The 72,089-nt window shown below is 42.6% G+C and overlaps 4 protein-coding genes across 6 annotated transcripts in view; 1 reads left to right on the top strand and 3 right to left on the bottom strand.

The window, feature by feature from the left end:
• LOC121615088 (spindlin-Z-like) overlaps positions 1–5,466 on the bottom strand; it is a 5,636-nt gene extending 170 nt beyond the window's left edge. The window contains exons 1-5 of one of the 2 annotated variants that reach the window (XM_041949258.1): positions 5,388–5,466; positions 4,677–4,718; positions 3,520–3,779; positions 2,564–2,797; positions 1–1,417 (exon numbers count right to left, since the gene is read on the bottom strand). The exon at positions 1–1,417 is cut by the window's left edge and continues 170 nt beyond it. In XM_041949258.1, the coding sequence (XP_041805192.1) occupies positions 1,212–1,417; positions 2,564–2,797; positions 3,520–3,779; positions 4,677–4,696 (720 nt within the window). In that variant the 5' untranslated portion in view covers positions 4,697–4,718; positions 5,388–5,466 and the 3' untranslated portion in view covers positions 1–1,211. Of the gene's footprint in view, positions 1,418–2,563; positions 2,798–3,519; positions 3,780–4,676; positions 4,719–4,799; positions 4,863–5,387 lie in introns of those variants that run through there. The other variant, XM_041949259.1, reaches the window with a different exon arrangement.
• A 25,053-nt stretch (positions 5,467–30,519) lies between these two features.
• Positions 30,520–58,353, bottom strand: LOC121615253 (potassium/sodium hyperpolarization-activated cyclic nucleotide-gated channel 2-like). Its single transcript, XM_041949523.1, has 8 exons — positions 57,161–58,353; positions 54,277–54,700; positions 52,006–52,167; positions 43,623–43,841; positions 32,675–32,821; positions 32,199–32,439; positions 31,936–32,100; positions 30,520–31,469 (listed from the first exon to the last, which is right to left on the bottom strand). The coding sequence occupies exons 1-8, from the start codon at positions 58,351–58,353 to the stop codon at positions 30,520–30,522; spliced, it is 3,501 nt and encodes a 1,166-aa protein (XP_041805457.1).
• Positions 58,354–60,739: 2,386 nt separating this feature from the next.
• LOC121615092 (E3 ubiquitin-protein ligase RNF126-like) lies at positions 60,740–68,100 on the bottom strand. Its single transcript, XM_041949264.1, has 9 exons — positions 67,998–68,100; positions 66,600–66,658; positions 66,437–66,497; positions 66,112–66,350; positions 65,168–65,236; positions 64,996–65,065; positions 64,354–64,447; positions 63,842–63,957; positions 60,740–62,404 (listed from the first exon to the last, which is right to left on the bottom strand). The coding sequence occupies exons 1-9, from the start codon at positions 68,070–68,072 to the stop codon at positions 62,252–62,254; spliced, it is 936 nt and encodes a 311-aa protein (XP_041805198.1). The 5' UTR covers positions 68,073–68,100; the 3' UTR covers positions 60,740–62,251.
• Positions 68,101–71,044: 2,944 nt separating this feature from the next.
• The window catches only part of sugp1 (SURP and G patch domain containing 1), a 7,942-nt gene continuing 6,897 nt past the window's right edge, over positions 71,045–72,089 (top strand). The window contains exons 1-3 of one of the 2 annotated variants that reach the window (XM_041948905.1): positions 71,045–71,176; positions 71,769–71,937; positions 72,041–72,089. The exon at positions 72,041–72,089 is cut by the window's right edge and continues 58 nt beyond it. In XM_041948905.1, coding sequence (XP_041804839.1) covers positions 71,158–71,176; positions 71,769–71,937; positions 72,041–72,089 — 237 coding nt within the window. In that variant the 5' untranslated portion in view covers positions 71,045–71,157. The remainder of the gene's footprint in view (positions 71,177–71,768; positions 71,938–72,040) is intronic. The other variant, XM_041948908.1, reaches the window with a different exon arrangement.

A 72,089-nucleotide genomic window follows, 5' to 3' on the forward strand; every position in this document is an offset into this window, starting at 1 on the left:
CACTGATCACTTTAAGTGCTTTCCATAAAAACTGATAGGGAGTCCCTCATGAGTCTTATCTGATAAAAATGCGTTCACTATTTGACTAAATTCATGTATTGTACTTCTTACAAGCGTGATGGAACTTCTCGTCCTCATGAACGAACAAAATAATCAACGCACCACAAACAGCATTTCACAATTACCGAAAGAGGAAATAATTTTCAAGCAGCTTCGTTTTACGTTCATAAAAATGTCTCAGATTATATTTACAGAACAAAACATATTTAGGGTCACAATGAACAATATTTTGAGGCCTGAATATATCATGTCACATCATTCGTTTTTGTCAAATAATGAAGACTTCAGTCCCAAATACTTCACAATGTTGGCGGCCAGTTTCAACTACATAAAGAGTTTGTAGCACAAACACTGTTCAAACAACATGACATCAACATCAGTCTTTTTCATATATTATTATAATGTAGAAAACTTGCAGTTTTACATGATGAAACAGAACAGAAATATAATACATGACATTAAGAATTTGTTGCTTTTTTTTGGTTTTGTTTTTCTTTTTAAATCCATGAGACAGTCAAGTCTCATCAATGCCTGTACACTTGAACTAAAACTGGAGTTCACTGTGATGGTAAAATCAGCACACTGGTCAAATGAATATTTCTTCTATATGAAACAAACTGAGGCCTACCCAGTGACACACATGAAGCACAGCGGACAAGTTTTGCCAAAAACCACAGCCAGATATTCCAGATGAAATAAATAGCACAGGCATATAAAAGTAAAATGAAATACGAATAAAACACAGAGGTATATGTAAGAAAGCTGAATTACTTTAGTTTGATGTGTCGCTTACAAAAAGTATGAATTTGGAGTTTGACTATACAAGTGTGATTCAACCAAAACAAACGTCTAGCTCCATTTCATCTGCTGGGCTATACAACCGGTCTCAGACCTGCTTTATTTACATCGAAGACGACCTAATAGTCATACATTAAGATCAACTTAAAACTAAGAATCAAAAACGAATACAATGTCTTGTAATGTGAGAATGAAAGAAACCACTGGAGGCATTAAAAAAAAAAAATCTTGATCATGATCTTCGGCACATCGCCTCCCGCTGGAGGAAAACTGAAATCTGTAACACTTTTAACAGGTAGACTGGACAGGTCAGAGATGAGCCTGCAGCTCGAGATGAAACCGGACAGTCAGTACTAGGTGGTCTTCACTAGATCGTACACGTGGATGTGGACGTCATCGTCATATTTGATGTAGTACACCGTGGGCTTAGCTGGGACTTGGTAGATGACCAAGCCTGTCCTCTTTAGACCGTTATCTGTGACGTACTCCACCTGTTTACCCACAAGGCTCTCTGGCTCCTCACCCGGCTTCCTGTCCGCTGGCAGCAGGTGTTTGTTCTCTGGTTCACGGACAGATAAACAACATCCAAAATAAGACCAGTGTAACAGGAGCATGCGATTGCGTCTTTTATCATTTTTAAGCAGCCAGAGTTTAAACATTTGCAAAATAATGTCAAAGTTAGGATAGTAAATTGGTTGGTTTTAGAAACTTGAAAACGTTTCATCTCTCATCCAAGCGGCTTCTTCAGTTCTGAATGAGTGGCGGGGAGTCTCAGGTATTTAACCTCTGTGGGGTTGTTATCAAGGTCGTTGATACCACCTCGTTCATTAGCGCTCCTGGCTGTTGTAGCGGCAGAAGTAGAGCCATTGGAATCACCTGACGCCAATTGTAAACGACAGTCGGAGTTCTCACATGAGACCGACTATGAATAGTTGTTAAATCTCAAAGCGGTGAACGGACAGGTGGTGGGTGTTGTAGACCTCCTCCTCAGATGAGGGATACTTTCTCTACATGGATGTAAATTGCCTCATTACTCCTCTTTCAAATCATGTGTCCTCCCTGTGCAAAATATGTACATTGTCCTCAAATGGGTGTCACTTTTCTGTCCCTAACATAAGGGACACTCTTTTGAGGACAACAACGTACATATTTTGGACAGGGAGGACAGATCGTTTGAATGAGGCCATTCACGTGAAAATAGAGAAACCATCCCTCAACAGAGGAGGAGGTCTACACACCACCTATTCCCAATCTACAACCTTGTCCTTTCATCCCTTCAACAACCGTTCACACTTGGCCTCAGGTGATTCCAACGACTCTAACAACTGCAGTTACACAGCCATGAGCACTAATGAGCCAGGTGGTATCAATGACCTTGATAATGACCCCACAGAGGTTAAATAGCTGGGACTCCCCACCAGTCGTGTTCAAGTTTCTACAACCAAGTTCAGTTTGCAGACAGTATTGTCTCCTCATGATAAGACATGAGTGCCCATGACAGAACATGGGCTCATAGTGTTGAATACAGCAGAAACGCTGCACAAAATGTTCCAGACAAAAAAAGGCAGCACAGAGATTGCAGTGTTTTGTCATGCTGACTATGTAAATGTATTCTGTTCTCTTCCTCCCACCTTTCCAGGAACATCTGAAATATGAAAAAATGACAGTTTTATGCACACTAACAATAAAGTCCTCATTGCTGTACCTGATTCAGGCAGGACGCGTAGGTCTCCGTCCTTATAGTCGTCCCACAGCTGGTACATGTACAGCACGGGGTCCTTCTCGTAGGTGATGTAATACCAGTAGGTCATGATGGGGGCTCGGGACAGCACCATGCCTCGCCACTCGTTTTTCTCACCGTCCTCCTTCTCGAACAGATGCTCCACAGCTCGGCCCACCAGCTCCTCCGCCCCGGGAGGCACCTTGATCTTATTATTCACTGCGGGAAAAAGGTACTTTCATAAGCCTGTTAACTGAAAAACTTCATAGATCCCACATGACACATTATAGTAGAACATTAAAATATTATATTATCTTACAATGCTGACAAAGCACCAATAAAATCTCTAAAACCCTTGACAGACTATCAGTTTGGCTTAATATCAGTTTTATATCAGCTCACTGAAGAAAGAAATGTTTTAATTTTTGGCCAGTATAAAAATTATTGGCCGATGTTAAAGACATAATTAATTCTTCTCAATAAAACAGTCCAGTAGCAAAGTGTTCAGACTGTCAGTGTTATCACTTCAAGTTTTAACTCATCACATTCTTAAGTAAAATACCCATTTATTCATACTCTGACAGAAAATAGTTTAGATTCATGCTTTGATCTGACATCTGTCAGCCACAACGGTGGTGTCATTAGAATATACTAAAGAAGAACTGGGTGGTTAGCAATAGCAACAAAAGTCACCACACTGGAAGAGCATTATGAGAAAAATACTAACTCAAGCTTCAAAGGCCATAATAGTTGTGTTTGACTGCAAAGCGATCCCCGAGGGACAGACAAACACACAGCATAAACGATGACTTGTGACCAAATTGGTTCGCACAATAACAAAGCTAAAAATACCACTACTCAGTGCTTTACTGTTTACAAAATTCACACGCAAACACAGCAAAAACATGTCCACGATTTAAGAGGGACGCTGTTGCACCCACCGACTTTCTCTGACAACACCTGCAGGTTGGACACCCGGTTGTCTTTGAAGAGCTCGATGCCGTACACGCAGTCAAAGCCGTCATATTTGACCATGTAGAGGGAGCTGTTCACAGTTAGGCGCTCCAAAACGGTGCCTTTCCACTTGGTCACGTTGCCCTTCTCCCTCCAGGTGTGCTGAATCCTGCGGCCCAGCAGGTTGTCAGGGTCTGGGCTCAGGGTCGATGCCGAGCTCTCACTCAGCTCTCCACTGCTACGCTTCCTGCGTACACGAAGGGAATAAGGTCCATATTAGTCTCAACATGATAATTGTGCATCGAAATTAGGATGAACTTTTTGAAATACTTTGTGAGCTACTCAATCAATATTAGTGTTGGGTTACTTGTTTAGACTGAGGAGATATGAAACGAACAGAAACGGGTACTGTTGCCACGAACAACAAGGACTCTATTTGTATTTAAATGTCATGCTATCAGGGGATAGGTGCCTAAAGCTAAACCAGTTTCTGTCAAGTTTAGTCATCTTCCCACTGGCGGAAACTTGCTCTAGTGCCTCTAAATGTGCAATTACTAATATGAAAATGACAGGGTGTGTAGTAAATGATCATTGTGGAGATATATCTGAGCCAACATTACTGTAAAATGACTAATTTAGCATATTAATAGTATCTGTAGTGCTTATGATGTGCCAATGCCTTAGACCCCACAGATGCTTGGCAGGTTTATCACTACAAACACAGCCAAATCGCACATAACATTATTTCTGATGATCATTCAAGTACAGAGGCCAAATACGCCAGACTGAATTAGAAAGAACGAATCACAAAATAAAGTGAGGCATTAGAAAAAAACACCATCTACACCGTGTAAATTTGTTCCAGCTTTAATGAAGAGCTGAAAACAAGCAAGGTACAATGAAAAAGATGTCAGACAGTTTTGGAATAATGTTTTCTCCAAGTTTAAAGCCACAAGGATGACACTGAACTTCAGGGGAATAAGAGGAGTAGCTGGAAACACTGAGATTAAAGTTGTGATTAAAAGTCATTAGGTTTGGTTTACAGATGAGAGTTTACCCTGCTGTATCATTCTAGATGCAGAAATAATGTTACTGTCAAACAGTGTGAGACATCACGTTCACAAGGGTTCAGATCTGCTCCTACCTGCCCCGCTTCTTTGACATGTTTCCATAAATTCACACAACCCTGTGGGACACAAGACAAACCGGTTAGTGAAAATGACAGGACCAGCTGACGCTAACGTTCACCACCAAACTAACAACTTACTTCAAAGTCATTACAATAAATTTTAGTAGTTAATGTGCAGCAGACTGACTCCCTTCACCCAGCACGTCCGCTGTCCTCAGCTCAGTCATGCAAATTAGCCAACAAACCCGCATTACCGGATGTAAACAACGTATCTGCGACAAGCCTAGTGCTAATGCTAACTAACGTAGCTACATGCTAATAAAGCCTATAGGTTATATATTTATACAGCTAACCATATGGCTCATAAATGTGTAACTTCACCGAGACTAGCTGAATAAATGCCGACGTGTCGAGTGTCGTCGGGAATGTGGAGCTACGGTGTGTCTAAAATTGGAAACAGCTAGATAGTCAGCGTTAATGAGTCCTTTCAGTTACTATTTATTTTTAATGAGTAACATTTCTGAGAATTTGCCTTCTGTATTTCTACACATAAGCTAGCTGAACAAAAGGAAATGCATCGCCATGTAAGCGCTGATTTTGCACACTGCTTGTAGCCTCTACATTAGCGGAAAAAACAAGGATTGACCATAAGAAATTAATTGACATTTTTAATGCGACCGACAGCTTCAATAGGCGGGAACCGGCAGAATAAACTGTTTGCCCTACCTGATCAATAATTTCACATGTGTTTGTCTTTGCAGAGCAGATTCCACCACCTAACGTAGGCTAGATACACGGAAACGACTCTTTAAGGACTACAACTACCAGCGGGTACTGGCCGCTCTCAAAGCACTCTGGGAATCGAAGTCAGTTTTTATGTTCTTCCTTTTAAATTGGTGCAACCACTAATAACACTGGAGTCAAATGTAATTATCCTAACACAGTCCAGTGTTTTAGTAATTTTGACCACTTGGATATTTATATCATTGACAGGCTGTTGCCTTTTGGAAGTTTAGGATATGGCGACGCTAAGAAACTGCTGAAACTACATTTCCCAACATTCGCCAGACCACATTTTTTTCCTTCTGACTGCTGCACATTTCTTTCCAAAACATAACGCCAAGCAGATTTTTAGGCTGTAATGTGTAGGTTTAAATTACATTTTTGTCGTGCACACAATAGATTATTATTATTTGAAACTGAATTTGATGCCACCCTTGTATTTGATATCTTCATTGAAATAAATGAGAGAAATGTTTATATTTGTTATCTTTTACGCTGTGTTTGACTTGGATTTTGTTAGTCAGAATTTCTGAATATTTACATTACGAGTGAGATTTCTAATACAAAAGAGTAAAGAAAGGCACTCAGAAAAACATTATTGATCTCTTCATATTGATTTTGGCATGCTACATTTCTGCAGTCTTTCTGGCTTGAATGTCTTCAGTAATTTTTTGTATGATATTTTGAAAAGTTGAGTGTTACATTCATTAAAAAAGAACATTGTGTATTATTTGATAGTTTATTTGGAGCATTTGTGAGAGGCATAGTTAACTATGCAACTACACATATTATAAAACACAACATAAAAAGTGCTTTGTTACTTTAATGCTACAAACCACAGAGGGAAACGTGGACTTTTCTTGTAGATGAAATGCTAATTTCGACCACAAGATGTCATACTAAACACAAAATCTCCGCCTCTGGCCCCTTCAGCAGACTTCAGATGATGGACTGAGCAGTGTGGAGAGTGAATGATGCAGTACCCTTGGGTGCCTATCTGACAGCTTTTTCAGGGTGAAAGCTTTTGGCTTTATCTTGTGCCAAACCACCTGTAAGTGTATGACTCACCTGTGATGTGGAGGTGAATAAAAACCGTGCATCAAATTTAACCTCCTGATAGTTCTAATCACAAAGGAATGAGCAGTAATTTTACACATAAATTAATGAAAAAAAAACCTTTTTCAGTTTTTGTTTGATTTTAATTTATTTTACACTATAATTCATTAATGTATTCACATATTTATGTTTATGCCTCTCATGTCAGTTGAAAATCCCAGTACTTTGACACACAGATGCCCATTTACCACACACAATCCACATGTGATGACCAAACAGAACAGTAAGAAGAAAAAAAAGCATATCAAGTCACATAAATATAAATAGCAAGCCAATCAAATAGTAGCCTGAACGACCTGTGTTGATGTGTACCACTGAGGACACTGAGGTTGTGTCCTCAAGTCTGTGGCAGTTTGTGAGTTTACATTAAACATTTAGAAACCTACGCAGGGTGGGTGGTTTAAAGGCTGATTCCAGGACTTTTAGACTCATTACATTCAAACCGGAAAATATTTGCACTAAAAAAGGAATTACATGATTTAGCACGTCAGATCTTATTCCTGGCAGTGTGAAAGCTTTCCAACAGCATTTAGGCCTACATGTTGGGGATTGAAATTTAAAGAAACTGAACGCTTAACTGAATTAAAAAAATATGCTAAATCCAATTTTTTTTTTTAAATAAGAGACCTTATTAGTATCAGGGTTAAAATCTTCTGATGGCAAGGGGAGGGGTCGGGGGGATGTTGGCACGGTCTTGTTCTCATGACGACAGTATTTAAAATCTTGGCTCCGGCCCTGATCATGATGCACGTCTATCTGCTGTATGCTGGGTGAACCTGTCAGCAAAACAGGCAGGTAAATATATTTTTGTTCACTGTAACCTCACCTGCACTTCTTGCACTTCAGTCAGCCACTCTGAACTTGTGGTATATCCGAAACTGTTCACTCTCAACTATGTTGTTAATCAGATCTTTTTACCACCAGAGAAATATCTGCAGTCTGCACCTAGCAGCTATTGCAGTCTGAGTGGTTGTAGCCTGACTTTGCTTCTCTCATAATCAAATTCTGATTATGGATTTAAACAGTTTGACCACAGATATTTCAGATCAGTCAACTACAGACGGAATTGCTGCGAGGTGTGAGTCAGTGCTATAAAGCTGACAGCCTTCGTGAGGAAGTCAGTGTTGTATCGACACAAAGCTGTCCAGCGTCCAAGGTTGTCTCCTCTTGTCCTTGTTGTTGTCACAGCAACAGAAAAGGCCTGAATGCTGGAGAAATGGGCTGGTTTGGGGGTGGGGGGGGGGGGGTACATTTATGTTTTTTTTTTTTCATTTAGTCCCACGATGCTCTACAGCGGGCATTCAGTAAATCAGTGGAGGTCACGCAGTTTTCAGAGCAAAAGGAAGCATGGAGTGAGACTGCAACTCAGCACATTCCCAAACCCAGTCGCTACATGTCTGCCTCTTGGATTTGTTGATTTCTGCTGAATGCATTGCAGTTGAAAGGCCCCAAAATATGAATCCTCATGTTTACTCGTCTGTGACAGACATCCTCTGCTGCTCGTCTCTTGCAGGTTTCTCCTGCGCTGCCATCTGAGGAGGGGAGCCCACAGCGGCCCTCTCCCATGGGACACCATGAGAATACCGTCTCCAAAAATAGAGGTCTCCTCGTCGCCTTCCAACTCCTCCGCTCTTCCAGGTATCTATCGCCTCCATTTGTATTACCGGATGGAGGACACGCTGCACAGACATGATCTGCACCCTGCTGAGGAATGCTGTTGATGGTGATTGCAGGGAGGTTGCGTGGCAGACTCGTAAAGTCAGCCCAAGGTTAAGTGTGTGTGTGTCTCCATTGATTAGATATCTCTATTATTAGCAGCTTCTCTATGCAACCTGAACTATGGTCATTGTAAAGGGATGGCATATCATGGGTGTATCGTGCGTGTCTGGAGCTGAATAGAACTTGGTTGTGATGTGTGTGTGTGTGTGTGTGTGTGTTTGTGTGAGTTTGATGTAGGGTGCTGCTGATGACTGTTTTCACTTGTAATTAGCAGGGTTCTGTTTCTTTCTGGATCACAGCTCACCTTTCCTCTCTGAGGACGAAATGGCAGATATGAACACGTTGGACGACACCCTGTGAGCCAAATCAAGACCAAACGTGAAGGAACAGTATCTAGAGTGTTATGATTTGGATTATAAAGAGTTCAGATAGAGACTGTGGGGTCAGGAGATACAGAACAACACACGAGCATGTGTACTGGGCTGGCTGCCGGCTATTCCTGTGTTTTCTTTCATGTTTAGATGAAAGCTAATTCCCCTCCTGCGCTTCACTTTTTTTTTTTTTTTTGAAATTATTTTTCCACACAGACTCTTTTGCCACATCTATCCCAGGAGAAATGTCATCCTCACAGAAGTGTGGAATATATTTTCAGTGAGCCCATATTTATATATTCAGCATAATAAATTCAAATCCTAAAAGTCCAAATTCACAGTTTCTAGTGAGAGAATGAATCACCTTTGGATTGCATGTGTATAACTTAATCTCTTGGTATATGTGATGATGAAGTGCTGCATCGTCAGGTTGACAGTTTGGATCTCCCTGAGGTCCTTCTCTCCTCTATTCCTCAACACGTCCACAGCTAACATGTGCACAACTTGCAAGCCTAAAAGATTAATTGAGCCTCGTACCTCTTGGTTGGTGTCACCTTCCTTTTGATTGTGCATGTTGGTGATTTATCTGGTCTGATTTCAGCTGCTGGTAAAGTATATATCTGTGTGTCTGTCTTTCAGAGAAGCAAATACCAGCAGGCTCTCTGAAATAACAATGATAGATAATCAAGTGCCAAAGAAATAACTTCGTGATGAACAACTGTCCTTTCTGAGAGCTAAAGGAATTCATAGCATCTGCCATCCAGCCCTTAACCATAACACTAAATGTTTCAATGTAATTATATCCAGTCGGTGTGATAATAAGTAAATCCTCTCATTAATTGGGTTTTAGGATTGTGTAGCTCGTGCTGTCACAGCTAATTGACCCCAAGCATGAGGTGGAGTACATCTGCCTTCATTTGTGCACAGCTCTAATTAACACCACCAACAGAACCAGAAAGGGACGCATATGTGTGTGTGTGTGTGTGTGTGTGTGTGTATCTGTGTGTGTGTGTGTGTGTGTGTGTGTGTGTGTGTGTGTGTGTGTGTGTGAGACATGGGATCTCTTGACCCCAATCAACCGTACCAGACCATATGGAGATTTACAATTTAGTTCTTTTTATATTTCATCTTATGTGTTAACAGTGTTGATGTCCTATGATTAAACACACACTTGCCTGTGTTTTATGTATGTGTGCTTATTTAGTACCACATATTTAGGGCTATATGCTTTATACCAGTGGTTCCTAATCTTTATGGCTCAACATACCCCTGCAGTTTTTTCTGATGGGCTCAGGTACCCCTGCCTCCCTGTACGCAGCGATTGTGTGCAACTGTATATTTTAAGACCTGTTGTCCTCTTTTTGTCGGCCACTTTTCCGTTCGTTTGACGAGCATTTGGTGAGGCGGTATCTGGAGGTATATCAGCCATTTATCCCATACTTTTAACTAAACAGTTAGACTTCTCCCTTGCTAACTAGCTTTTAAGTGCTACCAATTGCATCATCTGGTGTAAAAGTGTTACAGCTGATTCAGGTCGATGGGAAGCCGAGGCCTGTCCTGTGCAGTCAGCTGTAAACCTGCAATAACTGATTTCAACACTGATATTTTATCACTTTTGAAGTTGTTATGGGCAAACGGGCGAAGTTGCCCGTTTGCACATGCAGCAGACACAGAGCAACATTATCATTCCTTTGGTGTTTCAGCAGCCAGTTGCTAACCTTGTCTTCCTGCCATTTGGTGCTGAGCAGGTAAATGTACAGTGGCGTTTTTAGAGCTTTTCCATTTGAAACAGCTGCCTGCTGTGGTCAAAAACAATGCTGATGAGAGAGTTGAGAGTAAACTAAAGCAGCAACGTCACCCTAAAACCAAACCAAAGAGTTGAAAGATTGCTGTAAAACTGCGTAGAGCTCAGAGGAACTGCCAAGCAGAGTTTAGCGTCTTGCTCAAGGACACTTCAGCAGGACTCTGTGTTATTGATGGACAGAGTGGCTGTGGTGGAGATGTAATCTGACACTGGCCTCTTACGGGACAGTCTCATTCACCTCAAAGCAGCCACCTCAGAGGGCAAAGATGTCTATCTTTTTACTCTTCACACACTAAGAAATGAGCTTGAGCTTTATATCCCCTCCCCACCCGCCCACTGAGATAATAAGCACAGCTGAATATATTGATCACTCCCCCCTCCAGAGGTGTTATTGCATCTAATGTTGATTACAGTTTATTCTGATGAGTAACAGTAATGTGCTCTCTCTCTGTAGTCTCTCCAGCTGGTTCCTGGACTTAGTGGACTCTCGATCTGTCTGCCCACGCTTCCTCTCCCTTGTTCTTCAATCCTTTAATCTCTGCATAAACCCACTCTGACTTCATAGCCCTGAGTCATACTGTATCGCATCAGGCTCCTCTCCTCTCCTCTTTCTCACAGTATATTTTTGTGTTGTCACAGAGTTTCACAATGTGTCCCTTCTTCCTGTCACTGTTACACAAACAGCAGGGGGTGCTGCTCTGTCAATTGATTGATGCTGCTGCTTGCTGATTCCATAGGAGCGAATCTGCTGGCCTTCCCTTGCTCTGTGTGTTTAGGGCTGTATGCGTACTGTATGTCTTACATAGGATGTGTGAAAGATGTCCCTGGTTGTCTTGCAGAAGCAGATCTCAGTGGGGAAGATGGAGAGACAGCGGTCAAAACAACGAAAAGAAAACAATGTAAAGTGGGACAGAATCCAATGAATATAGACAACACGGGATTTAGATCATTCTGTGATAAGCCATATACAGTATAGGCCCATTGTTGTCTTTCATAGTGTGATACACTCCTTACTGAAATTCAGCTTCAGAGGACAGAGAGGTGAGCGAGAACAAAGCATTATAGTTACAGCTGTAATATTTATGAAGCAGTAATAATGTGAATGGGCCTTTTTTCATTTTTCATTCATCAAGGTTTTCATTTTTAATCTATTTGATACTTATGGATGACAGCTTATCTCGTTTGCCTTGGTGAAGTGTCCCTATGAGACCTCAGCAGTGTTTGTTGTCACTGATAACGCAGTGACCTCTTACCTCCACTATCTGCACACAGCACCAGTGATGGCCTGTGTTATGTAACTTAACTTAATGTAATGTCATTTGAAGTAAAGTCCCACAAAGAGGTGTTCAGTGGTATGTTTGGTTTTGGGGGAGGGGCGGGGGGCTGTCACATGCATTTCTTCATACTGTACATTGACAGGATAAAGAACAACTGTCATGCTTGGTGTAATCATACTGGCAGCTAATAAATTAATGATTAAAGTTCAATGTTTTTACAATTTAAATTACATAGATTGCAACATTCAAAAGACGTGAGATTAATTATAGTAAATAAAAAGTAAAATATAGTTTTAGCAGCATAATTGTACATTCATTAAATAACAATACAGAGGCTGTTAAATGATAATGTTACAGAAACTTAAGGCTTCCAAATCTTACTCAGTGTTGGTACCAACCTTTCATTGGCAGATGTAGTGACATCAACATTACCTTGTTCCTTGTTTGTGTGGGTTTTGAATTTTCTCACAAAAGATACCGTGTGATTGAACAATGCAGCTTGAAAGCGACGCAGGACACTCTAATATCGGTCCCTTACAATGTCAATGCACCTCACTACACCACATATTTTAGCTCCCCAACATGATAAAACCAATCCATTAAGATGTGTTTGCAACAATACAACAATTCAGCTCAGCAGACCATAGGATGGAGAAGAAATACTCTTATCTTTTACTAAATAAAAAGTCATACCCCAGTGTAAAAATACTGCAACATGCATCCAAATTCTTACTGAAGTAAAAGTACAAAAGTATTAGCATCAGAATATACTTAAAGGGCCCAAATTAGAAATACATGTGCAGAATGTTCCATTCTTATTCCATTCAAATGCAGGAACCACTGCTGCTCCTAAAGAACGAGAGAAACCAGTGTAACAGTGCCTTGTGTTGAAAGGCTCAGTGACAAAAAAACAGGGCACTTTTTGCAAGTGGTCTTGCAGGTTTCCTAATGGATTTAATAATTGCCAGATGAACGCAACGATACAAGCTGTGGTACACCTGGAAGTTGTGAAGGACTAATTAATACACCAATGCTCAAGAACCTTTGGCAGAATTATTAATGGCACCAGAATCTGCAACACTGTATTGACAGCCCTCAAAAACCCAGGGATGACTTGTAGTCCAGCATGAATCCTTGAGACTTTGATATAATTAAGTGTGGTAATACCAACATAGCGTGTTGACCAGTATACTGATCCACTTGATTTATTAGATCATTTGTGAGCTAAATGTGGAGCGCAAACAACTTTTCAGACAAATGAAGTAAGCAGGTGTAAAAAATGTAAAGTCACTGCATCTAGCACCTCAGTCGTGGAAGACATGACAACTTGCTCTCGTCACATAACCCCTTCTGTCCAAGTGTCGGGTGATGTACGACATGCTGATCCATCGTAGAGATAGATATGGTTTGGAATAGCCCTGACATTTTAACCCGTTATTTCTTTCAATCACACGTTCATGTATTGGTACGTAGAGGCCACGTGACTCCATCTGATTTTATAGAAGTTACTGCAGATGAAGACACAACACAGCTCTACAGCCTGTCCTCTGTCACGTCAATAGGGATTCCATGCAGGTGAAAAATTTTGTGCAAACTTATGTCTGCTGCAGTGAGAGGGTAATTTGCGTAGGGCCACAAAATGTGCTGCTTTGGAGAATCAGTCAACAATGGTAAGAATGACAGTGTTACCGTGTGAGGGAGGTTGACCAGTGGTGAAATCCAAAGTGACGTGGGACCAGGGATGGCTCAGGACAGGCAGGGGCTTAAGCAGACCAGCTGGGGGTCGGTGGGATGGCATATGGTGCGATGGCACACACCATCGTGGCCCAACAGAAAGGCCTTTTCAACAGCGAGAGCGTTCTGTTAATTCCAGGGTGACAGGCACAATTTGACTTGTGTCTCCACTGGAGGATTTGGGCCTGAACCACATCAGGCACAAATAAGCAGTCTGATGGACCGGAACCTGACTCCGGCTGTTCCCGTTATATTTCTCTCACCATAGTCTTGATCTCCTAAATGACTGCAGCCACTATGGAGGGCAGCATGGTCTCAGGACTGGGAGAGATGGACGAGACAGGTTGTATAATCTGCTGATGGGTAGAGGAGCTCCAGGAAGCAAGTCTGTAGCACAGACGCAGTGTGCCATCTGAATACTTGGGTGAGATCATGATTGTTGGGAGGAATGACTGACAGGTCAGGGGGCTCAGGACCGTGTGTGTGCTTGTTGTCACAGTGAATGGCTGGAGGCTGGTGGAATGACACAACGGGGACCATTCAACTGTCTTACCCCTGGTCCATTCGATGTGTGGACTGTGGTGTTTAAGCCAAGGGTGACCTAGTAGCAGTGAAGAGGGAAATAGGAGCAGTACAGTGAGTAATCTCAACCAGTAATCTACCATCTAGAGCGCCGACGGCTATGGGAGAGTCAAAGGGCTCGAGAGTAATGCCAGGCCGAGTAAAGTGTTCATCCAGAAAACTTTCCTTGTCACCAAAGTCAATATGTGCAAGGGATGACATGGACAAATGACTAGAGCAGAGAGTGGCTTGATCAGAGTTCGAGATTGAGATGGGGTTCAGGGCTGGGATTAGCTCATCCGTAACCCCATAGTTTCAGATGAGCCTGAAGAACAGGTGGCTAGGAAGTGCCCCTTTTCACCAGAGTAGAGACACTCTCTGGCCGGCATTTTTTGGTTCCTCTCAGCAGAAGTTAACAGTGCCTGCTCCAGCTCAATGGGTTGCTCTTCGGAGGGTAGGACTGAGGAGGAGAGCAGTCGACTAGGAGAGGTGGAATGGATGGCAGGGAATTGTGAGGAATAGGAAGGTATGCCTGAGAAAAGGAAGGCCATCGACTCATCCACTCCTTGCGGCACTCTCACAGCTAAGCATCTACTGATATAGCTAAGGAAACACGAGTCAAAGTTACTGGTTCATCTCTGGGGGCTAATTCATGCTTGAGCTGATCATTCAATCCATCCCAGAAAATCCACTGCAGAGCATCATCTTTCCACTTCGTGTTATGTGTTACTCAATGGAGTAATCTGCTGCACTCTGGGATCCTTGCGAGAGGTTTTACAGCTGGTTTGAGAAGTCTCCACCATACAAACTGGTTATAAGGCCAGATGGTTCTGTTAGGAACCGAGTAAAGAGCTGGACCTCAAAAGTAGAACACCGATTCAGGTAGATATAATTAGAATGGTTTATTGAAAGTATGTAATTGACTGGGGAGACAATGCGTGCAGGTCTGGGAAGGAGCGGGCAGATAGGTAAGGTGAGTCAGCAGGTGGACAGGTGTGGGACTGGAACTTGGCAATCTTAGCAAGCAGACAAACGATGGAGATGATCCTGAGACATGAGGAAAACACAGTATTAAACACCATGAGAGACAAATCAGAACTTGAGCAAAGAACAAAGCTGTAGGCAGATCCAATGGCCCAGGCTAGTGAGCACAACAATCTGTCGAAGACTGGTTGGGAGAACCTGGTATTTATTCTGTGGCAGGTGATTAGTGGAGAGGCTGCAGCTGTGGTGGCTGATTGGCAACAGGGATCAGGTGCAGGTGAAGCATGATTGAGGAGGAACCTCCAAGTCCAGACTCTGTCTCTCTGACACAAACACACACAAACACAAATGGAGGTAACCACAAGGAGAGGACTCACAAGACAAAAAGGGAAAGGGGAAAAAACAGGGGGACACAAGGAAGGGGAGGAGTAAGCAGCAGCCTCCTAACTCCTTTGCAACTTTACTTTTCTTACTGACTGGAATCTTGCCTGAGTCTTTTCTTTTGTTAGTCATGCTAACTTCCATGGCGCAATCGTGGTTGTCAGTCCAGTCTGCAGTGCTTACTCCCATTGTGCTCATTGCAGGCTCGGTCCTTGTTTTGTTTCCCTTGTTAATTTTCAGTCTGGCAGGCTTAATCACACTTCGTTTCCCGTTCCCTTTGGGACAGGTTAGCTGCCGCCTCTGATGTGTGTTACTGCTCAATACGCCATCTTGCGAGGAGGTCAATGTTCTGCAGGACTTGCAAGATCAGATATTGAGCTAAAACACTGTTATTTATTCAACAAATACATGAAACTGTGACGACTTTGGTATTCTGTAAGTAAAGGGCCAGCACGTTTGCTTGCTAGGTGTACTGTAGATAACTTACTGTAACATTAAGCTAACCTGGGCATGATCAGTGGATAGGGTGGTGGTGGACACACACACACACACACGCTCAAGGTGAAAAGAATACCAGCCATATTGTCTTGGCTGGTCATAAATGAAGTTGAGTAAAACATGCACTATTTCTCCCAGAACTGTAGTATAGTAGAAGTATAAAGTAGCATGAAATGGAAACACTCATCTAAGTACCTTAAACTTGTACTTGTACTACTTGTACTTGTCATCATTCTGGTTTGTTGTCGCGTCATTTGAACTTCATCCTGCCTTCTATCTTTTCTTCCCAACATTCTGCTGCTGTTATATAGTCACTGTTGGCACATACTACTATAAATATAATCTATCCTGACCAATCAAATAAGTGCTTTCTGCCCACTGAGCAGTGTAATAGATAGGATTATCAAGCTTTGCCAATCACAGATTCGCACACACAAGTTCTGCTCTGGAGGGCCGCAGCTTTCCTGGAAGTGGAGCGTGCAAGTCCAATTTTTACACCAAGTCAGAGGCTTTATAGTACAGCATATAGGAGAGATGTGTCAATCAGGGTAAATTCCATCGCATCCTGCAAATATTGCAGAAACAAAATGAAGAAATGTGGCAATGTGGTCAGATCGACAAAATGCCATCTGTGACCAGAGGCTGTGACTATTAGAATGGCATTAAATCTTCAACCTGTTTTTCTTCTGATGAATACTGGAACCTGCAACATCGCACAGCCCATTTGTGATGTGATGTTCATCAAAATCAGGATATGATGTCGAATGTACGTCATCTGACTACAAGGCCTACAATCTGCTGCTGTAGTTTTAAATAAATCGCTGTTGTTTTTTCCTGTTAACTGCATTCAGGTTTGTTTTTTATGAGTCCGCATGACGAAAGCACAGCGGATAACGGTTCCACAGGATCACTGTGGAGTAACAGTATGTATCATCCTCCTTTCTGCACCCCTCGCTCTCTTGGGCTGTGTGAGTGCGTAAGTGTGTGTTTGGCGGTGACGGTGGTGGTGGGGTGGGGACAAGCTGTGTGTCTTGGTGTGAGGCTTGTGGGTGAGGAAGAGACAGAAGGAGAAAGCGAGCTGGTCTGCAGCTTTACGCTTCCAGTGACTCAGCAATTTCAGAGGCGAATTTTTGTAAATAATCCGTCTTCTCATTTCTGCTCCCTTCTCTCCTTATCCCCTTTGCCCTTTTTGCACTCCATCAGTGCCTCTTCCCTCCTCGCTCCCAATAATCACTTATGTCTCATTACTTAATTGCTTTTGTATATAAAAATAACATCTCATCATTGTAATGACTCTCAATTAGAGAAAAGAGGGACAGCAAATTTGGAAACTCATCATCACACATGCATTGTGTTATTACTGCTCCTTTTCTAGAAAAACCATTGAGGTGAGAAACATAATCTGGTGAACTATAAAAAAAAAAGAAGAAAAAAGGGAAAGGCATTATTTAAATTCAGATCTTCAGCTGAATACCCATCACTGACAGCCCTCATCTGTTTAGTGCAGAGAGAGATGTCAGCGGTACTTTGCTGAAAGCAGAGAGATGCAGGGACAGAAATAGACCATACTGGGATATCTGAGGAGAGGAGAAGGGAGAGGCCCTGGGTATTCTGCCATCCTAGATAACACGGACTCTCCAGCATGGTGGGGTAGAGAATTAACGCCAGCAGAGACAATGAGGAGCATGAGCGAGCATCGGGTCACGCACTGAACTCGTGTGTGTCTGTGTTTCTGGTCGCAGCAGCGGTGGTCTGATGGAAGACAGGGAGAGGAGGGGGAAAGGAAATGAGCTTCCACGTCAACCCTATTAGATTAGGAGGAGAGTCCACAAGAATCATGGGGACGCTGGAGAACATTTGTAATGCTAGAGAGCACATGTGTAATGGGTGTAAAATGTAAACTCAGCAGAAGGTATTAATCATCTGCCTAATTTTGGTGTTCACGCATCTAACCGAAATGCTGTTTAGTTTTACATGATTCAGTTTGACATCATGCTCATGTTAGCCAATTTCTGTTTAGGAGGCAAAGGAGTGACATATCGGTCCATTTATAAACTTTTAACATAACGTTTTTCACGTCAGTCAAATAAATACGCCAATTTAACAACTGTTATTTCTGTAAATTGTTTTCCAACTAGATTATTGCCATACTCACTACACTGTTCATCACTAGAGACGTGATGGACTACACGTTGGTCCTTGACCAATCAGAGCTTGCCAGGGATCAGCTTCTGGGAACAAGAATGTAATTGAACAATGCTGCTGTGTATGAAACTGTCAGTCTTTTGTTCAGAAAAACCTACAGTCTTTCTGTCGTGCCACTGTGAGACGTCCCAGATGAGGCGCCGGTTGTTGTTGTCAGTTGATTCACTTCATGGAATAAAACGATCAGTTGTCCCACCTGACACCCATTGTCATTCCCACTCCACTCCATGTATGTTTGCGATCTTTCACTTTTTGAAAGGCAACAAAACAGCTGAACTTATTATGTAGACTAGACTAAATTGTTTTACTTTATGTATGAGCATAATGCTTGCACATCCTTTTATTTAAATAAACATTAGTTTTTTAGCAGCCATTGCAACATCTTGTCATTTCTTTGTAGTTAATTTCTTAATGATGACTGATCAATTGATCTGTGGGCTCATTCAAAGGGTGAAAGGAAGTAGTGTATTTGTTGGCCCCTGTCTTTTACTACAAGACTTTCCTCCCCCTTGCAATGTACTGTAGATAATTAGTTGGGATTATATTTCTTTTCAGTTGCAAGTGATTCGGCTCACCTTTCTGATGATAGAGGTCACAGTTCCTTAAATAAACATGAATATTGTCATTATCATAATTACAAATTTAGTGTGCAGGAGAATCTCTGGATCAACTGAGCAAATCTGGATGAGGAGTAAGAAAAATGAAAAATCTCACACATGAATTCAAAGTGCCAGTGATTATTGAGCACATGTTGGGTTTTACATGTGAGTGTAGAATTAAAACATGGCACTGTAGTAGTCATAAAACACTCTCAGATCTCTGAAAAGGAAGCATTTCAATCGCAGACCTTCATCAGACATTGAACCCATCGCATGAACAACAACCTCTTTCTACTGTAACCACAGGCCCCAACAACCAATGAAAACAGGAGTCGAATTACCAATACCTGAGACAATAATCTGTCAATAATTAGTGAAATACATGCAAATGAGATTAGCAATGCATCTCAGGATTCACAGAATACAATACAGAGCTGAAAACAGAAAATGCTTGATGAGCAATGCAAAATGATTTATCTATATGAACAAGAGAAATTCAAATACAGGTTGGTAGATCAACCACAACCAGTCCCATTACAGTAGCATGCAACATTAGTTAAAATTTCTGTTACACTGAGTAGCTAAGTGAATAAAAATGACCTGATTTCCAAACAACATAAAGTTAAAGATGACCCATTCTCTGTTTTTTTTTCTTTCTTTCCAGCAATCCTACGAGCAGTTCTCTCTCTTAGAGAGTTCTCGGTCTTCCAGACCTCAACTTGACCGCCACTGTTCCTGCTATTAACTGCCAGCCATTCATTACATTAGGAACTGAGGAAACAGCTACCTGAAATCACTTCTTACAGCCTTCTCCTGCTTTGTGGCCTTCAATTATTTTAATTTTCACAGTGCTGGCCAGCTGCTCAGAGGAGCCCATGGCTGCTGACTGTTGGAACAAGGTTTGAGGAGTCTGATTATTTATAAAGCTTTGAAAATTCCATCACCTGGCCTTTCGGTTACTGGTAACAAGTTATCGCACTATCAAGCTGATTAAGGTCTGAGACCTTGGTTAAATTTATATGAGAGTTCAAATCTCTTGGTGAGCTAAACTTTTGCATGGTGCTTCTTTCCCTTTTTCACTCTAAAAAAATACAAATAATCCACTCATCTTGCTTAAAATGCTTAAGAGGATGTTTCATCTTTAACTTTATGGCATTTGGAGATCAGGGCAGTTTCTACTTAACTATTTCCAGTGACAGAAATTTTGACCATAGGTGCTCAGACTTTTGCATGTCACTGTATTTATATTTAAAATTGCCACTTGTGAATGTCATTGGAAATGTTCAAAACTGCCCATATCTGTAATTTAATTAGAATTAAAGTTCCTCACATTTAAGTTTGCACATGTGACTCTAGTCCACTCCCATTCCTTTAGCAAAATGCTTGATCCTCCAAAACCATTTTTTTGAAAGTCAGATACACTCCTAAAAAAGAAAGAACAAAGACACCTTGAAACAAATAAAGATAGATATGTCACGTCATGGTGAGAAACAAACAGATAGCCAATATGGCATACAGTGCAGGTTCATTAGACACTCAGCTGAGCACAGAGAACGTCAGTACATTTTGCTGCATTTGATGGTCTTAGCAGGACTAACCCGAGGCCTGTTTATTCCCAGGTGAGCAAGAGCATGGAGGGTACTGTTAGGACCCAGGGGTGCTCTGCGTGAAGGTGATGGATGCTGTGGGGTTTCTTTATCCTCCTGACAATTAGACCATCACTGCTGTTCCCCCCTCACACGCTGGCCTGCTTGAGATGCGGCACACAGTCATCAATCTCCTCTAAGGCCACTTAGAATCACTACTAGAGATTATGTTTCTGCACATAGTGCTGGATTCCACTAGAAGAATGCAAGACCCCACAGCGATATATTAGTGATTATGGTCACATAGCCAAAGACAATGACAGAGCAGAACAGACTGGCTTCTGGTCTGATGCTCAACAACAACGAAAAGCCCTACACAGCCAGAATTAAATGGCTCATTTAAAGGGTCACAGCAACAAACAGTTTATCTAGTTTATAGTTTTTCTCTGTTTTCTGTCACTTTCTCCCTGCCCTCCCTCCTTCCCATCGCCTGAGCGGCTCTTTAATAGTTTTAACACACACACACAATAAATCACAATGCTCAGAAACAGGAAAAATGACCCTGCGGTTTGTGCGAAGCCATGCTTTTTGTAGATGATTATTGCCCTCCGCAAATGTGTCACGAAATTTGCTGCTCCTGTTTGAGTTTGAATGTCTTTGAAAATAACTTGAATGTGAAATGTGACCTACCAGAGCCTGCATTAAAGAGAAGTCCTCCATTCGAGGGGTTTGGGAACATACATCCAGCTGAGCCTCCTAACTCTTCACTCCGAATAAACTTACATTTTTATATAAATCATCCAGGCAGCATGTTTGGTTCCCAGAAATTGGTCCCTTTGCAGTTAGTTACAAAGGCTAATCCAGGAAGCTAATTCCGGTGTTTACTTTCAATCAGACAAGTATTCGGTATGACTGATGTAAAATTTAAGTGTCAGGAGGCTCACGCTGCCTGCTCTGATGTTTTAATTTATTTATTTTATTTGTTAGGGACTGTGTACAATTTCAAACTAACTTACTATTTGATGAATTAGCTTGAAGCTGATTTTCATCTGCAGTCCCTTGGCAGGTGATGATTAAAACATTGAGACGATTTTGGCATAAAGCAACAGCTACTGCAGCATGTGAAACCACTCCACTGTAGATAAAAGGGACGTGCAGGCAACGTATATGTAAAAAACTTCAGTTTTACACATCATTCAGGCAGCTAGTTCGGTTTGCCAGAAATGTTTCCCAGAATTAAATCCATATTAAAGATGCGGGTCTTATGTCTGCATTTACTTTTAATCGGACTCAAAGACAAGTGGAAGTGCCTTTAGGAACCTATGGGTGACATCACAGAGACTGTGTCCATGTCTTATACAGTACAGACAGTACTGAGACCTAACAAAGGCATTAAATATATTTCCTTCCTCATGAAACATTTGCAAAGCTGATTTTCTGATCATTGGATATCCTGCATTGTTTACACTCATGCGTACTTGCTTCCCGTCTTCCTCTTCACTGCCTTTGTTGGGGCATTGCTGCACTTCTTGGCACGTTGCTGCCATCTGTAGATCACTGGAATAATGTGATCGGGGGGGCTAATCAGGGAGGTAAACATTGCTCAGTAGTGCTGCAAGTGATTAAAAACTCCACAGGGTACTGTTAAATGTAACAGCTACACAATGGTATAATAACACACATACAAGCTTTAGCATGTGCTGTAGCACGTTGAACGTCTGATTAGTTAGCAAATGCTTTGTAATGGGGGGCCCACTCGGAGAATATTTTTGTCTTTCGCTGTGTGTGTTTATATGCGCGGGTGTGTGCAAACGTGTGAGCGTGTCTGCTCTGATGAATAGCCACAGTGTCACTGAGTACAGACCTTGACAGAGCAGAACAGATGAGATGATTCAGAAGCCGAAGCATTGTCCAGGCTCTCGTCACTTCGGTTGGCGGCCCAGAGCAAATATTATCGGTGGAAGTGGATGATAGAGTGAAATCATCGAGCGGGGGGCCTTTGTTTCCTGTCGCAAAACAATCACAGCTGAAAGACCCGGGGAGAATAAATGTTTTGCTAACGAAACAAAGTGCTGTGAGGGGGACAAAAAGGGTCATCTGCCAGGAGATTTTTATTCATTGAGTAACGTTCCCTGTTCTCCATATTGCTGGCATATCACTGCCTTGCTTTACACTCCATCCTCTCTATTTCTCTCCTGCTCTTTTTGGCCAGGGGGTTCATGGACATTTCTGGGTCGTCTGTAATGGGAAGTGTTTAGCAGAGCAGATGCATGGAGTGCTGCTCAGGCCAGCTGCTCACAGAGAGCCCAGCAGCCACCCTTTCGGCGCCTCATCCCTGCTCTGCCTCGTTTCCCGTTTTCGTCGTTTTTCTTTCGAGAGAAGGCAAATTTAATGACAAAAGCCAGAAGAAGTAAGTTCACATGATGCTGAATTATAATTTCACTCTGAAAGCAGTGTTCAGGGACTTTCTCAATCAAACAGTTCAGGATTTATGTAGAACATTGTATGTTGAGCTGCGTACTGCATGCAGGCTGTGACCTTGTTACTGCTGTTGCCCTCTTCCTCCTCCTCCTCCTCTCCCCCAAGAGACACACTGCTCATCACATACTTTGTTACTGTAAGCAGATATGCAGCACTTGCTAAGAAAATTGTTAAATTTTCGACTTCAGTGTTCAATTTGACTGTGAAGCTCCTAATTCACATCTCAATATTCAAAAATATTAAATAATGCATTGGGTCAATGTAAGGTGTATGCCTTTTTAATATATTTCTTATATTTAAGCACTGAAATACCTCATTACTACTAACTACTTACTAAAGCTACTGATCAGAAAGTAGCCATAACCATATAAAATATCAGAAATATAATGAGATGGCTTTATATGCAGAGTGTTTTAAAAAATGTTGGTTGTATCTTGGCACGTGTGAAAATCATTAATTCTTGTATTACTGGACAGCTGGAACGAGACATGAAAAAATGGCTTAGCCATTTTCTGCCTTTTGATATATGCGCACTGTGAGTGTGCCATTGAACGGCGGACTGAACTGCAGTTGGGTTAGGTTCACGTGATTTATAGGCCCTGTGTCCTTGGATGAAGACTGCACTGATCAGTCAGAGGAAAATCTCTCTTTTTTTCCAGGAATAAAACAAAGTCAGACAAGCCCCATCAGAGACCAAAGATAAAAGGGCCAACAAATTAAATTGAATATTTTTTTATATATTTATACATAGATAAGATTGCATAGCTTGTAGAAGATCATGTGACCCATCCCTCCTGTCTCATACTGTGTGTTTTTCTCTTGATCATTTCAGCTTGACGCACTTCTCACTTCCTCCAGCCCACTGTCCAGCAACTGTGATGTTACTGAGGCTGCCTGCGGCTGTAAAATGATTTACTGTATCTCTCTCTCTCTCTCTCTCTGTGTCTCTCTCTCTCTCTCTCTCTCTCTCTGTGTGTGTGTGTGTGTGTGTGTGTGTGTGTGTTTGTGTGTGTGTGTGTCTTGCTCACTGACTCATTCATGGACTCTGAGCTCGGACCAAATGCTAATCCTGGCATTCAGATTTGAGCCGTGTTCTCTAGATGCTCCCCAGTGAAGGGAGACATGGCTGAAGCGGCCTTAGCAGAGAGGAAATGTGAGGGCAGAGGGCTGAGCGTTGGTGCTGGTGTGTGTCTTTCCATACTCACACAACGAGTAACAATATGTGCAACAATAACAAACTGCACCTGATCTCTGAACAGAAGCTGAAAATGCAGGTTTCTCTGGGAAGACCCTGGGGGACACAAATGTTTTAGCTTCCAAAAATGGACAAAATAGGGAGCTGTGTGAATAGACTTGAGCGATGAATGGGAAGGGACGAGGATACCAGTAAGAAGCTAAATAAGCAAATTGCCCTCTGGAGGTAAACAGCCAGGGGGGTGTGCAGGAGATGCTGATATGATTAATTGAAGTAGGACAGTCAGGGACACAGTAGAGGACCGGCACTGCAGAGGAAACAAGGTAGAGGACGATCCTCAGCCATATACAGGATGAAACTATATACTCAGACTACATATAGCTTCACAACTTGGTGTAGTGTCTACCTGCAGCCACTATCAGTACATTGCTTCCTCATTGAATTACAATGAAATGGATAGAGAGAGAGAGAGAGAGAGAGAGTCAATAGAGCTGAACAGAGAGAGAGAGAGGACATTATCTCACGTCAAGGTAAAACTACGTACACGCACTGCAGATGGCCTCACCCACATTTGTACCAGCCGTATGTAGATGTGAGGAGGCAACATGAATGGTGTAAAGCTCTGTGTTGAAACTCCACCTTGCATGTAATTTTAATCTTTCTATCTCAGTGTGCCATGCATAATCACTGAGGATCCAGACAGCAGTGTGTGTGTGTGTGTGTGTGTGTAGGGAAAGGAAAGGAAATAGACGGAAAGGGAACGGGTGGGTGCTTCTCCCAGGCTACTAGAGGAGTGTGTCCTTGGACTGCCCTCATCTCTGACGCACACACCCACCCACCCTTTCACGCACAAACACACACACACCTACACATACACACACATGCACACACACACACTTGCCACTGGTTCATTTACTCTCTCTCTGTATCAGACAAATACAAAACTAGGGCTTGCATGTGCATGCACGCTCTCCTAGGTACAGGAATAAATACACTTGCTGCTGTGCTGTGTGCATTCACAAACACACACACACACACACACACACACACACACACACAGTGGAAAGCTCTTAGACTGAGCTCAGACATCTCATCAGGGATGCAGCAGAGCTCCTGTCTGCAGAGAGAGAGAGAGAGAGAGAGAGAGAGAGAGAGAGAGAGAGAGAGAGCTATCTCATCTAATGTGGGGTAGAAGAAGGGTGGAGGGGTTGCTGGCTGATTTACAAGGTTGAGGTGTGTGTGTCTGTGTTTGTTTGCACATGTTTGCTGCTACCGTCGTAACTCTAGGAGGTGCGTTAAATGTTCACACACACTGCATCCAACTCAGCATGCCGACCAACAAAGACACAGTGATGAATAAAAGTCCACACACAGAGATAAGTATGCCAATGCGCTCATCTTTTTATTGCACAACAATGTATCGTCTTTTTACGAACGCTTAAACGACATTGCCACTGACTGACAGACCAGCTTATTGAGAGAGACCAGGGTGTGGCTCTGTGTTCTCGGCCAGCAGAGGTGGTGGACAAGACAGCCTTTTGGACGCAGGCTCAAATCAGCCCCGCGCCCCTCGCCGCCGGCTGTGCATCTCAGTCTTGAAGGACTGAACGGTGACAAATATCACCAGCATCCTAAGCATCCCCCTGATCCGTTGAGATCAATTTGGAAGTGCCGCGGCTCGGGCCGGAGCTGATTTGTCCCCGGACTGTAGACATCAACTTAGACAGAGCTGGCGTTCTGAGATACCTTTTTGTTAAGAGCAGAAGCCGAGCACAGACCGAGATGGTTGCAGATTGGCCTCCAGAGAGAGAGAGAAAGAGAGAGAGAGGACACGCGCTGTGTCAGATATCTGTGCTGTTGTCTACATGGTGCTGGTAAAGTGTGTCTGGATGCCCATGCTCGTGCATGCTGTGGAATGCTACTAAGTCTAGGGATGTGCTAGAGTCATTTCTAGGAGCATTACAGTGTTGTTTGTGTTTCTTTTAGAACAAGTGGAGTTGTGACCATGTAACACTCCAGCTTGTGCTGGCATCTCTCTCAGCTTCACATGGGATTCAAACCCCTGAATGGCATCATATTCTCAAGTGGGACCAACATTATAGAAGGAAAGGCACAGGAACACACACGCACACACAAACTCAAGCACACAATACACAGAGTCCTGAAGCAGAGAGAAGGCTTAGGTAAGCTAAGCAGGCTACAGTAGCTACGACACAAAAGTTTAACTGTTAGACTAAATAAAATAATTGTACAGTAGATGGTACACAATAGTGTCTAGATTTGAAGGTCCCACTAAGAATCGTACACAGAACTCTGCTTAGATAAGAAAAATACAAGCATGCACTCTGCTATTGTCTGTCAAGGTAACTCAACCCAGTGTTGGGCTTGTGACTGCTGAGGCTCCTGAGCCAAATTCAGCCTTGGAGAGATCTATTTTTTAATGCTAAACACCAGATCAGTATGCAACCAGCATCGGGGTGTAAAGACCCGTGCAACAATATGGTCTGAATGAGATCTTCCAGCACGTGCACAGCCTAGTTGTGTTTCTGTTTTGATATTGTGCTGGCATCTCCACCGTTTTATTTACCGTTTGTCAGTTTTGGCTCTGTGCAGCAAGCAGGTCATCTAAGCTAACGTCTAGACTGTATATCCACCAGAAGCCTGTCAGAGCTCACCCTCTCACTGTAGAAAATGTTTCTTATACAGCAGGTTGTGGTGAAACACGACAATGTGCCCCACATCTCTGTGTATACCATATGTACAGAACATAAAGTACAGAGTACAGCGCGCATGGTGTTGGAAGGCTCAAACCAACAAAAATGTGCAATTTTGTGTTTCCCAAATCAGGGAAAATTATATATACTGACATTGTCATTTTAATTCAGCAATACTAGTCTTCATCTAATGTTTTTACATATATTGCAAGTTGAAAATAAAAACACATATTTGCATTTTTACAGGCACATACATACCACAAAAATAGACTATGTGGAAACTAGATATACTAGGCACAAGGTATATACAGTCCATGTGCATGGGGCACATTGCAAAAACAATAACCAAACAAAAGATACCAATAAATTAAAGACACTTTTACAAACAAAAATAATACCCTGATTTGCTAACATATCAACACCAAGGCATTCAGTACCCTTAATATCTGGTACAGCAAGAATGAGAGGTTTGAAACTTAGTTACTCTCAATAATTGTCAGTCAGTGTCAAACATGTATGAGGGATTTCAATCCCACTTCACAGCAAGGTCCAGAAGAAGAACCAATAAACAATCGCACTTTGAACCCCCCGTCATCAGGCAAATACAGCGCCATATCACACACACATGCCGCCAGTGGCTGGACGCCAGCTGACTGAACACACTTGTGACACAGACACAAACAGATAACTGACTGAAGTATGTGCTTTGCCAGGGCTGTATCAGCCTCATGGCTGAGGGTTGAAACAGAGTGGTACTGATCAAAGTGTCTGGGATGCCATCCTTTGAGTGGGAGTGAATTACACACTACAGTATCTTACTGGATGGATGCGATGAAATAGAGACGGTGCCTGATATTGCCTGAAACATTAGCTCTTTAACTTTCCTTCCATCTTGCTCTCACTGACTGTGGACTCATTCAAATAATATCAGCACAGTCCTGATAGCAGCTTAATAGGGCAAACTCTGGTATTAGCACAAAGGAATAGGGAAGAGGACCAATTGATTGCACTGGAACAGTATTGAAGCACACAACAGCTATTGACTTGAATCGACTCGGTTCATTCACAATCGCATTGACGTTTTGGCATGTACCTTTCCCATAGGAAAAAAGCAATACAAAGTTCCCGTGTTGCTGATGAAGCGTGTTGCAGAACTGTGACCCGGGTGTAACAAAGAACAAGGTTTAGTGCATGTTGCTGATCGAACAGAAAGTAAAAAATGTGGCTACTCTACAGGCGAGCCAGGGTTTACAAGCCGTACAATGAAGCCCTTGGATAAAAACAATCACCTACAACTTGTTTCAAGATTTAAACAGCTCTCAGGAAAAGCGATCAAAACAAAACGGCAGCGAGATAACGCGAATAACAATCTCTGGGTTATAACTCCATTAGAGCCTCCTTGTTTTTCTCAGCCAATCAAAATTCAAGGGGAATCTTTTACCGTGGTTAAATCAACAAGTTGATCGTGGGAGGATTGACAAGTCTACATAAATCAATAGAAAGCCACGCTGCGGCAATCAATACATCTCTCTGGAAAGGTAGCAAACCTGAGTGAAATGTCCATTGCATCGATTTTACAGTTTGGCTCTGGATCAATGCTCAGAGCTGGAAAAGTTGGACGCCGTGTTTGTTTAACACATTGAATCAGCTGCCTATTTTCTGTCCCGATTGGATTCACTCTTCGTTCTTACAGTTTAACCACATAATGGCTCCAGGAGAAGTGCCGCAACTGTTTTAAGAGAATAGAGCATCGATTTCCATTTTGATTACAAGGTCGAAGTGCAACAGAAGGTGCTTAACTGAATGTCCTCAGCGCTTGCGTTTGGAGTGAGGAGTTCAAAGTGGTTACGACTTGCTCTCGTTCACGCCGTCATCAATAAATGAGCTAAAAAAAATGTATCCTCTCGTGTTAGACCTGGGGAGGGGGTGTGAGGAGTGTGTGTGGGGGGGGTGTAGCAGACAGGTTAAATACAGCAACGTTCTACCCAGAGAAGCTTCATCGAACCTAAAAAGATTGCACAGACACTCAGCAACACATACAGCAATGCCCACAACCCCCTTGCATCATAAAAGCCTCTTTAAATCTCTGTCCCTTTATTTACATGGCAGTTTATATCTGATTAGCTGTCTTCCTTCTCGTATAGCATACATTCAGCAAGAGAAGGCTTTTAGGTTCAGCAGGATCAGAGTGTCTAGAATAAATATAACCCAAAGCCTCATCCCAAAATTTGAATGATAGGATTGTTGCGGATCTAAACGTTGAGACATTCATGGGAGTTTTGGGTGATACAGGGCTCGTGGAGACTTTAATATGGAACAAAGACTTTGTACTAGTGAGGCGTTCTTGCCCCATGTTTCCCACCCCAATTCCCCCCTTTCATCTTACAATTTGATATCTTCAAATAGACTTTAAAGTGACGTTTTTTTGAGGATCTGACTTGCTGAACTCAAAGCGTGGATTCCTCCTGTGATTCTAAACCAATTTTAAGCAGTTTGTCCCGTCTGTTTGTTTGTTGTTTTTTACAAAAAATGACACTGCACGTCTTCTCATTCCCTCAAACATTTTTGGTTAAGGTAACAACATGGTCACTGGATTACAATACCTCAAGTGAAGCCACAATAGCTGCTGGATTCTTTAAGAGTTCACATTAAAAATAGAACAAAAGGAAAAAGAAACAAGTTCACTTTCCTGTACAGCATATGTATAGATATTTATATTCATATATATTTATATATAGGCGGGGTAGAGTATTGCAGAATTATATTGCATGTGTTAATCAATAAACCTAGACAAAAACAAGCAAGTATACAGTATGGGTTGTTCACAAATGTTTCCTTTCGATAAAGCTCAGATTATTTAACCACCTTAGCCTTCAGGTTTACAATCAGTACGCTGACCAAACAGCTGACCGCCTCCCAGATGTTTCATGAAAACAGCTCAGTGCCACCGTCAGCATGCCAAACCTATCACGCTTGACAGAGCAGTGTAGAGAGTGTGTGAGTCCATTCTCTGAAAGTAGAACCGAAACGTACCAACAAACTCACGCACACAAACTTACACCCACATATATGCATACACACAAACCAAATATATGGCTTCTAACGTTGAATCAAGGCAGTTAAATAAATGGCATTTTCTTCTATGTTTCTTTTTTAGTTGATACAGACACAACCAGACTTTGTGTTCAAGCTCAACTTTGGTTTGGGTAGATACAATGAATATAATATCCCTCCGTACTTTTTTCATCAACTATTTACACATCGATGTAAGATCGACCAGCGGTCTAAAACACTATTTTCACTACTATTTTAAACAATATGAAGAGCAATGTGTTCTTTTGCTACGACAGCTTATACGGAAAAATTACACTCAAAACACTTGTTGAACGCTTAAAATGTCATTGTCATTTGACCTCAAGTCCCTGATTTTCATTTTTAAGTCCAGCTCCTGCTAGATTGCATTGCATGGATTCTACACAGTATGCAATAGTTACATTAATCATACTTTTCTTCATATCTTTACAGTAAAGACAGCGATATACAGTAGGTGTTTGGAAGCAGAGTGTAAGGGGTGATACTAAGACTAAAGGTGCTGGCACAGTAGACTAGACCAGTTCAACCTTAAGTTATACTAGTTTAATTGTATAGACTCCTCCTAGCCAAAGTGTCTCAAGACTTTGAGTTGCTCTTTTCCTTCTGCTGACACCAGCACACAGTGCATCCAGGTCGAATGACTGCTGGCGCTGGCGGTAGCTGATTGGTCATTTAGCAGGCTGACAGATCAGCTGGACTGACCTAAAACAAACAGATTCTCCTACAAAAAAGGCCTCTTTCCTGAACTCTACCAGGGTCACAAGTTGGAAGACAGCCGGGATCTGGCAGAGTCTAGCTCTGGAAGGCTGACAATTGAATCTTTCTTGGGAACTCCAGAGTCTGGAGGTCCTGATCCAGCAGCTGCTGCTACTGCCCCCATTCCAGCAGGTCCACCGGGAGGAGGTGTGGAGGCAAAGGCCACCCTCTGTTGAGCTCCCGCCGATCTCCCCACCCCCGAGGGCCCTGGCAGGCTGGGCTGAGAGGGCTGAGGGGGACCGATGGAGTTGTTGGAGGTGTGGGTGGATGGCGGAGGGCTGGGGGCTGCAGAGGCAGCTTGTGGTGTTCCCTCCTGTGGGAGTGAAGGCTGGGAGGCAGACAGGGCCCGGGTATCCTGGCTCAAGCTACCTGCATGAAGGGAGTGGGTGCTCTTGTGTGAGGCAGGCCTCTGCTGGGTCTGTGTGGGACTGGGTACATGGTGCTGTACTAGGGACAACTGGGAACCAGAGGGTCCTGCGCTAGCCATGTACTGGAAAGTCCGCCCTGAAGCTGCGAGCGGGCTTTGGACAGGTGGGCTAGAGATTGCAGATCCGAACGCCCCTCCGAACGCCTGAGGGGGTTGAGACTGAAGAGGAGACATTGAGACCGGGCTGGACAGGTTCTGCATCACCTGGAACCTTCGCACCATACGAGGAGACTGCAGAGTCCCTGGACCCACCAGGGGACTCGCCATTTGAGGACAAAAGCTCATGGCCACAGCCTGCTGAAGAGTGGCGATAGCAGAGCCTGTCTGCTGCTGGCCGGGGGGAGCAAAGATACCGCCAATGGAAGGGGTCATAGACATGGCCCGTGGCCGCTGCAGGTCCACCAGCTTCACCATTTCACGGTCGTACTTGACAATCTCCTGGATAAGCTCGTTCTCCTGGTTGTTGAAGACACCAGAGTTGAGATCATGCTGGACCTTGTGCATCAGGATGGAGTTCTTTTTACCTGCAGAAAGACATGAACGGATTGATCGTTCAAGAGAAACAGAAATGAGAAAGGACAGGACAGAGAGGACAAAAAGGAGAACAAAGCATAAATATATGGAAACAAGAGGATTTGGAGAGGGAGAACAATGTGAGTTAGATATAGCATGTGATGTCCTTCACACCAGGTACATCCTCTAGCAGAACAGGCCCTGAGGAAAATGGATGTGTCACCCTGTACTCTCATCTACTGTTACAGTGTCCCGTGTCATTCTGACGGAAGAGCACAGCTCATTTTACTGCCTTTTTCAACATTAATATTCTGGAAACATCTCCAAAGCACAATATTATTTCTTTTTCTGTAAATGGGGTTCATTTTACAGAGACCTATAGTCACTTACAATAATGCTATACAGATGTCTCATGCTTTTGTGCTGCTAGTCATGAATGCACCCATGTCAGGCTCCAGTCTTATGTATGCATTTTACCTATGCGGTCTAGACGGTCAATGGCAACGGTCTCAAAGGCTCGTCTCATCATGGGATATTCTTCCAGCACCTCGTTGAAGTGGTCGACAGACAGAGAGTAGAGTCGACAGTAAGTCTCTGCTCGCACGCTGGCTGTTCGCCGACCCCTCGTCAACAAGCAGATCTCTGAAACCAGAAAGGAAAAAGTGAAACAGCCCTTAAAAAAAGATGTTATGGGCAGCATCACCAGAAAAACCACATGTGAGCTACAAACTGAATCCTACCTCCAAAATAAGAGCCATCAGAAAGTTTCATTGCCAGAGTGCCCTTAGTGATGACGCTGCAGACTCCGTGCTGAATGAAGTACATTTTCTTCCCAATGGTGCCCTCTCTTATGATGTAATCGTGTGGCTGGAATACCTCAAAGCGCAGCTTGGTCAACATGGCGGTCACAAAGTTTGGCTCTGCGTTGGCAAACAGCGGCATGGATGCCACCAGCTTGCGGCAGTTGAAATTTACGATTTCCTGAGAAGAGACACGCTGTTAGGTTTGTTCAAAGACAAGCTGTCAGATGTGCACCGGGGGTACTACACTGCAGTCAGCTGTCTCCTCCTGCATGCATGACTGGTGTGTTCATGGATTTGAGCATTAAGGCTCAATCAATCAATCAAGGCTAAAAACAACTACGTTTGAAGAACAACTTCATACACATTTATACTTATATGATATTGTGTGTCCTCACTGTGAAGTTGTGTCTTACCTCTCTGAGAGGCTCGCTGAGTTCTCCCAAGATGCTCTCCTCATCAAACATCTTGCCTTGGTATCTGTGCTCATAATAGTCATGGATTTTCTGTCGGAAGTCAGCAGGCAGCTTGTGGAAGGACATGTACTGCTCCACTTGTTTGTACTGGGAGGGAGCAGGACGGACAGAGATAATGTTCTGTTAATACAGTGCAGGCAATCGTTTTGAGAGCACCTTGTATTCTGTTTCCACTGCAATGATGTTTAATTGTATTGTCTCTTTTAAAGAGACCAAAACCATCAATGCACTGATCCTACCAGCAAGTACTGTCTGTGTAGTCAAAGCATCATATAGCTTATTCGTGTGTGAATGACATGAAAGTACACAGTGTATGTGACCAGGTTTTAAAGACTTACATCGAGGAGGGACGAATGGGCTTGGTGCTAAAAGCTAAACACATTGAGATCAGACACATTGTTGGTTTTGGCCTTTGAATTAACTGAGAAGTAAACAAAAGAATGTAAAACAACTATGAATCACCAACACTGACAAATACTTAAGGTGATGATGCAATTGGTGACATATGTTTCAAAGCACGAGGGATCAGATCATGTGTGTCCATACCTTTACACACTTCTGTCTACATATACAATGCAGCAGGACTTGCAGTTCACACACAGCAAATATGTAGAGATCTTGTGATATTTTTGCATGTAGCCACCTGAAAAGTGCAGCGAAATGTATTCTATGCTAAAATATTCTGTTACACCTTTGTGACTTGAACCACATCGATGCCTCCACTCAGTTGCCAGTCTAACACAACAGCCCAGCCATAAATCATACCTTTGTGAAGGTTATAGTGCTCAGTTTGGATTGAAACTGTTTTAGAGAGGTGCTGGTTCAAATTTATGGCCGTTTTAGAGGCTGTAGTTTACGGTGCTCTTAAACTGTACTGCATTATCCTCAGAGGCTTTGCTGGTATTTTACTTTGCTGTGGGCCAAACATTATAAACACAAGCTGCAGCCTCCAACAGGGACGCAGCTTGTCAATGGAAATAAACAAGATATCTTTCACAGAATGATGTTTTTCCAGGGAGTCAACAAACACAAATACAAACAACAGCACAAAACAGCGCAGGCACACGTCCTTCAGCTGTCGACTGAAATGAACACAGCCGCCCATTGATCAGCGCCACCTAGAAGTTAATCAATGCCAGATCGATAGGAAGTGAAGGGTCAAACACAGCAACAATGCAAACAATCAGCTTCTATTGTTGAGATATGCTAATCGCGATCCATCCAGAGTGACCACTGAGAAACCAAAAAGTACGTGTCCGGGCTGCAGAGAGTGATAGATGTGGTGATAAACTGGACAGACAGAAAACTGTTGAGAGAAAAAGCCTTCTCCTTGTACTTGTGCTATCAGACTGTGTGCACTTCAGCCCACCTTAAATGTAAAGCTTCGTAAGATGCACAGCTCAACCCTGCGCCTATAAAACTGTCTGAAACTTTGAGAGACAGCTCAGCAGGCTGGCACACACAGCACTGTGTATTCACAACTATCATCATCCGCACTGCCTCCACCCAGAAACTCCACTGGGTGCATTATGAACGCCACAGACGCTGTCAGCTGGCATCAAGCCACTTCTCCTGCCAGCGTCTTCAGCAGGTTGGCTTCAGAGACCACCACATGACTGGAAGGTCCCCGTTTCACTTCTGCTGCGGACAGTATTGTGTCCGCGTGTCCTGTCAGAGGCCCCGAGCAAAACAATGGGGTCCATCTATTGGCAAGCTGTTACAAGCTGTGGCTCCTCAACAGCACCTGATAAATGCCTAAATTGGAAATAGTTTGTTCTCTGAGACAAACAGACTGGCCCCCTGTTTCCAAAAGAGAGACATATTTGGCAAACAAAGACTTCTTTTTGTACATAACTGAATACTTGTGTACACGTGGATAATCCTGCAGTACAGGGCAATGAAATCTCCAGTTTCCTGGCTTCATTACAGCAGTACACTCACTCAAATTTTCAGCTAAAAAGCATCCCGGATACCAGACGATAATGTAATTCCAGCTCCAGATTTCACATTACTACGGTTACACTGGCACAAGAAACTGAATTATCTGAACCAAACTTATTTACAGTATTCACGGGGCAGTCAGACAGTATTGGGATACTTGCTGTTGCATTGTTGAATCTGTTTTTCAGCACACTGGATTTAATATGAAATGATTAAAGTCCCAGCTTTAATTTGAGTGTGAACACATCCACATCAGATGGCCTGAGTAGGAATTGTAGTATTCGTTTTTTTCAGTACTTCAATTTTAAGTAACAAGTTAACATGAACTTGAGTCTTCATATTTCATATTTGGTTGCAAGTCTTTTGCTGTCAGTGGCTGGCTGGACTCTATAGACATGAGCAGATGCTTGGCATCTTCCCCGGCGATGCTCTGCCAGGTTTATACTTCAGCCTTCTACAGTTGTATAAAATTGTGGCACTATAAAGGGCTACAAGTCGAACATTGCTCACCCAACAGTCTGAACACCAGCAAGCACCCTTACCCATCAACAACACCCATTTCCCTGTTGTAAGGGTACGATGGGTTCAATGAATTTGGACAAAAAGTTTTTAATGAGGAAATGTTTTTTTGCTTTTAAAGTGGGGAGACGTACAGTGTCTGTGATTGTCTCAGTTTCAAGCTGTGTGTCCAAATACAAATACAATACAACAAATGCAAATACAACATCAATATCAAATTGCTGTGTTTTAACGTAATGATAATATTAGACTTATGTAGACTTATGTAGACATTCATCATGCTCTGTCCCACTCATTGTTAACTACATACAAAAACATAAACAACAAGACGCGTCTGAACTGATTTGTCTGTATGTGTCAGTGTATCATTGTCAAAGCTGTTGCATAGACAAACGTCAGGGACTGTGACGCTCGCAGCTCTGTCAGTATGCGGTTAGCTGTCATGCCGAAGACAAAGTCGATCTTTTCTAGAGATCCAAGAGGTTTACTCCTTGCTTTGTAAAATACCTGCCAACAAAAATGCATTCATGGCGTCCATGATGTTAAAAAGTGCGCTCAGCAGATGTGCTGAACATGGGGAAAATAAGTGTCCCCGAAAACACCAATGGTACATGCGCAAGTGCTTGCATGTATGTATGCAGTGCAGCGGGGGGAAGGTTGGACATCACCAGCATGGAAAAGCAGCGTCTAGCACATTGGCAAGACAAGGTGGTTTTGGTGAGTTTTATTTAGTTTCTATAGAGTTTGAATAAAGTGCGTTTTACGATGACTTAACAAAGCAATCAAGCTCGTCTTAAATGGGTAAAACTTGAATTCAGAAGGTGTGCGGTTGTATTTTTCTGTTTCATCAGGAATTTAACCATTCCTGACATTTTGTGAGTTTATTTTTTTTATTTATTAGACTAAAAAAGTTGAGAAAGCTTATGAAACACACATCTCCCAGCTGAAACTATACCATCGGACCATCTCCTCTTCAGGTACAAAGTGCTATTACGAGACAGGAAAGGCCGCAGCTAGCTGGTTAGCATGCTAACTTCAGTACATATCTCTGTGACACTACACATATGCTTCTTTGACTTGACATCACTTGACTGTTACCTCTTTAAATTCTGTTGATATTTTAGTTCATTTTTCAATGTTTTAAAGTAAAATTCTTCTTACATGTTGCACCTTTAAGGGTCATGGTGTTGGGGTGTGGGCCACCTGAAGGAGACACCATATATTATTCATTAAGTGTTTTGTAGTTTGTTTGTTTTTAATTCTAAGGTTTTTAGACATTCACCCCTCAAATTCCCCTGAGGATGGTAATAACTAATAATAAATAGTTTATGACCTGCAGCACTTATGATTATTCCATCAGCCTCAACTGCACTCTCATCTTTTGCACTAATTGCAGAATGTTAGCATGTTCAGCTAAGGCGACCGTGATAAATTCTACTGTTAAACATCAGCATGTTGGCATTGTCATTGTGAGCATGTGCCATGTCCAGCCTCAGGGAGCTGCTGCTGTGGCTGTAGCTGTGCGAACAGTGTAATCCACAGACAGCTTTCATACGTTACTCAGCACATGATGCTACCAACTCACACGAGGAACAGTGGGTGGTAAAAGCTTAAAGCTTCATGGTTCCTGTTCTGTTTCAAATCCAATGTGCTGGATCACCAATACTCTTCTGTATGAAGGTTTAATGGTACCCCACTGGAGTCACACCACATGCTGTTTCTGTAAAGTGGATGCTGTTACCATGACCCCGCAGTGCTAGACAGGAGAAGTACTGTCACTCTTCCCAGAAAAAGCAACGTCTGTTTCTGACTGATCCCATCGCTGCCTCCTTCTGCCACTTAACATAAACATAAATTAACCAAACATGCAACATCTGAATTATTCAGCATCCATGTAAAGAAAACTCTCCTGGGTGGGGGCAGCTCCTCTGATGGAGTTACACAACACAAGGTCTCACCTGCATGAGTGACTCTGCTTCCTGACATCTGCAGATGGAGAGCGGCCTGAAGAAATGACCCCGTGTCACAACTCTTTACCCGACGTGTCAGAGCGAACGCTGCCGCTGGTGTGCCTTTCATAGAATGGAAGTGCTGATTGTGAGCAAAGTGGAGGTGTGGGTTAGTCTGTCTGGCAGCAAGGGAAAACCTCACACTCCCCGCAGAGATGCAGCGACCAAGCAGCTGTGGTTACACACGAATCCAGCGGACTGTGACTCAGCTAAAACGGAATGAATGAGGCAGCAAAAGCCTATCTGATTGGACTTAGATGGTGGCATTTAAAGACTTGACTTTGAGAGCCATGTCACAGTGCATCGTATTGATCATCGCCAGGCCAACCTCAAATCTCTCCAGTGTCACCGTGGAGAGGAGAGCGAGCGTTCGGCCGGTGCGTCACAGCACCCACAGGGGACAGACAAACACCTAAATGAGAGTGGAAATGACATCCACTTCCTGTGTCACTTTGATGGCGGTGTGTGCAGCAGCAGGACGCTCCACTCACATGTTGTCCATCTAACCTGCTGTTTTTGGGAACTCTTTGCATTTTGTGATTTGTCATGATTTGTTTGACTTTGATTACATTTTTCCACTTTTAAACCTGTCAGCTATTTACTAAAAAAATCAGCTTCTGATCACCCCCTTTCCTTCTCCTTTTTTCCTTTCCTTTCCTTAATTGCTTCCCTTTTTATTCCTTCCTTGCCAATCCTCTCCATTACCCATTTCCTTTCTTTTCCTATTGTCTCCTCTCATTTCCCTCCCTTTTCGTTCCTTTCCTTTCCTTTCCTTTCCTTTAGTTTCCTTTCCTTTCTTTAATTTTTCTTTTTCTTTCCCACTCCTTCCCTTTTCTTTCCCCACTCATTATCTTTCTTTACCTCCCTATCCTTTGTCTCTGCCCTCCCTCCTTCTCTTCTCTTCTCTTCTCTTCTCTTCTCTTCTCTTCTCTTCTCTTCTCTTCTCTTCTCTTCTCTTCTCTTCTCTTCTCTTCTCATTCATCCCACAACTCCTCTCCATTGGAAATTCTAATTTGGGTTCATCCCAAACGGCCATGTGGATGTATAATTCATTCACTTAATTCCCTGCAAAATCGCCTCATTATATTATGAAGCACATTCACCAAAGAGAAGAAAATCAGATAGCGGTAAGTCAGAGCTTGTCTTGTCTGTCTTCAGTTCGGAGATGTGTACACAGGGAGGAACAACACACTGTGGGGTCTCACACAGTACAAAGTCTCATTAAATGAAATGAGGCTTCTAAGGACACGCTGAAAATCCTGTAATTCAGTCAAAGAGAGTGACGACCAAAGGAGACTGATAAGGTTTGTTCATCAGACACACTTTCTACTAGAGCGAATATCATTTGGCACAACTGAAGGGACACTGTTTTTGTTGTAGACGCTGGCGCAGGAATCTCTCTGGCCACTATCTTTGCAAAGTCAGCCTGGTTCTGGATAATGGGAGCGATCAGTGACAAGCAGCCTGGCTACGAGAAGACAGATCACTGTTGTTAATGGTGGCAGCAGCACAGAGAGGGAGAGGAGGAGGAGGAGGGGGAGAAGGTAGAAAACAATCTTGTATCCTGTCCTGTGCACGGCAGACAGCTCAGACTGCTGTCTGCACGCTGTCTTGCTGACTGAGATTAGTCTCTCAACCCCCCTGTGAGGCCATTAAGAGCTGATTAATGATGCAAAAGGAGTATTTGTGTAGAGTTGTATGACTAGTCTTCCGTCTGTTTGAAGGCACAATGTGTGCTCTTAAGGGAAGCCTGACTACCAAAACTAAAACGCAAAGTTGTCTATTTATCTCAAAATGACTGATGACTGGTCATTATGGGCTGTAATTAAACAATGGCTCAATACAGTAAAAGTCTGCAATGATTTTGAGGCTATGAAAGCTTTTCTTCAAAGATCAGTTTTGTAAATAAAATTGTAGAAGTGGTATATTTGGAAAAGTGAGACACAAAATGCTGATTTTAAATCTATAATTGAAATTCTTCAGTTATGTGTGCATATGTCAAATGTAGAATGGTTAAAAATATCTATATATGTATATATATGTATGTATATACACGTGTGTGTATGTATATATACATATAATAGGCCTTTCTTACAGGGAACTTCAGTAGGAAAAGCACAGGTGTAAATATTATAATGAGCGATAGCTGAATTCCATTTAGCAGCTTTAGTTTCAGGGTCCTCAAATTGTTCATGCTGGCTCGTTAATGGCATCAGTAACACCTGTGGTAATGGAGTGCATAGGGTTATGAAAATTAAATAAATAAATGACAAAGAATGAATAAAACAGCATTTTACAGTCATTAACCTCTGTCACTGTCCTTGCGCTCACTGCAGCTAGTCAGCGTCCTTGCTTCTCTGCTGCTGGCATTATTTTGCAGCCATAAAACAAGAATATAAACAATACAATAACAAAAATTTAAAATGTCAGAGTTCAATCAGATTGAATGAATGAATGGAGAGCAAAATCCGGCCTGACTGCAGGATAACAAGGCCGTGCACACCTACACAGGTGTTTTCACGTCTGGCTTATTAGACTAAACTTCATGAACTGATAAGAATTCTAAAGGTGCATCGTCTCCTGCCCAAACAGCTGCAGCAAAGCTAATATGAGGGTCAGACAGATGTCAGTCAGGCACAGTACTCCATTCCCTCACAGTCATCATGCTGCATTTGCATGCATATTGTTACACACTGCTAACAAAATGTCTACAAAACCACCATTCCATGGTGCATCTAAACAAAATCCAATATTAACAATAATACAATGGATTCATCTGATTATTGGAGCTACACAGTTTGTTTGTACCTAGTTTCACATATCAAGAAATCGCTGCAAATACGTAACACTGCAAAAGTAGCAGTGAGCGGAAAGTCTTCGTATTGTGCCAGCAATGCAGTATGAGAGAAGGTCCAATCAGGAAAAATAAGCGAAAAGACCTGTGTGGGTGGCCCATGGGTGTGAAGGGCCTTTAATGCAGCATTTTAGTGACGTCGCCCCGCATTACATAAAACAGGGTAATCGCAAAGTCAAAAACACAGAACATGATGCACCAAAAAAAGAAGTGTTTCTTTCCCATGCAGCTCTGCAGGTCCAGGTACCAACAAGCACAAATTCTGACTTATGAAAACCAGAAAACATGCCCGAATTTATTATGTGCATTGTTTTCCAAGGTGTATTAAAGGTGGCACTAGTAAGACTGCTTCTTTCCATGTACTGTGGGTGTATCTCCCCGCTGCTATGTCTCAGTGTGCAATGTTACTATGTATAGATAACTCATAGGTCTCTGCACCAAAGCCACCAAGTCAAATTCTCCCCAAATGGATTGTGAGTCTGACATTACTGCTGGGCTGAAATGAAAACCTCCACACAATGCTAGCTCGAGCCTCTCTGGGGCTGTAACAGACTGCCAGCAGACGTGTTTTGCTAACACTCTAATAATGCTAAAAATGTCACTCACAGTCATATCTGGAGGCGTGGCAAATTCACTCAGCAGCATCAGCATCAGCCTCACTGGCATGGCTGGCACTTTTCTGCTCTACGCGTTTTTTGATTTTTTGGTGTTTTTTTTTTTTTTTTAATAAACACATCTTCAGCTCAAATACTAATCCTCACAGAGCTGCAGAAAAAAAAGAAAATCTGACAACTGGTCAGAAAAAGGGTTCCAGAGAAATGCACTTTCCTGCCCTCAGCAGAAAAAATATATATTCTGGGACGGGGTGAGGAACTATTAGAAAATGTCTAAAGATGAGTGAATACACACAGAGCATACAGCATTATGAACTGATGTCTAATGTGAACGCACACATGTTTCTTACTCCTCAATTTATCCTTAAACTGAGTGGAAAAACAGGCTGTTTGAGGATTAAACACACACTTATGCAACTCATCACAGCTCTTAAATATATTCGACTTGAGTTTTCTGTCAGTGTTCAGGCGGCTTGTAGTGCAAATTTAACTGTATATTTAAAACTGGGGTGAAAACTCTCAGCAACAGGAAAAGGCTGCGAGTAATGGTCTTAAGCTGCTCATTTTGGTGACCCCCACTGTGGAAGGAGCCGTTCCTCACAGATGAGAGACCATGGGTGTCCCTCTAGCCTTTTAACTCCCATCATCCAGGACCACAGTTGCTGAATTGCTGTCTTCTAAACCATTTATTGGACATGATTTATACCCAAGTGTCCAGCCACGTGGTGGAAAAAACCCTACGGGAAGCTAACGGGCAATGCTGGCTGGACAGAAAGCTGACAAAAACGCTCTAAATGAGGTGAAATAGACAGTGTTCAAATATCTTGCAGTGCACCAGGAGTTGTGTTGACAACAAGGCCCTCCCTTCTCCCACAGGTTTCCCCTCCCCCTCTCTTTGCTCCCTGTAGCAGACAGTTAGCAGTAGCACTGCACCTCTCAAGGACACCACCACCAGAGAGGATAGAGAGAGGGGAAGAGGGGAGGAAAGAGAGAGAAATTCAGATCGAGAGGAGAGGAGAAAGAGAGCGAGAGGGAGGGATGAAGACAAAGAGGGAGATGGGAGGCAAAGCAGAAAATCAGGTGGAGATATTCAAGAGGTGGAGGGAAAGAAAAGAGGGGATGAGATCATGTGAAGAGGGATGGTTAAGACGCATAACAGATGATACAGAGTGCAGGTAGAGTGAGAGCCGGTGAGTGACTGATCAGAGAGAGAGGGAGAGGGAGAGAGGCAGCCATGGCTGCTTACGTCACCTTCAGGATGACATTGGCAGGACACACAGGTCTGCTGCCTCATCAATTCTACTGCTGCCCAAGGGGACATCATACCACACACACACACTCTCTCTATGTCTCTCATCCACATCAGCACCCCACCACACACACACACATGCCCAGCCCCTGGCGACGTGGCTCTACCTGGCCGAACACACCCGCAGCCTCTGATTGGCTGCTGAAAGCCAGCAACACTCCCCCTGCTCCCCAGCCAGCGAGACTCTGCTTGGAAACAGAGAGGCTGCGCTGTTACCACTACAGGCCACTGCTGCAGCACCACTCAGCGCACTTTTCAAAATTCCTGTTCTTTGTATTCAAATCCTGCCTTCAGAGAGATCAGGCTACAGCATGACGAATTTCCATTTAATCAGCAAATAATCAAACCAAACAAATCAGCTGCAGCCAATGACGAGCAAGGAGAAAGAGAAAAGATGCTTGTTTTAATGGGCAGCTTTCATCAACTGAGAGAATTTAAAAACTTGACCGCTGACCAGCGGGGTCAATCGGTGCAAAACTCAAACAGGAGTCACACAGAGTTGAAACTGATCCAGCTTTTTCTTCCCAGATACAGATTTTGATATGTAAGCTAAAGGTTTCTGAGTGAGGACCTCTCTGATGCCAGAGATCGTCTTTTCCCACATTTAACACCTTAAAATTTGTGAGGTAACATGAGGCTGTAATTACGTATCAGTTCTCAACATTAAAACACGTTTGCACACCAACTTCATTAATAAGATAGAATGTATATTGTGTGAGCCTCTCTCCTTTATCATGTTAAACATGTAATAAAATCCATGCAACCTTTTAAGAGTGATCTAAATCTAAAATGATATATCTTTGGTTACGTTCGCTGGACATGCATGTCAGCCCAGTTTCAGAGTAAACACCTACCACTGCCAGCACATAACTGCAACACAATAGAAAACTTTATAATGTTTAATGTGGATTGTCCAGTTAATGAAATGAGTCCAGATAGCGAGTGTCACTAAAACCCACAGAACTTCTAGTGGAGACGCCAAACTTTCCAAAGATACCAAATGAGGCTGAAATTTTTTGAAAATGTGTACAAAATAGTGCACAAAACATTTACAGGAGTTCTGGGTTTGAATTTCCCACATCTTATAGCTTCATCCAAGAGCTGGAATAAGCTGATCTAGTGCATCTTTGATACTGTCAGGCAGAGTGGAGGAAGACGATTTTAACAACCTTAAAGTTACTTAAAGGAAAAGTTTGACACTTTCGGAAATACACTTATTTTCTTCCTCATTCTGGCAGGAGTTAGTTTGTTAGTGTCTTGTCTTTATGCTACACCAGCATGAACTCCAGGAAGTTTCAAGATATAGTTCAGCACATAAAAGTGGCAATTTGTAATATTCACAGTTCAAGTTTTGGACAGATTAAACAAACAAGACATGTATTGTTAATGAAAGAGTTTTAGATTTGCTGGTGGGCAGATTTTGTTAGCATTTGCAGAAGCAGTCTTTGTGCTAAGCTAAGTGAGTGGTGGTAGCTTCATTACACTGTACAGATGTGTGAGTGGTACTGATTTTCTCATCTAACTGTCAGCCAGAAATCATATTTCCCAAAATGTCAAGGAGAAAGCTGGATGTTAGGCGGTTAATAGGAAGCAGGAAAGTGTTGAGAACATGGGACAGAGTTGATTTAATGCAGCTCCTCACCTTTTCCTGATACTGCCGTCTGGAGGAGTCCAGGGACTGGATAAGAGCTGTGGCATGGCCAATAAAAACCGCATAGCAAGTAGCTCCCACAATCATACTCAGCATGGTGAGCCAGATATCGGATAGACTCTCCGGGGCCTGTCGACCATAACCGATGCACAGCATGTGGCTCATCGCCTTGAATACGGCGAAGGAGTACAGCTCTGACCACGTATCGTTCTGCGAAGAGAGAAAAAAAGGACATAAACAAACCAGTGAAGACATCAAAGTTACATAAAAAGGCAGGTTTTGAGGGAGAGTGGTGGCAGAGAGCAGGGAACTACAAGAAAAGCTTCAGGGACAGCGGGGTCATAGGATAGCACTTACACAAATGAGAACTCCAGGGACCGAGTCGCATTAGAAACAAAGAGGGAGGAAGAGGAAGCGACATCAGGGGAATCCTTCGAGGCCTAATCAGTAAAGTAGAGACGGTTTGGAAATTATTTCCTCTGAGAGGAATCATAATGAGAGGTCATTAAATATGCCCTTACAGAGCTGTGTGAATAGGAATCTGCTGCAGGCGGTGGCAGCCAGGCAGCGGTCACCAGGCGGCTTGTGTTGAGACTTGTGAAGGGACAAACCTCAGGTCATAACTTACAACAACATCAGCGGGCGTTAGTCATGTTGTTGGATCGCTCTGAGAACACCTGAACAACACTCAGCACAGTTTCCTAAATGCAGCTCAGTGTTTTTTCACCGTAGCTTTATGCCAAAACTCGCTTCATCACAAGAGAAGGGGCTGACTGAGCAATCCTAACAAGCTCAATCGATCTCATTCTGTTGTCCACCAGGCCTCCTTTGTTTCCCTTTTTTTTCTCTTTCATTAGCACTGAGTGGTGACTGTGGTGGCCTTGGCCTGAAAAGGTGGCTGACCCTAATTAATTCAAGGTAAAGCCAAAAGCCAGACTCAGTTTTTGTTTTGTTTTTTTGGTGGGATTCTAACTATTCTACCATAGAAACAAGTGTCCTGTGTAATGAAACTGTATGATTAAAGCTTTTGTCCATGGAAAAATGAAGTTAAAAACTCACACACACACACACAGCACACCCCCCTCTAGGTACAGGGCTACACAGAGGTTACTGTCTGCACTCAGATAGCAAAGGCAATCAGCAATATCCTCTCTTTTAACTTAGAAGTGCATTAGCAGTCTCTTAGTGCATTTGCCATCAGATTATAAAGCACACTTTGCTTACCCAGGCGTCTTTCACATAACTACATTCACCCTGTCACCGTCCTCTTAAATCCACGTACCTCCGGACGGTCAGCTCTTCACGAGCTAAGGGAAGCAACGGCGTCCTCAGGCTCGTGCCAGTGCACTTCTCAGATGCTTCAATCAGTTTTTAAATGGTTTATTTATCAAGTGTGAGGATTTTCTCAACCCATGAAGGAACACTCAGTCCTTCAGTTTATCAGGAAAATCCAAAGTCACTGGAGGTATATTCAAAAATCAGTGGCACTGATTCATGATTTAAAAGGACTGTACATTATTATAATGCACTGTATAGCTAATGAATAGATTAGTCAATTGACAGAAAATTTTCTGACAATTGTTTTGATAATTAAGTTTTAGTCATGTATCGAGCCAAAATGCTGTAAATTACTATTATTTTGAGGGTTTTTAAGTATTGGTTGATATATGTAGGTTAAGTTACATTTTTTTACTCTTTTGTGTTAATTAAATATTGAATAAATCAATAAAACATACAAAAGATTGATCATAATGAAATGAATCACTGATTGCAACAGCAAAGAAGTGAAATACAGAGCAAATGAACAACATATATGATCAATACAGCAGCAAGTGATTTCTGTACAGCGTCTGTTATCGACATTAAAGGGCCACACAGTGACGGAAGGACTTCTCTGTCATGAGCCGAGGAAAATGCAGACTCCAAAAATAAATACAGCTCCACCAAGTGGGCTGAGGCTAAATGGTGTACGTGAAAACAGAAGGAGAAACAGTGGAGTGAAACAGATTGAATAATAGATGAACGATGAGCACTTTGATTCTGAAATAGCACAGGCAGGAGAGAGGGAGCGAGAGACTCCACAGCCTCATAAGTCTGGCCTCCCCAGAGGTTTTAGTTTGGGAACTATCCGTTGCTTTGTTGGTAATCACCGTCTCCATTAGCTGCAGATAGTTTGTTTGAAGTTGGCTGATAGCGCGAAGGGCTTTAAATGTATCTTCCAGTGTCCTAAACTGCCTTTTTGTGTGTGCATCTGCAAGCTTGCCGTGTAGCAGGCCTCACATGTCTCACACGTACGTTCAAACATATGTCAAAAAGCCTGATGAGAGGTTTGTCACATGACCATTAGGATTCACCTTTATTAGTACAACATTTTATGCCAATCCATCCAATAGTTGTTGAGCTATTTCAGCCTGGATCAAAGAGGTGGGCTGACCGACTGCACCACTAGTGTGGCTTTAAGAGTGCACCCACAGCCTGGCACAAAGGATGAACTTTTGCCCTGTTGCCAGTCTCATCAGTTCTCACCTCCCTGCACCAAGGGGTGAAGGACTGAGGCTCTGCGTGGGACTGATAGGTGCAGGGATGGAAGAAATTACCAATACAGGGTGCAGCACATAATGGAAAATGGAGTTACATCGCACTGAATGACCAATCACTATGTGAGTGTCCGACAGCCGATAAGATGGACAAATATCAGAAGATAATTGACAGACATGTGAGAAAGCCTCTGGCCTGGCCCCGTCATACACCCACCGCTTTAGTTCATAATGTCTTTGTTGTAGGGTCAGCGGCGTCTCCTGCTTCCTCTCTCTGTCTCTTCCTCCTCGTCTGCCTCACTGAGTGTGTGTGGCCTCTTTATAAGCTGTAGGGTGGGCAGTGAAACATGTTGTTTCTGAATGTGGAAGGCGAGGCGTCCTCCGGCCTCTCACAGTTCATTTTAAGGCCAAAAGAAAAGTGCTACTCGATCTGTTCGTCAACACGAACACCATGTGACGACGGCCTGGACTGGCGTAGGTGGTTTGGGTTAACTTGACGCTGTTTATAACACAGCATTTCGGGAAATATGCTTATTAGCTGTCTCGCAGACATGAGAAAAATGATAACACATGTCTGCGTGACAGCTATGGAGCTGGAGTTAGCCAGCTAGCTTAGCTTAGCAAGACTGGAAGCAGCCTGGCCTGTTCCTGCATGTGACTCTATGTTAAATCACAACTTTTGACATTTCTGTTTGTGTGGAGATCAAACAAACTGGATGTAAGTTGTTGATTAGTGAGCTTCAGAGGTGTTGGTATGTGTTTTTTTTTTTACTTTGGAAAGAGCCATGCTGGCTGTTTCCCCTCACTTACAGTCTTTAAATTGAGCTAACCCTCCCTCGGCTCTAACTACTTAACACATAGATATGAGAGTGGCATTGAGCTTCTCATCTAATTATCAGCAAGAAAACACATATTTATCAAAAAGTCTTTTTCTATTATATTGGCAAATGAATAAATAACACATATACATGGAGATGAAACCTGTATCAGTATTGCTAAACTACAAGTTGTCTCATTACGATGATAGAGAAACCTTTGACGTTTTAAGAGATTTTTGTGTATGAATTAATAACTCTTCTACACGGGTACTCCAGAAGGTTTGTGCTGCTCTTCCACAAAGTCTCTAATGCCAGTCGAGCTCCAAAAACACAGAATCCTACATTTCCCGCAATTAATAGCTTAAACGCATGGTAAATGCATTTAAGCTATTTCAAACTCAATGACCTCAGTTTGGCTTGTCTCCAAGCCCACGATGTGATAAGCCCAGTGGCATTATCAGGGGTTATTTTTTTAGAATTGACAAAGCTCCTCCAGAGCTCCAGAAAACACGACAGTAATGCCCATTAACTGACCCTTATGTGTAAAATCTGTGAGTTTTGTCGTTACATATTTCCTTAATGTGTAAAGTCTGTGAAAAGTTTTGATGCATTTGGCTGCATTTGAAAAGGCTGTAATAAGTGATAATAAGCCTCCAGTATGTGCCATTGAGTTTGTTTTGAACATGGCTTTTTTAAGAGAATCTTTGAACAAAATCTCTTCTAATTTCCATTTCTTCTACCCGACTATAACCAAACAGGAGATGTGTGCATTTTGTCATGATTTCAATCAGGATGCCTCGTCGTCTCTTTCAGACTGACCGTGTGTATCACAGTAAGTGTTGCTCAGCAGCAACATTTTGCACTTCTGCTTGAGTAGCATTAAACACAACTAAGCTAAAGCAATGTTTAAGTGCAGCACTTCCTGCTTTAGCTGGATATTGCAGAACAGCACACAGCACACAGAGCTCCGTCAGAACAAAAACACCTTTGTTCCTCCGGGACTGTGATAATCACATCCTTTCCTCTCCTGGCCCAGGAAGCAAACACCACCTAATTTCTGGTCCATTTACACAGGTTAGGCAGCTACTTTCACTTTTCATGTTTATATGTTCTTGCCGGCCTTGGGAGTAGTTTCAATCAAATTTGCAACGTCCAGCAGCAGACCCTGTGATGCTGTGTGGTCAGACTAGGTGTTGTGAGTAAACAAAGTGATTTAACACCAGCTTATCTTCTCCAAGAGAGCAGGCCGCTGTACTGCAAAGCCCACTCCTGCTGATGGCAGTGGGGCATCACAAGAAAGAGACGCCTCTGTGATGTGGATACAGTAAGGGATGGGTACACACACAGTTGTAATTACAGCGTTGAAACTAAACACCCTGTGTCTGTCAGTTAGCGCTGCTGTCGCTATTATTACCCAGTCGCCTCTGTACTCCTCTGACACAGCGAGGCGCTGCCACCAAACTGCACTCTACCATGGAAATTAACTATGTGGCTCAGAGAGCTGCGTGAAGCTAAAGCTAAATATAAACTAAATGAAATTAATGAATGAAAGTTGAGGTGTTTTGTGGAAACAACCTATGTTCCCTGAGGTATTAGAAGTTTGAGAGAATCCAATTACTGGTTGGTGGATGTCATCCAGACTTACAGAGTGTTCTCGACGCCCTCCATGGGTCCTGCCTGTGAGCCCCACACCACCAGAGCCACTGTAGGGTGCGAGGCTTGATGGATGGCCTGGCTGCAACACAATGGCTAATGTTACAAGCTGTCAGCCACTCAATAGGGGGGTGGTCTCAGGTGGCTGTAGGCAGCCTGCACCATGGCAGAGTGGCCCTTTAGTTTAAGAGTGACGGCTCTCTGGAGACTGACTGCCTTTGATTATACACAGAGAGCAGCGGAGGAGTCAGTGGCCTGTCAACCCCAAACTTCATCATCCTGTACAGCACACTCTGCACAAGGTTGTCCTCTGGAGCATCACAAGTTTATAAAAAAAAAACTCAAGTTTTCCTGAAGTTAAGGTTGATGTGCTGCAAAGTTTGTGCTTTATACAGAAGGTCAGCACGGTATATGTCATTTTTACATCAAGCATGCATGAAATAAATGAAAGTTCATATTATTAATATGGATGCATATAACTGCTTTTTAGCTGATGATATTTACATATAGGAAAGCAAAAAGTCTTTGTTTCCATTATCAAGTAATCTGCAAATTGTATTATTGATTAATTCATTTATTATTTAATGTTAGAAATGTCCAAAAAGTGTGAAAAAATGCCATAATTTCTTTTTTAATTGCCTGTTGTTTCCAAACAAAGATATTTAGTTTCCAGTGATGTAAAACAGAGACAATCATCATAACAGAACAGCCTTAACTGGTGAATCTTTGAAAAATTACTGAAATTATTAATCGATTATCAGAATAATTACTGATGAATTTTCTGTCTATCAACTAATTGATTCAAGTTCAGGGCTCTAATAACATCAACGTATCTCTCAGCCTTATTATTTTGTTTCTGTTTTGCTTTAAGTATTAACTGCTTGCATTTTTTTGAAGAAACTACATGGATACAAGGAGTCAGTATCTGCTTTGCTGTGTTACATTCAGACGTGTGTGTGTGGGTGGGTGGGTGTGTGTGTGCATGCGGGTGTCTTTCAGCAGAGGCCAAACAGCTGAATGATGCAGTAGAAGGAAATGCCTGATGCAGTTTTCAATAGTTTAGAACATCAAAGAGTTGGTGTGAACGTGGTCGAGACTCAGCCTCAGGAACAGTGGACACACCTGCTCCGGCTAAAGGCTCTCATTCTCTGCATAGTGCTCATCGAAACACTGACGCACATGAAGCTCAAATCTTTTCTTATCCGCTATCTTAGAAGTTACGCTGCAGGAATGCGAGTCTACTCTCTGAACTCAAATGATTATGTCAGATGAGTGATATGAATAGCAACGATTATGTCACCATCAGCTAATTTTGATTAATATCACATGAAAGCCCCATTCATCAGGCCCAAAATATCCCCCACATTATGAATGCTGAGAGCCTGAGTCAATATTGTAATATGTGGTTTTGTCAATATTGTCCAGCAGTGCCAGTAAAACTGCAGTATGTCTGTGTCTGACATATTAAAGAGGAATTCCTTCGCTCTCGCCAACATGAACGACAGGACATTCATTCTCAGCATCGCATTAACTTGTTTCAACCGGGTTACTTTTGTACAGCAATAAAAACAAGGGTCAGAGCTGTCGCCCAGGAAATACTTCAAACCTGAATTCACAAGTAGTCGCAGCAGGCCCCGACAATGTCGGAGAGCGGGACCCAATCTGTTTAAAACCCCATTTGGACCTGTGCCTCATGTCTGGGTTAGTGTGGTGTCCCCTCACTCAGTAAAAGGCTGACAGACAGACCTATAAACAACCGGCTTTTATCTCTGAGAGAGACATGGCAACAAAGAGCCCAGCTGCTCTGCCATATTCCCCCACCTCCCCTCTGTTTTCCCCTTTTATCTTTCCCGTCAGCACCCCACCACGCTGAAGAGGAGGCACGGAGGGATCTAGAGGTTTGCTCAAATCTCTCTTTTGCACAGCTTCTTCATTGGTATCCCACAGTTGTTTTGTGTCTGGCACAGCAGCTGAATGCTACTGCAGAGGGCAGTGATATGAGTAATTTACTTGATTTGTTGCAAAGAAATACTGACTTTACCTCCTGATTTAGTAATAGCATAATTGCAACAGGCATCACTTAGGATAATAATGGCTCTCTGAGTAGTGCAGTGCACTGTTCTCAGAGCAGACCATATTGATCCAAATTATAGTATATGTAACTATCACCACTAACCTGGAGCACCCTTCATTTTTAGCCACAGTAGCAGCATGACTCTAGAGATGGAAATATCAGTGCAGACTGAAATAACTTAACAACGGTTGGATGGATTGCTGTGAAATGTGCTACAGACATTCAAGGTGCCCAGAGGAGGAATCATGACGACTGCAGTGTTCCTCTGATTTTTCATGTAGCACCATGTCCAATATTTTGGTTTTGGTCCAATAGTATTTTATATATTTATGTAAAACTATTCCAGGCAGCCTCAGCTGTACTTTGTATTTAGTGCTAAACAGCAAATGTAAGCTGCCCATAAGCCAGTCTAAGATAGTCAACATGGTAAACATACGGATACATGTAGATTTTTTAATTGTAATTTTGCCATCATAACTTGTATATACTGTAATTTGATATAGTACATGTCTGTCCATGCGGGGAGAGGGATCCCTCATCTGCTGCTCCCCCTGAGGTTTCTCCATTTTTTCCCTGTTCCCTGAGGCTTTTAGGAGTTTTCCTTATCTGAATCGAGGGTCTAAGGACAGAGGATGCTGCATGCTGTACAGATTATGAAGCCCCCTGAGGCAAATTGTGATTTGTGACTTTAGGCAAGATGAATTAAATTGACTTGACTTGACTAGCATGCTGATGTTAGCATTTAGCCCAAAGCAGCGACGTGCCTACGTACAGCCTCACAGAGCTGTTAGTGAGTCTGTAGACTCTCAGTCTTCAATGACCAGGAGCAAAATTTATTTCTGCTTTGCCTTGTATAGGAAACACTCAACCTTTAAGAAATTTCCATCTTTGTAGAATGACCCGTGTTCCTCCACGACTACAAGAGACTAAACTATCAACCAATTTAATTTTGTGGCAACAAGGATGAGTTGCCAGGTAAATAAATCCATTTCCTCATCTTTAAAACAAAATAAATCTCTTTCCAGTGGGAAGGTTCATACACAGATTTAAGGCTTTTGCCTATTGATGGAAGCGCCCTGACTGGAGCACCACGCTTCCTGTTTTAGTTTATTATGGTCACAAAATATTGATTGACGTTCAACCAATATTTTCTAATGATGGTCAGAAACTTAAATCAATATTCTGTGACACCGAGAGCTCTGTCCCAATCAGCTCAGAGCAAAAGATGCAAATCCAGTTCCGGGGTGATATGTCCAACTCGGTATGCACCGACACGATTCCCTGACACTTACCTCCATCTTGTTGAGGGACACCCAGCAGTCTGAGGGGAAGTCCTGCAGCATGGGAACCAGGAACTGTAGGCAGCCGTCCCAGTGACACAGCAGCAGCATCATACCAATCAGGTTAAAGATCCGCATCACTGCACTGGCCAGATCATAGGTCATATGGAAAATCTGGAACAAGACAATAAGACAGGGAGGGGTGTTTAGAAACTGGGCTGAGACACATGGTGACAAAGAATATGCTGGATTTAGAAAACGAGCTCAGTGAATATGGCTTTTTATAAGTTTATTAAACAGCAAATACTTTAAATTCGCATCTCAGTGGCAGGACTGGCTTCCCACTCGGCTCCACGGTCTCCTTTGGATTATACCAAGTTTGATTAACGAGTCGGGGAGACAGCTTCCCATCAGTCCCAAATCAAACACAGCAGGAGCAGGCAAGACATTTGTTACACAGAGATACATGACATCAATCAGAGGCCTAAACACGCACACAGAGGCCAGTCACACACACACACACACACAACACTCACGCATGCCTGCAGGCACACCGATACACTAACAACACAGACAGACATGCCAACACGTACACACTCAAACACACAGAGTGATGGACAGGGACCATCATGATCCTTAGCGACTGATCGTCTGTGTCGTCTCACACATCAATCATTCTGAGTCACTGGACAGTCACTTATAGGCCAATCATCTATCACCTGACTGACTTCAACAAGCCACTCCTTGTTGGGGTTTAATAGTTCCATGGCTGCATTTAATACCTCAACAGTATTCAGAAGGTCTAAATCTGTATAACTGCAATACTGTTCAAGTCAGGACATGTAGAAAGGTCTTAAAAGTCTACTATGAAGGAATGAGAAGTGGGTCATTTGTTACTCAGTGCAGCTGAGGGAGAAGTGATACTCTGTGATGGCAGCGAAGAGGAATGAGACTGGACATGAATCACATGTGCTGATCTTTCTAAATGCCGCTTTAACCTTTGTGGGGTTTTCACTGTCACTTTTTATCAATCAACAACCGACAAAATACAGTCATTTGTCATATCTTTTTCACTGAGGATGGATGGCAGAAACTGTACTGTGCACTGTACACACGGCTGCGTTGGCTGATGGAGATGTTCAGCACCACCGACAGCGTCAAGGAAGTTACAGGAACTAAAAGTAGCTCAGGCTTCAGATTGTCGGGTTTTCAAAATAAACTATGACAGATAATTTGAATCTGGGCATTTCTTGTGTCAGTTTCTCACTCTCCAGCACATCTCCGCTCTCATTCTCCACGCATGCCAAGTATCACTTCCCATCACGCACCGCTGTGTGTGTGAGTGTGTGTGTGTGAGCATCACATCATATCTTCAGAAATCCAATTATCCAAAGGTCAAGTTAGCAGCCGAGCCCCACTGCGCTGCGCACCACTGCAAAATGCCAACGCCAGGCTGCCAATACTGGCATAAACGAAAAGTCGAGTGATCCCGTGACATCTTTGGAACTCCTGCCTCCCAGGCTGCTCGCCTTCATTTGAGGAAGGAGTCTGGGGAGAGGCTGGAGCAGGACACCCCCGACAAAGTGCATCCCTCGCGGAGTAAATAAAAGCCGAGCGAGCGGGAAGGGCAGGACTGGGTCTTTGAGTTCAGTCTACAAGAGCCGGGGCTCTACCTGGCAACAGCACCCATATTCACAAAACCTGCCAGTCAGGCCTCTGAGGACATGCCAGCTTATCTAACATCCCCGATCCCTTTAAATGAACAATTACCGACATATATAATCGCAGTCAACAGCCCCCTAGTGCTGCATATTATCATCACCCTCTACCCCACCTGCTCCTCCTCTGGCGCCTTAATTGATTAACTGTGTTTGCCCTGTTAATAGGCTGCTTATTAGAGCGCCTGATACCACCTGTGGGACTGCCAGGTCAGACAGGGAGACAGAGGGCTGTGTGTCGGGCGTAGTTGTGTGACAATAACAGTAATTAGAATGCAAAGTTTGTTAAAGCTCAAACATCCTGCTGACATCCTACATTTCTCACCATGTGGCAGGTGAGAGCATTAATATCGAGCCTGTAGGCGGAGGAGAGCAGGCCGCTCGGAGCAGACAGGGAAGCAGATTGTTGGTTTGGTCACGAGCCAACATCAACATATTGGAGGCAAATCAGTGACCTTTTATCACCGAGTAGATTGGGTGTTTCTTCCTCTGTGGCTGAGAGTTGTGTGGTTAGCGTTATAATATAATGTTCACAGAGGCACAGTCATGAAATGTATGTTCTTACCTCTTCCCATTGGTGAATGTAGCGTATTAATCTGGAGAGCCTCAACAGCCTCAGAAGACTTAGGATCTTGGTAAAGCGGACGATCCTCAGGGCCCGAGCAGTCTTGTACACCTCCGAGTCGATCCCTTTCTCCACTATGAGGAATATGTAATCCACTGGGATGGAGGAGATAAAGTCCACAATGAACCATGTTTTTAGGTACTTCTTCTTAATGGTTTTAGGGTCCAAAATGATGTCTGAGTTGTCCTCGATGATGATTCCAGTGCGAAAGTTGAGCACCAGGTCCATGAGGAAGAAGGTGTCGGAGACCACGTTGAAGATGATCCAGGGCGTAGTGGTCTCGTCCTTGAAGAAGGTGATGCCCACGGGGATGATGATCAGGTTGCCCACCATAAACAGCAGCATTGTGAAATCCCAGTAGAACCTAGCAGGCGTGTGTAGTTGTGGTGTGTACATGACAGTGTGTTAACATGGGTACAGGAGGGGAAAAAAGGGAGGAGGGGGGAGGACAAAAATAGAGTCAGATAAGAAAAGGGAGTTGCTGTGGAAAGCCGATAGACACAAGAGACTTCCTAACTCGAGGTGGAAAAGTGTGAACAAAGTGCAGGAGCTACACTCTGCCTGCCTGAACATGCAGAAGGCCATGAGAGAGACGCTCTGCTCAGCCTCCAACATCCACATAATACAGTTATTAGTCTATTTCTTAACACACTTTATACACTTATAATGCAACAAACTGAGTCTAATGATTGTCTGTGCTCATGAAGTAAAGCAGATCATTAATAAGAATGGCTGATGAAGATTTTTTCCGTGCTAAATGGCATAAAAGATGGAAACGACTGTCAACTTCCTGTCTTAAACCTGCTGTTTTGTTGACATCGACTTTACTTACACTTACCCAACTGCTGTAAAAAAAAAGTATAGAAAACAATACTTGCAAAATCAATGTTTCCTTCTGACCCTTTTAAAAAGCAATGTGTCGAAAAAAACTGAGCGTGCACATTTGATGAAGGTGACAAAATACAGAAACGACAACAAGGCACTGAAATATTTCATATGTTTTATATGATATATGGCCACATGTTATATAGTCCAAATGTCACCTTTCATAGTGGCATCACTTCATGTATGGGGTAAATTATTCCTCTTATGAACAAAGTATTGTGAAAATCCAATAAGATTTAAGATGCAATACAAATAAACTTGTTTGGGATGTGTGAGGGGTAGTGCTACATAAACCGCACCATCACCACCACCACAAATACTGAGCTATCCATTGTATTTAATCATGTTAAATCTCTGAGACCCCCAAACAGAAGTCATTTTCTGTGACAGGCTAAATCAGGTTTATACTCAGTTCTCATATAATTAGGAAAAGTCAGGAAATATCAAGCCGGGGTGTCCAGGGATCCAAAGAGAACAATAGGTTCCATTTCAAGGCCTGCATCTGGAGCTCTTAACGACCTTCCAGTACTGCCAGGAAGGTGACTGTGAGGCCACTTGCTGCCGGTAGTGATGTGGCACTTTGGCGAGTGGGGCAGACGGAGTAAAAGTAGAGAGGTTTGAGCCCGTCAGAGGAGGCTCTGCAGGACAGGTGCAGCGCTGAGTCATTACACTGCGACTTACGCAACAAGCTCTGACTCCTCCACTATATGGCAACAACAATAACCGCCCCGATTGTGATGTTTGGAGCAACTTTGCTGCTTTAACTTTGCATCATTAGCATGAGAATGACGGCGGGGCCGCCGCAGCTCCGCGCCGCGTGGGAGTCCGCACGGCAGAGGAGGGTCTCAAAAGTGGCCTGGCGTCAAATTACATCTATGCTGTTGAGAACATGTCTCAAGTTTAGCCTTTAGTGGTCTACTGACTCGGCGTTATGTGATACAAATGGGCCAAACATGAATGGGGGGGTGGTGGGGGAGGGGGGCAGCGCTCAAACGCGCGAGCCGACTCCAAATTAGACGGGAGCTGTCCGCTCCGTGTGGTGCTGAAAGCGAGCAGCCCAGCAGAGAGCAAAACCGGCTGGTTTTCTGACCCAAATGCAATTTAGCGAAGTGGTGCATGTCGGCGGTGGGGGCGGGTGGGAAGGGGGTTACAGGCTAAGTCAAGCCCGAGTCACGAGGAGCCTTCTCGGCTTGCAGGTTCCGCTAAATATTTGCAAGGCAAAATAAGTGCTGCATGTCCAGCTGGGTGATCGGTGTTTGAGCCGTGACACGCAGAGCGCATCCATCATTAAAATGCAGGATCCGGGGAGTCGTACAGGCGGATATGTCTCCAGTGAGCATGCTTGAGGTTTTCGCACACTTGGCTCAAGGTGACATTCCATTACTGAGCGCATCGCGCGCGCACACACACACGCACGCACACACACACTCGTAGCCCACATCCTGTCAGCACGGCTCTTGTCGCAGAGCATAGCTTATAGCCCACTACATTAACCACATCTTTGAAAATAATGGCATTTTTAAACGAGCCCGAATTAGCGTTGGAGCGCTGTCCTCTTTGTTAACTGGGAGCGCACTGTGTTAGCAGGCCGGGCTCGCTGAGCATCCCAGACAGCTACTGTATACATACAGACTGGAGCGAGATTTGTTTACAACCTTGAAAGGACACTCTTTGCTCAAGTCCTTTTGCCTGACAACAGGTTGTTTGGGGGATTGGTGGCAGCACGTTGCAATGCACCGACTCAAAGCTCTACAGATTCAATCATGGGGGATGCAATGAAAAACCAGCAGGCTGTAGCTTTGAACAATAACCATGCATGTGTGTTTCCCGTGCAGGCACAGTGGTTACTCACTATAAAGTGAGTTGTAGATGACAATGAGGACCTATACGGGCCCCTCATGACTTTCAACGTGCGACCAATGGCAGCCCCAGCTCTTACCTGAAATCGCTGTAAGGGTGGATAATCCAGTTTCCAGCTGATTTTACCCTCTCCTGTTCTCTCTCCACTGCTTTTTGACTACCATACATGCGTAAGGAGAATTTGTTAACTCCGGGCTGCAGCATACTACTAAACTGCCTCTGCATGAAGCTGGCTTGGCTGCCCCGAGGCTCCGCGTCCTCGGCGGGCACGATTGGCGGTCCATCCTCCGGCTTCTGGAAAGTGACAGAGTTCCTGGGCTGCTGGGTCTGAGTCTGAGTCGGGCCGTGCAGCGAGGACGAGGCTTTCCGGCTTGGTGCGTTAGAGAAGGACACCTTGGAGTCCTTTTTCTCGGGGACGCCGCTGGACACGGGGGTAGCACCGGGGTTAGCGCTCTCCCCTCCGTGGCCCCCGGTCAGGGACCCGCCTGGCGTGATCGAGCCGTCCATGCTGGCGGTGGTCGAGTTACAGGCTCCTCGCTTGGCGCCCCCTCCGTCTTCGGCCCTTCCCGACCCTCCTGTCTGCTTCTCCTGCTTGGAGATGATTGAGCGCAGGCTCCCGGTACCCGAGTCCCTCCTGCATTCTCCGTTTTTGTTGCATTTCATGCTGGAAATTGGAGCGACGCTCTTGCAACCATCACCCGCTGTCGCGTTTAAAACCTCGACCGCGACCGCTGATTCCGACGCCTCCGCCCCAGATGCTCTGCTGGTCTCGCCGCGCTCGGCAGCATCGCCCGGACGGGGTGTCTGAGTCTCAGTAGCTCTGGAGGCAGCAGTGGGCCGTGGAGCGGCGGGAGCGTCCTCTGTGTGCGTGTGGAAGGGCTCCTTGTTGGAGTTTCTCCTGGAACCCGAGGACGCGGCTCCCCCTCCTGGCGTAAATTTCTTCATCCTGATACTGCCGCCGCCTCCTCCTCCACCTCCGCCGCTGCCGCTCCCCCCGGCTCGGCGCAACCGCGGATGCTGAAACTTGGACTCCTCTTCTCCGTCCTCCGTCTCGTCCATCACGACGTTGCTGGCCGCACCGGGCTGCTTACCGCTCGGTGCTCCGAGAGAACCGGAGTCCAGACAGTTCTGGCTGCTGCTGCTTCTTGTGCATTTGGACGCGGCAGCCTTTGGTGCGCTGATGTGGCTGCATCCACTGCCGCCCACCGCCTTCTTTTTCATGGTGGCAGCAGACGCCGGTGAAACCTCATTCCTGTCCATGACATTGAGCATATCAAATTTTGCCTCCAATTATCTTTGGAGAAAGCCAATCAGGGATAGAGGGGAGATGGAGACAAGAGGAGAGAGGGAGAGAGAAAGGAGAGAGGGACAGAGGGAGGGGTGGACGTGACTTCTTTGCAAACTACTGCGCTTTTACTTTCACTAGTCATTGTGTCAAAGATGCTCAAGCATCAGACTAATTGAGCCCTCTGACTGCGCCAAATATCATTAAACTATTATCTTATGCAGGTCCTAATTCAGCTCAAGCTGCTTCCAGCTGAGGCCTCTCAGCCATGACCTAAATATTGAATTGCTTCGAGCAGCTCAATCCAAACGATCACACGGAAATAGGTGCTTGACGCGTTGTCAGTGACGTTATATACTAACATCAAAAGTTTAATTACCACGTGTTAATGAAAACTCAAATGATGTCATGTGTTTAAGAAGGTGTTTTCAATGACAACCCCTTGCATCGATGTCGCCCATAGTTGTTGGTGTTTAGCGCGCCCTAGCGGCTGCACAGGGGTGGCACAGGAGGCGCGAGACAATTGCTCACACTAGTGTTATTCTTCCTGACACATGCAGAGGTGTCAAACTTTGTCAAAGACACACGATCGGAGACAGGAATAGGCCTACGCTTCAGGTCCACGTCTCTATAAGGGACACTTATTGTGGCGCACGTCGCCTCAAACGTGCCTGATCCTTTGGGCGCTTGTGGCTGGGTTCATGCCCCTCAGGGAACACACTGTACCTTCCACCTCTCACCAGGTACATTTTTTGGTTTCAAGGCACGTTTAGATTCTTGTCCCTTCTGGAGTCTGGACTTGCTGGTTCAGAGGCACAGATGACAAGAGCACAAATGGGCAAAGACAGCCACACAAATCAAGCCACTAATAAACTATCTCGGTGCTTTGCATTCCTGGGACTTATTTTCTGTACGTGTGATTATGAAAAATACAAAATAAAACAAAAAAAAAACCCCACAGAGGATTCATCAGTTAACTGTGCAACCTCTTTCAACAGCTGACAAACAGAGACACTGTGACATTCAAAGGCAGAGTCAGCTCCTGCATAGTCCATGCAGCTACTACCTGAGACAGCAGAGGTACTGATGCAATGTACACAGGGGCAGAAGGATGCTCTCAGACGCAGGTTCAGCATCACTAATGGAATATTCTGTGCTATGGTTTAAACAGCACAGTGTGGGCATAAAAACAGCTGCTTATACATGTGTAATGCTGTAGTAAATGCATTCCTGTTAGCATCTCAGATTGAAGGAATATTATGAAAGACAGCCTGAATGCATGTATGCGCCAACGGCCAAATCCACAGAGCTATAGAGCATCACACCTACACTGAGGATGTGGGCCATTATGATCAGGTGCTTTGTCACTTGAGAAGAGATAAAGCAGCTAGCCTATTTTCTTTGATCTAGATTTGGTTGAGTCTAATTCCGGTCACGTGTAAGGATAGCTTGGTTTTACACACAAACATTAACACAGGCCTACAGAACAATAGCAATATGACTATATGACTGCTGCTAATTGCTGAGTCATTCTTGCTACCACCAAACTTTTCCTGAAAAATCTAATAAAAATTCAGCTTCAAGTCTCTACTGAATCGTCTTGCCGCAAATTTCTTACCTTTTGACATCAATGCTGGGAAGTCATAAATATCATCTCTCTCTCCCCCTCCCCTCTCTCTGTCATCCTCCCTCCACTTCATTAGTCAAAACTAAAGAGCATCAAGGTTCACTTTAATATCCTGGTAGGGTGATGCAGCAGTGTGACGCTCTCAGATGGTTTTCAACAAATGACGAGAGACCAAGAAGACACGGTGATTCACTGAAATGGCAACACGAGTAAAAGAAGACAAGTGGGCAAGGGGTGTTGGTATGAACAGACCAGAGATATGTGCCAGTAATACACAGGAGCCAAAGGGGTTTAACCATTGATCAAAATGAGGTACAGCCTCTATTCTCTAACAGTCATCTAAATAATAGCCGAAGCCATTAAAAAGAAGATAACAGCTTTTTATATTTGCAGCAACTTTGGGACCATCTGGACTATGCATTTTATTTACTATAGCTATTTGAATCTGAAAACCTCGCAGGTCACTGGTCTGATGACTCAGCCACCACCTGCTTGTTAATTATGACAAAAAATGTCATGGTAACAGACATTGTCACAGTAAGTAATGAGTGAGCGTGCACAATACCAAAGCCCTAGAAGCAGTTCTCCTAACTATTATGCAGCTATCATTTCTATTATCAGTTCCACCTTTGCTTTTTCTGCTTTGACGAGTCAAAATGTGAAATGGGCACCATTGATGATTAAGGTGTGTCCTTTAAAGGGGGTGAATACTTTCACAAACAAGTAATTTTTTTTTTATTGAGGTATCTTTATAGACATCTTTCACTGTGACATTAAAGCATCTTTTTCTGTTCATCATTGTCAAACAAGCCACATTAAACCTACTTTGATTCAATTTTGTATGGCAAAAGAAACATGAAAACTTCCAGAGGGTTCAACCTTTTAAACAGAATAAGGTCAAATTTAATGCCACTGCTGCAAACAAGAGGCCGAGTTGGGATTATTGTCTAACAATCATGTTACTGCATAATCATTTAAAGGTTCAAAGAGTACATAAAGCAACCTTTCATTAAACAATCTCAAATACCACAGGGTCAATTTGTAAAAACATGGTCAACATGTGTTCATGATCTACTGGCATTCTAACAAAGTGAGCCTCAAAAGAGACAGACCCGATAAAAGCAGGCAAGAAAAACTGTTTTTTTTCTCCTAACTAAAAACAATTGAGGTTTGATCAATATTAAAGTGTTATTTAATGTGTAAAATAAAACAGCAACAGCTGGGTAACATTTTGAAACTGTGCATTATCAGCAGAAAACTCCAAATTTGTTGAAGCACTTTATTGTAACTGTACGAAAAATCAGTAAATAAAATAATAAACACTTGTTTTGTGAAACACATTTGGTCAGTTCCATAGAGGTAAGATGATCCCATGCCTGTTTCGTATGTGTCTTTTTTTTCCTTTTAAATTGCTCAATTTGTGTCTTGGGCAAGGGTTCAATAAATAAGTAGGTTTGTGATTCTTTGTTTCTCTTGAGGAATAAAAATGTGTCCACTGTTGAGCTCTGTGGATCTTTACCTTGTCAAGATACACCAAGTACACCAGACCAAGCTCAAATAAAAAGAAAAAAAAAGTCCCAAAAGACTTATTCAATGCAAAAATGTGAAAAAATCGTTTTTCAGTAGTTTAACCACATTCGCCTAAACATCAGACAGAATTTTGTGCAAAATAAAAAAAGGTGCAAATAAATAAAAATCTGATGCATCCACTCAGCTTCCTTTCCACAAGGTTTTAGTTTGATCCAGTAGCTGTACAGTGGGCGACAGTTCAAAATGAATTCTCTATCTACACATATTTGTACTCTGCACCACCACAGGAAATGTCTTTTTAAAAAGAGCATTTTGTCTTAAATATAAAATGTGTCCCAGCCTCTTGGCAAAGAGATGTCTCCATCAAAAAGTAGTCCACTCTGGCTCAAACTCTGCTTCTGTTGTCATATTATTATTATTATTATTATTATTATTACTATTTTTATTATTCACAGCCTTTCTGGATCCTCCTTCAACACTGCCCAATTCCACCTCCTCAAATACTCGGCAACGATAGCAGCAGGAGCTTGACCCAACTTCCGATCAGCACAGGGGGAGGAATGATGACTAACAGTCTATAACAGATTCAGAGTTCAGCTCACACATGTCATCCCCTTGAATTGAGACAGACGATTGTTTTTGTCTCAGCTGTGGAGAGGAGCCTTTGGGTCTTGTTTGACGTATTCTTATGAGGTTTTCAGATGTGACGTGGCGGTGATGGTAAAAATCTAAGAGTTGCTAGCAGCATTCTCATTGCTAGGTGAGCTGGGAGAGGATGAGGAGGAGGAGGAGGGAGAGAAGTTCATCCCTGATAGCCCTGGTGGGTCTGTGGCTGTGTTCTCTCCGCTAAGACTTTTCCTGCACACAGGACATGTATCATGCTGTTGGAAAAAAGGATGAATGAGACTTGTGTAAGAACTCTGAAGTATTCAGTACAGTATCAGATTCACAGGACTGGAAACAAACTATTGCAACTTCAATTAAACAAAATACAACTGCACTATGCACACTCACAATGTTTCATAATGTGGATAATGGATACCTGATATCTAGACCTAGACGCCCTCTTTTGTACATCAGTTGCTGTTCACATTACATTGTATTATTATTACATTAGCAACTTGAGACAATGTCCAGACAACATTTTGGCTAATCACAATTAACACCTGCATATGTGCACATGAATGCAGATAAATTAAAAAAAGCTAATTCGTCATCAGACAAATGCCAACGGGGCTGAGAGAGCATTTCAGCCAGTGTGATCCACCTGTTTTGCTCTCAACATGGACTTTTTACAGTTCAGTCACACCAATGCATCATGGCAACAAGAAAAGAAAAGTAAATGCATCATAGTTTTCTAAAGTTAGTTTGTGGGGACGCACTCACACTGATGGAAAAGGCCAATCTCGAGCATCATTACAGCATGAAACATGCAGAACTGGATGAGTTGCAATTACAAATGAGCTTGGATAAAGTTAACACTCTTCATTGGAGTTTGGATGTCCAACAAGAAGACATCCCTGACAGAGACAGTGTTATTCAGGCAGCCGAACAAAGTAAACCTGTTCCAAAGTGTCAGTTTGTCTCGAGGATTTAATGGAGATAAATACACTGGTGAGTTTGAAAAAACTCCTTCAGGCGTTTGGTGCAAGGTTTCAGGACATGATAAGTAAACTAAAGGAGCTAAACATATTTGCTATGGGGTTTAATGTGGAACCAGTTGATGTGCCTGACAACCTACAAAACATGGAGCTGCAAAGCAACGACGAGCTCAAGGCTACAACAACCTTCCTCTGGATGTACGTCCGAAGGATTTTCCCTGTTTGAGGAGACCTGTGCTGAAGTTTGTATCTCTGTTCGGGACAACCTACTACTGAGAGTAGCTCGTTACAAAACTGACTCTTCCAAAGACTCAGTTCTATTCAAGGCTGACTGATACACGCATGGAGAACCAGCTGAGAGTGGCATCATTATCATCATCACTACCATCTGACATCAGACACCTCGCCAAAGAGAGGCAGTTCCAGCCATCACATTAGAGGATAGTGTGATACGTCTTCAATAACTTAGTATTTATTATATGATTTATAAAAAATAAAATGGCATTTGATATTTCTAGGAACCGTTTTATACAATTTTGTATCTGTATTTTTTTTTTTTTCAAAAATCATAGATACTTAATAGGCCTCTTTTTTTGACAAATTTAGATGCTTAACCATTGTTCTATATATATGTATTCACCAGTGAAACACCATGAGCTCAACATCTGATATCAATCTTGCAGATCTGTTTGGGACATCCTTGATAGATATACATACCTGTTCCAGCCATGGTACTATACAGTCATTGTGAAACAAATGATTGCATGGCAGTTGTCTAACCCTCTCCTCAACACTGTAGTCTTCTTTGCACACAGGACACTCTAAACCAGCACCTGCATGAACAGAAAGCGTCATATTGTCTCAGAGACCGGCTGTCACATGCGTTCTGATCACACCGATTCTGCTTATGTGAGTTAAAGTAGTTTTGTGCAGTATCAGGTTAAATTCAAGCACTTCAAAAGCACTAAACACAACATGTTGTACATAAAGTTATAATATTTGTACATAAATGTAGGAGGTGGGCATTTCAACCACCCCTATTCATAAGAGAAAACACTGGTTATCCAAAGGGTTTATTTTGTATGAGGTGTTCTGATAAGGTTCTAATGACATCTGTTAAGCAAGTACAAAGCACAACACTGATCAAAAGCGATGAGAACTTTTCTCTTCTGGTCTAACAGACAGCTAAAAAAAAGCGGCAGAAAGATAAGAGAGAGACGTGGACCTACCTACATGTTCCTCTGTAATGGAGATGGTGGGTAAACTCTTTATTCTTTCTCTGTCTGCAGGAGGAGGACCCGTGTTTTCAAATTGGTTCAGTAACTACAAGTGAAAGAGAGCAGAATCCCTATAAATAACTGTGAGATCATCTGCATGAGAACAAGGTTGCTCTGTAAAAGACAACTTTTAGACAATATCTTGCTAATCTATATGTCTGATTTAAAGGACATTGGATCCTGGTTAGGGCACTCGTGACTGGTGCATTTTAGTGTTCATCACCTCCTCCCAAAAAGTAGTAGAGTGGTCAATTAATCACAAGAGATTTTTTTTTCTTCACTCAATAACAATAATCAGTTCTTGCCAAAAAGGTCTGAAATACAGCCATTAAAGGATTAACTAATGTAGGCAGGACCAACCGGGGGGGAGGTGGAATAGCAGAGTCCTTGATTGGCTCTGAGAGGGTAAATACCTCGAATTCTGTTTATTTAATATGGCATAACATAGAAAATGATTGCTAAAAGAAATCTATGTTTGTATGATGTAATGAATAGGGCTATTGCTGGGGTCTATGGAAATGGTTCTTGGGACACTGTAGCTGCTGATATGCAGTTTTTACTCCAGGGTCATGTAACAAAATAACACTTTTATACTTGTGTAATGATCGCATCAAGCCCGTTGGCACCCCAGGCGTAGTCCATTGGATTGGAATGTAGCATACCCCTGAAAGACATGAACAACAAATGAACAAAATTAACACATTAAGCATCATTTTACTCAGTGACATGAAACAAGTACACATGCATCACAGTTTCTTCTTCTTACCATGGTCCCATCCCAATATTTGGCATGGCTGTAGGTGCTATTATTCCATTTACTAGCTGTTGGATAATTCTGTATCGGGAAAAAAAAAACAGCAAAAAACAACACTTTCAACAACCATTTATTGAACCACACTGAGAAATTCAACATGCCTTCTTACGTAAATTGCACAAATAGAAAATTTATGTACATATTAACAACTTCATGGTCACAAAAATATATCAATACTTGTCACACATAATACTACATAGAATACCAGAGAGGTGTGCAATATCATATTGTTCATAATATTTTTAATATGATAAAAACATTCATAGTAGGAATAATAAAAATAATAATAATAGCAATATTCTGAATTGTTGACATGATGACATAATACTGTTACACACATTTTACAGAAAGACCCTGAAATACTGTGATATTATTTAAGTAGAGCCCTATGATTTTTGCCATGCAGAAGACTGAATCATGGAATTTGATAATGAAGCAGAGTCACAGGGTTTTCCCAGCCATCATACTACCATTAAGTTTGCTCGCAGTAGACACTCTTTCTATGACAAAACTTGCTAAAATCATAGCACAGAATAGAGAAAATTTAACACAGAAAACACAGAATTTGGAAAAAATTTAAAGGAATTTGATAGGGTTCTGTTTTAGAGACATATTGCCCACAACTACTAGATAATATAATAGTAATATGCTTTTGGTAAGAGGCATAGCAGATCATGATATTTTTGCTGGATGTGTTGGTTAAGTTCTAAATTATGTTTAGATGCATCTAAACACATCATGTCATCATATTTTGAAACAGGAAATAATATTATGTATTTTCTACCACAAACATGTAAAGCACATATTACTCACACAAACAAAGTAATTTTTTACCTGCATCCTCTTGTGTCCCACAACAACCTTGCACACACACTCTACTGCTGAAAATGTCTCACCCCTCTAATGTTGGCACTCCTTCATGACGCGTACCCGGTCGTCGAGGAACATGTCGACCCCGTGGTTGTCTAGCACTATACCGTTGCCGTGATGCCATTTCTCGTTCTCTCCTGTTTTCTGTCTCTCTGTTGTCCTCTGCGGGTAACCGTGTTCGAAGGTCGAAGTTTTCATCAAAAATTCCAAGGGCAAATGGGCCATACCCGGAGGGGAATGTAAATAAATGTTGGTGATCCATGCTCTAGTAGAAAACACAGAAGCAATGTCAAATCATGGTGCAGTGCAAAATGTTTTCCTGAACCTGCTGATTTAACATGTCACACTAACCTCAAAGGCCGGGCGGTTCTGATCACTGTTGGAGGACGTGGATGCGGACCCATTTTCAGTACTGCATGAACACAATGACAGAGAAAGTGATAAGGTATGACTAAGAAATGCAGTTGAACATCAAATTAATCAAATTCATGAGACACACAATAATCATCCATACCTTCTTTCCTCAGGTAGTTCTTCAATGAAACCAGATTCACAGCGTGGACAGGTGTAGTCCTACAGTAAAAATATAAATATGAATATATAGCGTGCATAGACCATAACTAACATAAACACAGCTATCTATTTATTGGCTACACCAAGCTAAAACTAATGCAGACTAATTTAACAGCTCAGCTTAAAAATCCTAACCTCATGAGGGTTGTAAGATTCGGGTAAGAGTGCTGGAGAGGTGTTTGTTCAACTTTATGGCCATTTTGGTTGTGAACTATTAAAATAATCGGAAGATACTCTTGACAATCAAGTAATCAGTTGTGTGGTTTTTAAAGAAAAAAGTCAAAATTCTCTGATTTCAGCTTCTTAAAAGTGAATATTTTCTACTTTCTTCACTCCTCTATGACAGTAAACTGAATATCTTTGGGTTGTGGGCAAAACAAGATATTTGAGGACGTCATCATGGGCTTTGGGAAACACTGATCAACGTTTTTCACCATATTCTGACATTTTATAGACCAACGGACTGATCGAAAAAAAAGTTATCAACAATGAAAATAATGTTAGTTGCAGGCAAGAGAGTGGAAATGTCTCTCAGTATAACGCAATACAAATCAACAGCACCACAAACTGCAGCCTCTACATATCGCACATTGTCAGCACTTCCAATTAGTGTATATTATCTCCTGAGAGGACGCTGTCACACAGGCAAGCAGCTGGCTGACTGTCAATAAAGTAACGCTTACTGTAACATTCAAGAAGCTTCCCATGAATGGCTTGACAACAGACTGCTGTGGCAGGCGAGCGGGCTGTTGCCACAACAGCAATGTTAAGTTACCTGACTGAGAATGGCTGTGGACATTATGAAACTTCCACATCTCTTTGCGGCTCAACAATAATACGCTACCATCAAGCCTTGTGGGAAAGAAATATTCATTTAGAGGCTTTACATTTGCTGACTGAAAATCATTAAATAAAATCCACAACCCGCTAATCGCCCCCTGACAGAATCAAAACCGGACAACAAAAAGTGAACTGAATTACGCCTCCGTCTGTTAGCTTGCTTGCTAACGTTAAACGCCACCACTGAGACCTGTCAATTTGTGAGGATGGGTGATATCTAGATCCTATTCATTATGCCGCCATATAGCTGAAATTATATGTTAAAACCCAAGACCGAAACACGAGTGTACCCGTCAACTTAATTACTACCACTTGACTGTCACTCTGGACCGTTGTTGCCTATGGGGCTAGCTAACTAGCGTAGCTAAAAAGCAGCAGTGAGTCGACGTGACTGGGGTGTGCGCCACAAACACACAAACACAAACACGAATACAAACACACAAGCCAATTACTACTTTGTCACTCTTCAAGTGGGCAAATACGTCTCTTAAGTTCTTACCGGTAAACGCGGACTAATCTCTGCTGAACACCGGTGACAAAAAAACCGGCAGGGCCGTGGGGGAGCTTCAGCCATTTCTAAGCAGGGGACCAGTTCGTATGATGCGGACGGGTAGCAATAAGGGACAACAAAACCTGATTTTCGCAAAAGGAAAGTCACGGAGAAAACGGAAACACACGAGCATCAGCGTAACCATGGCAGCTAGAAAAAAATTACCACGAAAATGACTTCCGGTTTAATATTTACGTTCAATAAAAGCTTGAAAGTCTGGCTAAACATAACAACATGCATTTTTAATTCTATTCAATCATCACGTTTTATATAATAGTTCAAGCAAATGATATACATAAAAGCACGTCTTTGTTATAATTGTATTTTTGAACTCTCAACATTTCTCTTATACCAAAGTGAGGCATTTGATACGATTGATGCTGAAATTTCTATTGAACACCCAGAGCAGTTAGTTAGTCTTTCTTGAGCTGCCTTGGTCCATTATCTCAGTATAGATGCTGCCACTTGGTGATATAATTAGAGAGCTGAATAGAGAGACGTATGTTTCCATAGGTATCCAGATGATACACAACTGTATGTCTTTGCTGAACAAAATTATGCTGCAGATATAAACTCCAAAACTAACTCTGGCAATAAATGCACAGATGACAAATACTTTCCTGAAGTTAAACGAGGGCAAAACTGAAATCGTACGACTCAGCTCTTAAACAAAAAGAGAAATTATGTTGAACAATCAGGGGAAAGTAACTCCCTGGATTAAATCTGAGGCTACAATTCTTGGTGTTATCCTAGATTCCGGTCGAAGATTCAAGCCCCACATCAACAAGCTGACAAAAACTTCATTTTTACACCATAGAAACAGCTGAAGTACGACCATTTCTAAATCAAAAAGATGCTGAAAAACTGATTCATGCCGTTATTTCAAGCCAACTTGATTACTGTAATAAACTATTTACTGGCCCCCTGACAAAGAAAGCACTGAGATCAGTTATCAACCCAGTACATTAGTCTGGTTTCAGATGCTCTGCACTGGCCTCCTGGTGGTCCTCCTTGTATACAAAGCCCTTAATGGACTAGGACCAGCTACATTGCTAAATCTCTTATTTATTATTTGCCTTCAAAAACACTGCGAACATCGGCTGGTGGTTTTTTGTTTTTTTTTTTTGGAGGTTTCCAGAAACAACCGAAAGAAAACTGGGAATGCAGCCTTTGTCAATTATGACCCAATTTTTCAAAAGAAAGCTATAAACTTATTTCTTCACTTTAGCCTCTAACTAATACAACGTCCACAACGTCAGATCAGAGTATACATCTATGTAATCGGTCTCCTGTCAACCAATCTCTATAATCACGTTTCCTCTATAGTGCGGCTTCTAGTGCGGTACAGGACAGCATGGTACGCTTATTTTAGTTTTTTTTATTTTAGTTACTGTTTCACGGTAACCTGATACCATTTTTGCATTCCTTTTGGTCAGGGTACCTGCCGGTTGTATCTGCTGTTTGTATTTCCTCAAGAGGAACCTGCTAACAATCAATTGTGACTGCTAAAGAGGTACAGGTACTACTCTGTATCATCGTGCAGCAGGAGCTTGATGGCGCAGTGCCTGTACCTCCTCAGTAGTCCACACTCTGCCTACTATTGTCAGGGTCCCCCATACAGTTGAACCACAATGCTATCTGTTACTAATCCGAACTATTACCATACCGATCCGTACTGTACTGTACTGGTAAGAGAAGAGGAAGCCACCTCTCAGTAACACAATTTTGAAAATATTATCTTGTTTTTGAGTTAGGAAAAGAAATAGGTGGAGTAAGACATAACGCCATGCCATACATTGTGTAGTCTGTATGTTAAGGGCAGAGTCTTCTGATCTGACCCTTAAGGTCTCTCAGATGGCCGGCATCTGATCTAATGCTGCTTGTTAATAAAGTTCTCTTCAACTCAAGTTTGTATCAGCGGAGTTCATATATCATCATCACACCACTGCTTAGCAGGCCCTGGTTGATAAACATCATAAGCACTTCCTATTTCTGCACTAGCCCTTAAAAATCCTTAATGGAAAACAAAAACTTTTAAACACACACTTAACAGAGGATAATGATGTAGCATGCTAAGAACTACTGGGAGAAATATAGTTGTGACTATTTTGTGATTTCACCTTCCCAAGACATACCAGGCAGAAGAGAAGAGAGAGATGACTTTTTTTTTTTTTTTGTACTTCAACTTACATCATGCTCTTTTAAGAGTTGATCAAACATCAAATGACATCATCTCAGGTCATGTTGATGTTGGGATTGCTTGGAGTCTGAAATGAAAAAATAAATACCAGGTGGTTTATATTACTGTTAAGAAGCCCCTATTAAGGATCTTTCCTGTGCCGTCTCAGGAACCAGTATAATGAAACACTAATGAAACCAATTCTTATGCAATTATTTCATACTGCATTTATAATGAGAATCACAGGTTAACATTACCTCCCAGGGTTGTGATACATGAAGGTCCACAATCTTTAGCAGCACAGTGACCCAGAGGAGAGTGACATCTTTCTCATAGATCAGACACATTTATTTAGAGTATATGCATCGCCAATGCTTTACAGTACATGTACATGTTTTCTGTATGTTTTTTTGTTATTGTTTAATTTGTTAGGTTTTCTCTGTGTTTGTTTGTACTGGGTGAGTATTTGTCAGCATTTAAATGTTTCTGATGCCATACTGCATATAGGAAAAAAATTCAATGACGATATTTACCAAAAAAAAAAAAAAAATGTTATCGTGGTGTGAGGGAACAGTACAAAAGTGTTTTAACATATTTAATTTGAGTCATCAGTTTATAAAATACACCGGATAACCTTATTTTACGATTTTCACCAGAATTGTTAAGACGTGGAACAGGATGATGATTATTTGGCTGTGCGTAAAATGTCTCTAAATCCATGTTTGCGCTTGTATAAATTTGTCGGCATCATAGTTTATGAGTAGAGATAATGCTTTTATTCTGGACAAACTACAACCGGAAATCTTTTCTTGATTTTGCCAGCGGCTTCAGCTAGTCCTAAACCAACTACGCTACTACGGTAGCAACTAAAGGTGTTGTTGTGGTCTGTTAGCGTTGTTTTTGTAATATATTTTTAATCCTGTTGCTACCATGGAGTCTGGCGATGCAGGTAAATCTAAATGTGACTTTTACTGACATGCTAAGTCTGAATATATTGCAGCTGGCCTTAGAACATACAGTTAGCCAGGATAGCTGTTAACGTTACTTGGCTAGCTTATGTAGCTGTTGCACAGCTAGCTAGCTAGCGTAACCAGTGTAAAACGATAGCTAGCGGTTAGCTGTCGGGTAAGGTAAACTAAGAAGTTAACGTCGTTGTCAAACAAAACATTTTGCATCATTCGTACTTAACTTTACAAATCCCCGACTCTCCAGAGGTCTGCAACCTGTATTATCCAGATTTAATAACACGTATGTCGTCTTTCCCCCCAGTTCAAAGTCAGAAAGTTAAAAGTTGTTTTTGTTGTTCGGTTTAGAGAGGGTCTCTTGTTTGCTAGTGTGCAATGCAAAGTTGGAGTGTTTCTTATAGATGACGGATATTTATCTGACTTTAAGAAGTTGAACCCCAGAAATGTCCAGGAATTTATATTTATGTAGGATACATATTAGAAAATGTTATTTTTGCTATTTCAACGTCCAGCTCCAATGCTGTATAACATGCTTATTGTTCTCATATTGCACTTTTCCCTTGTATCTTTTTTTAGGGCGAGGAGGATGGAAGTCCAAGCCTGGCCAGCCACAGAAAAACAAGATGAACATGAATATTCTCCATCAAGAGAAGCTGATAGCTCAGAAGAAGAAGGAGATTGAAGCCAGAATGGCAGAGCAAGCCAAAATGAATGTGCAAACCACGAGCAAACCCCTGCTTCCAAGGTAATGATATACTTATGGACCTGCTAATATGACACAAACACAGGAAATTCAACCATACATTGACCTGAAATTCTAACAAATATTTGGTCTGTTCTGATCACAGCAGCTCTCCCAGTCTACAAGGAGCTTCCTCAAACAAGTTTGCAAATGAT

The sequence above is a fragment of the Chelmon rostratus genome, chromosome 12 (genome assembly GCF_017976325.1).
Source record: "Chelmon rostratus isolate fCheRos1 chromosome 12, fCheRos1.pri, whole genome shotgun sequence".
NCBI lineage: Eukaryota > Metazoa > Chordata > Actinopteri > Chaetodontiformes > Chaetodontidae > Chelmon > Chelmon rostratus.

Bases quoted from the DNA above. Each gene is read 5' to 3' on its own strand.
- LOC121615253 (XM_041949523.1), bottom strand. From the start codon at position 58,353: ATGCTCAATGTCATGGACAGGAATGAGGTTTCACCGGCGTCTGCTGCC. The intron at 43,842-52,005 runs GTAAGTGTCAGG...CTCTCTTCGCAG, and splicing joins TGTCCCTCAACAAGATGGAG to AACGATACGTGGTCAGAGCT. The intron at 31,470-31,935 runs GTAAAATGCATA...GTCTTTCTGCAG, and splicing joins TGACCGTCTAGACCGCATAG to GTAAAAAGAACTCCATCCTG.
- LOC121615092 (XM_041949264.1), bottom strand. From the start codon at position 68,072: ATGGCTGAAGCTCCCCCACGGCCCTGCCGGTTTTTTTGTCACCGGTGT. The intron at 66,351-66,436 runs GTTAGTGTGACA...GTTTTCTACTAG, and splicing joins AGAACCGCCCGGCCTTTGAG to AGCATGGATCACCAACATTT. The intron at 63,958-64,353 runs GTAGGTCCACGT...CTGTTCATGCAG, and splicing joins CATTACAGAGGAACATGTAG to GTGCTGGTTTAGAGTGTCCT.